The sequence below is a fragment of the Ascidiella aspersa genome, chromosome 5 (genome assembly GCF_963924565.1).
Source record: "Ascidiella aspersa chromosome 5, kaAscAspe10.2, whole genome shotgun sequence".
Lineage (NCBI taxonomy): Eukaryota > Metazoa > Chordata > Ascidiacea > Phlebobranchia > Ascidiidae > Ascidiella > Ascidiella aspersa.
In genome coordinates this window covers 18,281,129-18,343,510 of record NC_139451.1, presented here as the reverse complement: position 1 = coordinate 18,343,510, position 62,382 = coordinate 18,281,129, and the positions used below count along the sequence as shown (strand labels likewise).

The window sequence follows — 62,382 nt, the reverse complement described above, 5'->3', positions numbered from 1 at the left end:
ATTTAATGCATTACTGTTATAATCTGGGTTAAATAACTTGGTAAATACAAATAAAAAATAACAGTTTTAGAAACTAAAATAAAACAAACTAATAGCACACAACTCTAAAATAAGCACGTTTCTTAGAAATAAGCACATTTGCGTTTTCTAAGACACTGCGCCCCAAAATAAGCACAAATCTTAGAAATAAGCGCGGTATGGTAACCCTGCCTATAGACTTCAAAGAGTGATGTCCAGAATATAAGTAATATTCGTTGGAAGTTTAAAGAGTTAGCACGATTTATTTTTGTCTGGCTAAGCCGCTGCACGCCCCGCTTTATTAATAATGTAGAAATTGATTATTGTTAAAAAAGCGAATTCCTTTTGAACTTTTGTCGTTATAGATGGCGCTTATCGATTTTAGGTACAAATTTTCAATTCAAAGATTACATACAAGAATACCTGGTTCTTTGAATACTTCAACTCCTTTCAGAAACAATCCGTTCACTTTGAAGAAAATAGTCCCAAATGATGGCATAACTGCAATGCAAAGTCAGTACGGAAATTGTAAGTGATGTGCGGAAACAGATCTAATTACTCAATTTGTAGAGCACGCATGCCTGTTAATTAATTCGAAAAAAGCAGACAGCATGGTAACATCTGGAGAGAATGATTAAAGAATTAACTATAACACAAAAGTAGACTTAATTGGTAAATTTCCTAGCACATTGCGTTTTGATGTACATTAATAACCACGATTCCCTCTTTTTCAAGGTGTTAAGACCCTGGTAAATGCAAAGGGATTCAAAAAATGTAGTTTGTAATAGTATAGCAATAATTAAGCACTTTAATACAGGGAGTCGAACCGGAACCGAACCGGAACTTATGAACCGGTTTTAAGCCAATTTTTGTCGAACCGTAACCGAACCTGAACTGTTTTTTGTAAAATTTTAAGGAGCCGAACCGGAACTGAACCGAATACTTTGAAAGAACATGAACCTTAACCGAACCCGAACCTGTTAATAAAAGCGGTTCACTCCAGCATGACGTCACAACTTGTATTTTGTATAGAGTCAAGTTATACCATGGTCAAAATTTTAAGAAAAACATTTGATTATTGAATAAAAAAAGATTTTTGATTTTTTAGATATTTCAATAATAATCTGTTTATTTTTAACTCGTCACTTAACTTAGATCAAATGGCTTACAAAACTTATATTAAATGACTTATTCAAAGATTATTCTCTACATTTATTGAACCAAATTTTTAGATTTCACGTAACTATAATATTGTATCCAAACCGGAGCGTTATGAACCGGTTTTGAAATAACAATGGTTGAAACGGAACTTTTTAAATTGCTGCGAACCGAAACCGGAACTGAACCGGATTCCGAAAAAATCCTTGAACCCGAACCGAACCTGAACCGGAAAAGTCAAACGGTTCGACTCCCTGCTTCAATAGTGTTTTTTTTTAAATCAAAACCAAGACACTGTCAAGCAGTGGTTCTTAACCTTTTTTCTACCGAGCCCCCTTTGGTAGGCTATAGGTTGCCTAATGCCTATGCCTTAAAATCACTACAAAAAGTTATTATTGAAGCTCGCGACCCCCTAAAAATTGCTTAGCGCCACCTAGGTTTGTCTATAAAGAGATTTAAACTTGAAATCTCTTTGGTTTAGCAAAATTGTTTTATACCTAAGTAACAAACAAATATTAAAAATCAACTCTAAGTAGAAAATATAACAAATAAAATTATGACTCAAGATTTGCTTAAAGTGTGTGATCATTAATATATTCAGAAAACAATCTACTTTTAAAAGGCGTACTAATTTCGGTATGACTAAAAAGCCTAGTCCAGTGATTCTCAGCCGGTGGTCCGTGGATCCCTGGGGGTCCGCAAAGCATTTTCAGGGAGTCCGTAAATACTTCTAAATGTACCTTTATTAAATTAATTAGCGCTGGGAAACATGCATAATTACAATCTTGGTAAGTGATATAATTACATTGCAAAATGTTGTAAATCGCATTAAGTGTGACGTAATACTTTATTGCGATGTAACACAAATAGATTGTAAGACGGAGGGCAGCATTATTCACGTGTACTGGATTTTGGTTTATGTAATCGTTCGAAAAGATGACAAGCGTTAAGCATTATCGAAACCACAAACACGCATTTCCAGATTTGCTTCGTAGATACAGCAGAACAAATCACAGGGTTGGCCTTAAGCACTCGCCCGCTCGCCAATGCGAGTGCAAATCGCTCCGGGCGAGTGCCAATTGACACCCACTCGCCCGACTGGCGAGTGGCTTCTGCGATAAATTGAATTAGTTGGTGTAGGACAACTTGTGTTGAGCACCACTACTAAGCGAAATATTACTTAGCGCCAGTTATTTCCCTAAACACTAAGACGCAAATGCCTTCAACACTACACAAATAATGAGGTTAATCGAAGTCACGTTCGAAGCTCGTAAGAAAGACTCTTTGTCCCGTTTAAAAAAAAGCAGTGGCAAATAGTTATAAGGTGCCGCAGTGGCAAATAGTTATAAGGGTTTACGTTTAACTTGAACATTGTTAATTTTTAAATGTTTAACCCAGTCGTTGACGCCTTTGGAAAAGTTTATTGGACTTGCGATGTACCCAGGATAATAATTCTAGTTTTTTGTATTTATTTAATTGTTTGTATTACGAAATTAAGAGCAATTGCTACAGTTTTTGCTAACAATAAGTTTCAATGCAAATATCTTTTATTAATATTTGTAAGCAGTGTTTTTTATGTTTTGAGGGACTGAAACCTCCACTGAACACTACGATATTTGAAAATATCGCCTACTTGTGTAACTACAAACTATAGTGTTAGGCGAAATGTGGCGTTTTGTTTGTGGCGTGAAACAACCTGCGTTAAAACATCCTTCAAGCACAGAAAAAACAGAAATAAACAACCAGACTTTTATAAAGACTACTGTTTACGTAGAAAAACCACAAAACAGAATAACAATAACCTAAGAAATGACCGCGCTAGGACGAAAATTTGCAGACGGCATGCCAACAAATTTGGCGAGTGTTATTTCGTCCGGGCGAGTGCCGGTTGATTGCCGATCGCCCAGCTGGCGAGTGCAAATTTTTGCTTAGGAACAACCCTGAATCACATTAAAAACAACGCGTCATAAAGCAATTTGGTGTTGCCTGTTACTTTACTCAACATAAGATTAAATAGGCAGATATAATGAATTATTAAAAAGAACTAAACACGGACATTTTTTACACCAGAAAAATGAAGGGGGTCCGCGACTAGTTAAAAGCATCAAAAAGTGGCCACGGGTACAAAAAGGTTGAGAACCACTGGCCTAGTCTATACCGCTTAATCCAAATGCATATTCAAATAAGCTCCTTTCATTAGGATTATCAAGCTTTTTACTGGTAACAGAATGTGTAGTATTTTAATTAACGCATATATATTTGAAAAGAATGTGTCATTTAATAGTTAAGCATTCCGCTAAGCATCTTGGACCAAAACGAATGTAATTACTAATTCAGTAATGATGATGTCGCTTTCACTTTTTACATAGATGAGATATATCAAACAGTTTCGGTCATCAAACATCAGATAACGACAAAATTCATTACATAGGCTTTGTACAACAAAATAAATAGATCCTTTTTTGATTGGAGCACACCGTTATTTAAAACCTATTAGGCTTTAACAACAGATTGGAACAAGCGAACAGGCAAAAACACAAATAAATTTGAGAAGCATATGTACAAGTTGAACAACGTCAAAGAGTGATCATAGCACTGGGTGAATCTATGTACATTGATTACAAGGCAGAGCATAACAGGAAGACAAGAGATTATTGCACAATGTTCCCGACCTTTGGCGTGAAGGCGTTGCGTCCACATCACATATATACAAAACAACAAGCTAATGACTAGATGCCATATACATTAAATTTTAGCATTTGACTGGACAACAACCAAAGTAGAGTAAAAACTCGTTAATGAAAAACTTGCTAAAGTATTTATTTCTCTAACCTATTGGAGTTAATAATAAATGCTCATGTAAATAATAGACTTTTGTTTAAATCTTGCGTCAATATAAAAATAAATTAGGAAAAATATCCAAATAACCGCTTGATTCCGACCCTATAATAAAAACCTTACAGCAAAAAAAACCCAAATATTTGCATAATGTTTGGGTAAATAAAACAAACAAAAAGTGAAAGTTCTGAAAATTGATAATGAATTGTAAAAATACTATTTACAACAATGTAAAGTGATGCCTATATACATACACACATACGTACACAATATTGAATAATATATTATAAAATATTCAATATTCGTCTTGTTCTTCATCTGATGCAGGGAGGTCGGCTCCGACCTCCTCATAATCCTTTTCCAATGCAGCGAGATCCTCTCTTGCCTCCGAAAATTCGCCTTCTTCCATTCCTTCGCCAACGTACCTAATGGTAATCGTTATGTTAACTAAAGTACGATTTTTTTCCGACCATTTAAAAAGTTAACTTTAATTTACGTAATAAGAATATCAAAGCCCATACAGAAGTAGATATCATTTTGAACGTTTCGAATAAGTCTTTATTCATTTTCAACACTAACTCAATTTGTTTTGAGGTTAGATTCAACTTTTTACTGAAAACCAATCGTATAACTCCAATCAATTCATATTACTTGAAAAGACCAGATTTTTCTAAAACTTTTTATCCTTACCAATGCACGAAGGCTCGCTTGGCGTACATCAAGTCGAACTTGTGATTAAGTCTAGTCCAGGCTTCAGCGATGGCTGTAGTGTTGCTCAGCATGCAAAGGGCTCGATTTACTTTGGACATACCACTACCCGGTACCACAGATGGACGTTCTGAATTGATTCCGACCTTAAATCCAGTGGGCGACCAATCGACAAACTAAACAATGCGGTCGTTAGCAGACTAAATGCCATTAGCGATTGTTCGTTTGAAGAATTTTGCATTTAACGGAGCGTTGTAAAGCTCTAACCGCACTTTTCGAATCTTTGTCCAGAGTTATTTGCTGACTAGATTTAAATCATTTTAACAAATAGACCTTAGTTAATTTTATTGAATAACATTTGCAAAAGTGGCATATTTATCATAGGTTATTATACAATTAGGAAAACTTGCCTTTTATACGTTCTGCTTTGGCGGTAGAAACGCGAATTATTGCACGACATAAATACAACTCCTAGTACGGCAATTAAGATATTTTCCAAAAGCACAGTTTCAAAGTTATTGGTTATCCTTTAAAAAAAAACTTTGGTTTACTGGATCTACGTAAAGCTATAGTCACATTTTGGTGGTTATTATATCTGGTCTTAAATTTTTTGAACAAAACCGTGGAAATATGAATAGGCGAATATAGTCAAGAAGCATTTGGAATCATAAAAAATATCCTTTGGAAACAAGAATGTATATACCTAGCTATGACCTATACATTCTGCAGAAAACACATGATGCTTTTGTCATTTACGCTTAAAAAGGAGCACTGTACCCACCTGAATGGTTCTTTTATTCTTGATGTTCGCAATCGCCGCGTTCACTTCCTTGGGTACGACGTCACCTCTATAGAGCATACAGCAAGCCATGTACTTGCCATGGCGCGGGTCGCACTTCACCATGGTGCTGTTGGGCTCGAAGCAGGCAGTAGTAATTTCGTTCACCTCGAAGGTAGAGTGGAAGGCCTTCTCGGCAGAGACTATTGGCGCGTAAGTAGTGAGTGGGAAGTGGATGCGCGGGTATGGAACCAGGTTGGTCTGGAACTCGGTTAGGTCGACATTTAGTGATCCAGCGAAGCGCAGCGACGAAGTAACGGAGGATACAACCTGATGTAAAAGGCTGTAGTTAAAAAACTAAACGGGCTTATTTAGGTAAGACAGCTGTGCGTGTACAACCTCAATGGTCCTTAATGACAAGATACCAAAAAATGTTGTGCGAATTTACTTTTGTTTTCTTTCAATGCAATCCAGGTTTGTTGCATGTAAAACAGCCAGCTTTTTTGTGATTTTTTTATGTTCTTTTTAAAAACATTTCAATTTTTGTTGCATGTCAATATAATTTGAATATTTGCAAAATCTGGTTGACAATAAACAAAATAATGATTTAACCAATGCTTTTACCGCGTTACATCATCTCTATGGGACATCAAACGTTTTTATGAAGCGTTGGATATTCGTGAGGATTGGCGATCGCCGGCCGGATATAACTTTTTTTTCTAGCTTTAGCCTATTAACTTGATTATCGTTAAACTAAGGTAAATTAAATTATTGTGTAAAAAACTGTTTGTAATGAGTCCTAATAAATTGCCGTTGAGTTTTATAATTATTTCATAATAGTTTTAAATATCATCCGACAACATTCCAACTATGCTTCATCTTCATTGAGAAAATATGCAACGGGCTGGGAGTATTCATTCTGCGTGGCTGATCTGGCCTGAGGACCGTAATGGTTACTTGCGTTACGCTTACAAATTGTTTATATTTGAAGGGCAACGCTATTGCGACAAACGCTTAATTTGCGTTCTGAAAAATTCACTAAATCAATCTAGATTTGCATCAAATTGACCATATGACGACATTCCATTGCTTTTATTCTTAAAATTAAGGATATTACCTGCGCAATAAGGTGGTTCAGGTTAGAATAGTTTGGTCTTTCGACGCCAAGGTTTGTTTTGCAGATGTCATAAATAGCCTCGTTGTCAACCATGAACGCGCACTCGGTGTGCTCCAGGGTGGCGTGTGTGGTGAGCACAGAATTGTAAGGCTCGACAACAGCAGTGGATATCTGTGCAAGAAAAGCTGTTTAGGTCTAAACCACCGGTTTGGGCATAGGCCTACTTGTTTATTGCGACTGGAATATTATAAAATTAATGCCAAAGCCAAGTAGACCGAGTGACAAGATTTTAATACAGACGACGGCAGCACGACTTTTTTTAAGCCTTATAAGATATGCTATAAGCATTATAAAATAATCGTTTCCGTCCCACCTGTGGTGCTGGATAAACCGCAAACTCCAGCTTCGACTTCTTCCCGAAGTCCATCGACAGTCGCTCCAGGAGAAGAGATGTAAATCCGGATCCTGTGCCTCCACCGAACGAATGGAAGACCAAGAAGCCCTGAAGACTAGTGCACTGGTCCGCTAACTTACGAATCTTGTCAATCGCTTCGTCAATATGTTCTCGACCTAAGTAGTGACGTGTTCAACAGTACAGCAAACAACAAACGATAATGTAGAGTTAGGTTTAACTGACGAGTAATATTGTTAAATGCAAGGTTTCTGAAAATCTGAAATTCTTGCTATCCTATATATATTTTCAATAGTAACACTTGTACTCATTCCAACAGATCAATCAGGGAGAAACGTAAGCTACTATAGTTAGGATTGAAGAGTTTTCAAAATATAGTGAACGTTTATTAGTTTGTAAAAAAAATTGTGAACGTGGTGTAAAATATAGGGTTGCACACATTGGCTGTCACTACAATTTAATAGTTTTTTTAGATTTCAGTTATTTTACTTTGTTTTATTTAATTTTTAATGTTTCTGACTTATTCTTATACTGTTGCGTTTGTTTTTATTCAGATATACTGACGATGCTTTGATTGGCGAAATATATATATATATATATCTTTTAATATCTGTTTATTGTGTCTGACCTGGATTGCTAGCTTTGCTTGATTATTTTGCTGTTACTGATCAGGAATTAAGGTCGATATTTATGTTGCAAGGGTCAAGGTGATTTCTATTATTGACATGTTCAGTGCAACAGTGGTGTAAAATAGTACGTAAATGTTGACAATTTGCATGCCGTTGAGTTCAATCATAGGCTATTTAGGAATATGCTTTATAAGTAATTAAGCAAACTAAGTTTTCTGATTTTAGTTTTGTTAAAGAGAACAAACAGCAACAACTGCTTACCAGTTACTGCTGTCAGTCTAACCAGGCAGGCCTAATGCTGATGAAAATATTTTGGTCATGTTGTATTTTCAAACCATACTTACCACAAACTAACTTTTTGGCGATGGCCAAGCAATATGAAAGCGTTGGGGTTTTGAAACCCGCTGTCTACAGAGTTCTAATTTAAAAAGGGTTAAACTCACCGACTGTGTAATGTCCCCTCGCATAGTTGTTAGCCGCATCTTCCTTTCCTGTGATCATTTGCTCAGGGTGAAACAGTTTCCGATATTCGCCTGTACGCACCTGATCTAAGGAAACAAATATCAGCGTTTTTTAGAACATTTATCTCATTTTTTAGGTTAAGATTATAGGCCATACAATGTTGAAGTTAGCTGGGGGGGGACGCGTGGACATGTAATCATTTGAGTTTATTGTAAACAAAATATATCGAGACGAGGAACTTTTCAGAATGCTTCTCTGAACCTCTACATTGTTTAAGAAAGCTAGTGGAGGTGGACCGCAATGCTTAGTAGGCAAACGCATGCGTTAGAAGGGAAAAGATAAAAGCGATTATATATGACATTTTATAGCAAGTCAGTTTTATACGCCAGGATTGCGTAACCAATAAACCTTGGCGGTCAGATGACATAGGGTTAATTAGCAGCTCGAGTTATTAATTATACTCACAGGTTGCAATGTTCTGATGGCATATAAAAAGTAAATTAACGCACCAATGACGGTCGGCTCCAGGTCGACAAAGATGGCTCGAGGCACCAGTTTGCCGCTTCCGGTTGGATGGAAGAAAGTGCTGTAGGAGTCCCCAGCGTGATTTGCCTGCATGGGCTGCTGTTCGCTCGACATGGTGCCGTCTGGCTTGATGCCATGTTCGAGGCAATAGAGCTGCCAGCAGGCGCTGCCTATCTGGGTACCAGCTTGTCCAACGTGAATTGAGATGCATTCGCGCTAAAAAAAGAATAGTTAGATATTTATATTTACTTTGGTAAAAAACTGAAGTTAAATGGGCATATAAATCCAAAAAACGTCAGTCCTTTGCATACCCAAAGGTGCAAACGTTTTACAGATGGCTTTTTAGGCAGTCTAACGTTTGTGTCACTCGATTTTCAGATGATCTGTCTTGTAATTCACTGATCTAACGTTGCGGTTTTACAGTGCTTCCAGATATTTGAATCTACTCGTTAATTTATTTTTAATCACAAGCTACTGATTTGTCGTTTGTGTGTTTACTTTGCGTTTTGGAACAAACAACCCGACGTTTGGATTTAGATAAGAGTTTTTTGACCAAGTAACATTATCTATGTTTAACCCTGTTTGCGCAAAACTTTTAAAAAGCCCTACGCTTTATGTTTGGTAAAGGCTTCCTGGTGACCTAGGTCTTTCCCAAAATTCACGGTTCGCAATCTAAACCTTCATACGTATTTATGTACTCGCTTTGAGCATGCTTTAGGATTTCGATAAAAAACAACTGTCTTAACCAGGGTTGCCATCGACATGGACCCAAAAATAAGGACAACCGAAAAATTAGATTAGCTTTTGAAAAACGTTTTTGGACATATTTGCTTGCTAGAAACAATCTGCTCAACCAATTTATCAAGGTTTATGGTTTGTTTTTCGGTCTACTCCTGTTAATGTTGATTGAAGAACGCAATTTTAAAAATCGGACACATAACACGATCAACCAGGTGAAATGTGGCGATCAAACGGTTGATCGCGATTGAAGTGTTGGCCATTCCTGCTTATAGCTTTACTGATTTAATCGAAAAGTCGACTGCATTCCACCCATTTCCACAATACAAACCACTTCGCAAAAAATGTGGCCTTCGCCGCACCCTATTGTACTGTATCCTAACTCCTAAAATGTCGTCAGCTGCTGTATCCTGGTAGCCTACAGCAGCCAAAACTGCTGTACCACTTCCCTGCCTACCACACCACTTAGAAGTAAAATCCTGAGACTTGTACGCCACGGGAGTACCTTTTTATTTATAATGTCATAAAATCTCGGCGCAAAAGCATAATTTTAGAATAATATTCAAACCCGGCTCCAGAGGAAAACGATCGAAGTTCTGTAGTTGTTAAAATAATAGGGACGCAAGTCAAAAATAAGGACATTTCTTAGAAATAAGGACATTTAAGTTTTCTAAGACCAGGCCCTTCAAAATAAGGACAAATCTTAGAAATAAGGACGGTCTGGCAACCCGGCTTATAACGTTATGATGTAAATCTGTTATGGCCATATTAAACAGTTCCCTATGTCCTGCAGTAAAAATAAAGGTTGGGCTTAAGGAATCGCTGTTTCTTGACTTGCTTACATAGTGGAATACTCGCAGATCAGCGGCATACGGCATGAGGAAGTAGCTCATTAGTAAGCTTTTGCGTCCTTCGCTAGAGGGCTGGGTAACGTTTCCGCTTTGTGGTTGGGACATGCTTTCAGCAAAAAATATGGAACCATATTAACATCGGATTAGGAAGCCAAAGTTGGCCATACAACTCACAGAGAATGTACTTGTGCAATTCACGCCACCTTTAAACTCCCCGTTATTCGATCTGAGAAATGTCGGATCTCCTTTGTTATAGCTACATTGTAATCACGAAAGATAAAGTACAACGTTGTGCAACTGCGTATTTTAGAATAATATTTTAATTAGGTTTTGTTCTCTATATTAAATTTATCCACGTTGAAACTACGTTATAGATGTACTATAGGTCCTAACTAGGAGAACAATGTTTAAAGCATTTATCTATATACCACTGTCGTTCTTGATCTACATTAAAAACACTACAGTTCTGACGATTTGTAAACAGAGGTTCACTTCGAGCAGCTGCAAAAACAATAAGGGTGGGGATCTGATCCACCCAGCGTTAAATAAAGTATATATAGCATCAAATCAACTTACCATTGTTAAAAGTAGATGCAAGAGCTTGTACAAAATATATTTTGAACTTTAATGTTTAAAGCCTTGCAGCAAGTATACAGTTCTACGTTGTATCGAAGCAGGCTTAGAATAATGTCTGTGGGTCTATTGTCGGCACGATGGCAGCCGCTTAAGAGCATCACGGGATGCGCCGGAAATTGACGTCACTTCTGGCAGCGCAAACTGTTAGCTTTTCCTCGTAATCAACGACCGCGCGGCCCTATACTGTTGGTGCGCTAAATATATTAGGTTAATCCGATAGAAACACGTACGCTGACGGTACAAACAAGTTTTATAGCATCCCCGAAACTAGCTTTTATCCCTTTGCAAGAAGTTAGGTATCTATCTTTGGAATAAATTTGTTATATGGTATCTGTAAACACAATTTTGACAAGCACATCGTAAGTTTTCATAAAAATAATTTTTAAGTTGTCTAAATGTGTTTAGTACTAAGGCCGGCTATGCTTGTAAATTTCATGAATACAGTGTTAGCTTATTACCATTTAATTTTAGGATAACTAGCCAACACCTATTAATTACCATGCTAGGTTGACCAAGCTACAATCTTACAACAAAATATTTTTCTAATGTTTGTTGCGACATATAGGGTAGCCTACTAACCGACAGAGCAGTTTTGCCAATTGCAAACCTTGACCAAAGCCGAAAAAATGTTTTGTAGAAAAATGCAAACTTTTCGCTACAGACGATTAGAAATTGTAAGCCATATTAAGGTTATCGATCCAATTTAAATTCTTTAGGCAAAGACTTAAAGCAAATTCACAGCTCTTAGAATATAATAGAAAAACAGGCGCGTAATACAATTATATAAACATTTACCACTTACTTAACATAGATGTAGTACCACTTTTATGTTAAATAGATAAAAAGTTGGTACCGACAAATACAACTCGTTTGACGACCTTCGGTTTGGAAAGTTCAGGTCTAGTTTCATTCATGTCCCTGAGGATCATGAACATCGAGGACATAGCAAGGAGTTTTTGGGTAGCCGTGAAGTATAAAAAGATATATAAAAAGAAAAATACAGCAAAAAAAAGCAGCAGAAGAACACGCAAGTACAACAATTGTGTTTTAAACATTAGCTTTTCATGTACAGTGCTCCGCTGACGCGAGACGAGACCATACCACGTGTGCAGCGTACTTATCAAATACTTTTAGTTGCGTTTTTTTATTTCTTAACAAATGATCTTTAAGTGAATTCTGCTTCACAATGATAGGAAGAGCCGACATCGAAGGATCAAAAAGCAGCGTCGCTATGAACGCTTGGCTGTCTTTAAGTGTTTAGAAAAATCAAATAATGTATTGTACTTCGCATAAAGTTTTAAAATAAAATAAGGGCTAATCATTGTACAACGTTTCATTAACGAGCATCAAGTACGATATATGGGTTACATCATTTTCGCGCGATTGAAGCGCACATGATTTTTATCTATTCCAGGTGGTATTCGCTCTATTCCAGGTGGTAAAGCGATTATTTTTTGACTTATTTTGTCAAAATTTACAGGTTAGGTCAAAATTATTTAAAATAAAAATTTTACAAAATGCACAGACATACAAAATTACCAAAATCTGTTGTGAGCTATTTAAAATTGTCGTTTAGTTTGTTATTGTATATAGGTTTTGAATTACATCCAACAACATTTAACTGTATTATATCTTTATTAAGGGATTTTACGGTTTACGCAAGATAACAGAATTAATCTCGCAGACGAACCGGTTGTCAGTAAAACATCAAAAAGAAATGACTGAGGTCGCCGAAACACTAATGCACTACTTTTATACAACAAATCATTTGTTTTTTCTATCTGATAGCCTAACTTTTTTAGCAAGGTATGATAAGCATTTTTTATATTATATTCATAGTGATAAAAAATACGCTGACGAATAAAAGTTAATCTGTGCTTTATAAACAAATATTATTCGCTAAAAAAATATTCTTTTAATACTTTGCAAACAACAAATATTCGTCTGCAGCTTACCCTAATACAGTTCATAAGTATATATGTGAAATAACGAACAACTTCAACGGGATATAGTTGCTGATTTACATAATTACATCGCCAAACTGGTGTTTGACTGAAGTAAGTCACAGATATTAGGCGCCACATTTCGCTGAGAGAGGTAAAACACCACGTGTTTAATACAGATTATTCTACATTGAAAGTAAGAGTGTAAGCAGCACATGGACTTTGTGACTCCGTAACATAATATGCGGAAAGGGGAGCATAAGTTGCGCTAAATTGTATCAAAGAGGACGCGGCCTAAAACGTTTGACAACCCCTGTTTTATTGTTTAGTCCAAGATATTGTACGGTAAGGGTCTCCCGCAATGGTCACTAATAAACAAAGAGTACCAAGTGGTATCCTATTTACTTTAGCGTTGGAAACTTTTTAAATGAGAGAAGTTATTTTCAACAATGCCAAGCATTGTCCCATAGTCCAAGTCAAGTCATTAACATAAACAATAGTGCTTTAAATTTGAATCAGACAATCAAGGTGAAGTAATGGTGTCATCGGTCCGACCGGTTTGGCCAAGGACGTGGGTTTAAACCTCCCGGCACGCTAGTTATTTTTCTAGCCTGGCCTTGCTTGCATCATTGATAGACTTATTCGAAAAGTCTTTAAGGCTTCCGGTGAACTAGAATGAAGTGTGGTCACAGACGATTGTTTCTTTGGACCCTTCCGGGTAATTGACAACCTAAGAAAGGGGTCAATAGGACTTTCTTACAGTTGTTTTTTCGTTGTTGGGCAGCGATTGCGTTCATGGTGAATAAAGAGAACCCTAAAGCGACAATTTGTTGCTGGTCAATGCGACAAATAGCACTTGGCGACAGTTTTGCTTTTCGCATTTTGTTTTAGCTTTGACAAAATCCCTATATACACGCCAGTAGCAAAACTATTTTTCTGCTTCAGAATTCAGTAACAAGCTAACAACGCGAGGAAGACACAAGCAACAAGTTCCAAATTCAGCATTTATATTGGATTTGTGAAAAAACCTTACGGAAAAAAATGAACGCAACTGTTGAACTCTCGTTAAACGTTTGGTTGACTAACTTTGGCAACCTATTGTACGATGTCATTGAAAACAAACCCGAATACAATTTTTGTAGATTTTATTCGTAAAAATAGGGTCAATAAATATTTAAAGGTGGCGTTTAAAAGTAAATTGTGCTTTTCAATGTTGAAGCCAAACATTGGACGCTGAAAAATAGTACACCATTGAAGGATTTCGCGCTTAAGTGTCGCTATGTAATTTTTCTATTCAATTGCACTGGTCCAACGAAACAAGTAGTATTTTTTTCGCGCCAATCGACTGTGCAACTTAGTATTACGTTTTCAATTGCCCTTAAACAGGCAAACGCAATCGAGCAGATTGAACTTTTTTTAAACGTAATTGTCGCAAACAACAAAAACGGTATTACCTATACAGAATAATTGTTGCATATTCTCGTCATGCCAATAATTCAATAAAAAAGCTAAAGAAACGCCAGGAGGGGAGGGGGGAAGAGGGTCTTTTTTATTAGTAAATGCATAACCCGCAAGTAATCTAATATTGAACAGGAAGTTCTTGCAAAAAACGCTGGACAATGGTGTTTGGTAATGAAACTAAATCATCGGACTTAAGTGACGTTTTTGCTGCGGACATACCACATTACCACAGCGTTGCGGACGATGTTTAATCGGCATAACATGTGATTTCATAACACATACAAATCACGTATTGTCACAGTGGTTATACATTTTTAAGTCTGTGTGTCACAAAAGCGAATCGATTTACCACAGATCACAAGCGGGCTGGCAATAACTTCCGGGATTATTACGGAGGTAGATAAACACCAGGCTTCGTCAAAAAAATCCCAAGCACTCCCCCGTTCCCGATCATAAATAGCAAACATACTTCGCAACGAAAACCGAAATCAACAAATAAAAAACAAACAAAGAACGACTTAATTGCTTGATGTGCCTGTTATTAAACTCGGGTTTTTAATGAACTCCTGCAGTTCGTCGTGGAGATTCTCTTCCCACTTTTTCCCTAGGTCTCCGACGCCTTGTTGTACGCTGCTTAAGGTCGAGGCGGCCATGTTGTGCATTTCCTCGACCGCGCTCGACGAAGCAAGACGCTCGACCTCTTCGCGTACTTGACTTATTACGAACTCGACGCCTTGGCGACCCTGCGTTTGGAGCGAAAAACTTTGGCTTAGTTGTTGGAATCTATTACGGTAAAAAGTTCTTACATTTTTCTGGTGTAATATCTGCGTTTAGTTCTTTTTAATAATTCAGTATGTCTGCGTAGGGCACCGTATGTTGAGTAAAGTAACAGAAAACACCTATGACACGTTGTTTTTAATGTGATTTCTGCTGCTGTATCTCCGAAGCAAGTCTTAAAATGCGTGGTTGTGTTTTTGACAATGCTAGGCGTCATCTTGTAAACCAAAATCCAGTACAGCTGAACTGTTGTAATGCTGTTTTCCATTTTACAATCTATTTATGTTACATCACAATGTAACTGTTACGTCACACTCAATGCGTTTTACACCATGTTACAATGTGATTTTATCACTTACCACGATTGTGATTAAGCATGTTTTCCCAGCGTTATTAATTTAATCAAGGTATATTTAGAAGTTTTTGTGGATCCCCTGAAAACGTTTTGCGGACCCCCAGGGGTCCGTGCACCCCGGTTGAGAACCACTGTTCTATACTAAAAGACGCGTCTAGGGATAATCAAATTTAAATTGCCATTCTATCTACACCAGAGGCTTTCAACCTATGGGCTATAACGCTGTTTTCTGTGGGCCACAGAGCTTGGCATACAGCGATATCAGAAATCATGTCATTACAAACACATAAGAGTCTGACAGAGTACCAAACACCTCGACCTAATGTTATGTTTGTAACATCCCTTCTTTTTACAAAGCGTTAGATTTCTCGCCACCCAACGTGTGGTACGGATGCCGGAAAGGTTGTTCAAACGTAGCAATTACGCCTTGCTGACGTATTATTCTTTGTTACGTTTATTGTTTTGTTTGCGAGCAGGAATTTTGCCCTGTTTAGGACAGTGCTCCGCAACTGGGGTGCCGCAATGTTCCCGTAGGTGTGTTACTTGTGTTTCAGGGTACATTTAAATCAGTCGAATTAACGCGAATAGTGTACATCTCATCGAGGCAAATATTTTGACCTTATGCAATATTCCAGGTGTAAATTTATGAACTTCAATAATAATTAAAACTTTTTTAAAACCTATAGGTACCATATATGTTACCTTCTATCGTCATAAATCGAATACTGAATTAACCACCAGGAACTACCAGGAGTATAACAAATACAACAATTGTTTTTATATTTTACATTAACTATGCGCTGAAAACCCATAAAATATCATTGTAAATATATTATTGGCATTTTGTGATAGTAAATTACTAATTAGTCTTGAGAGTCGTTTCAAAAAATATCTGAAGCGACAAAATACAAAGCACCAATGCCGGTTTCATTTTCCAAATGCTATTAAAACCCGTTGCTTTCCGTCAGCTATTACAAGGGAGTACAATTTTTATGACTTTAACTGGCTTCAAAAATTTTCAGAAAATCAGTAAAACCGCAAAATCTGAAGATAAAGGAATGTAATTCGCAAATTTTTAGCGCCTTCGGCGCCTTTAATTATAAACTGCTCCTTTTTCTACTAGCTTCCCTTGATATTTGCTGCCCCAATTTATATATTGAGCTACTCGCCTGGGCGGCGGTCCCAAGCCGCGCCATTAAGTATCGGGCGACGTAACACATTTGAAATAATGTACAAGCTTTATTAATTTATTGCGTTGTTGAAACTTAAAGTTAATAATGGGCCAACGCCATTTTTTTTCCTAATTTTGCGGGCCATGAGCAAAAAAAGGTTGAAAACCCCTGATCTACACAAAAGACAAAGTAGATATTGAAGGAGAGGTTTAGATAGAAACCAACCAATTTTGTATAAAAAGTGGTTATTTGGTTTTGAAGTATAAAACCCTGTAAATTTTTATGTGGGTCAAAAAAAAGATTTAATACACATTTGAACACTTTGGAAAGAGAAAAACTTTAATGAAGATTCAGTGGAAACGTTCAAATTTAAACATATTTTGTATATTATTAAGGCAAATGTGTTGGGTAAAATTTTAAAACCACACTTAAACATGTCTCATTTATAGCGAACATACCTTTTGTGCTGTAGACACCATTGTGTTTCCCATTGTATTTTCCAAGAAACTTATAAATGACAGGTTCTTACAAGTAATCCGCCACTGTTGCCGTAACAGAGTCCTACATGGAAAACATTAGTCAAAAAATTGCTAATCATTATTTCAAGGCATTAATTTTCGCAATTATCTGGCAACTTACGAATTCGGATCTTTTTTGTCTGGAGTGTAGGTTAGTGTTTCATCTATTACAATGTAATCCAGGAAATTATACTGCAAAAATAGGAAAATTATATTTTGCAAACAAATTAACTATACACAAGAATCTGAATTTAAGAATCCTTGGGACGTTTTGTTGAATAAAAAAAATGCAGCCAATCAAAAGGTTGGCCGTCATAAATGTGATGATTACTGCTATAAATTAAAAGAAAAATATAGTTAGTTTAAATTAAAAAAACAATTGTGGTATATTGAAGAATAAAAAAAATCACATTTGGTGAAGTACCGCACAATATTTAAAAAAAAAAAAAAAAAATTGCTTGTCAAATGTAACTACAGTTCACAAATTTATAATAGCCTAAAAATATATATTTAAAAATTCCATTATTTTAACAGTCCACGTTATTATCTATTATTTTGTGTATATTAGGTTAACATACATTAAAAGAGAACTTACGTTTTTTGATGATAGCGTATAATATTTTTTGTCCGGATCCAATACGGAGCATTCAATCGCATTAACAGCTTTTGTAATGTCAAAACCAGTTAACTAAAAACAAAGTTTGTTACAAGATAATTTAAAGTAGAAGAATAAGGTGCAATGCAAAACTAAATAAACAAACTACAAATTTCTCTTGAACATTCTTGTTTTTTTAATAATATCATTATATCCTAAAATAATTATGTTGTACATAATAGGCATGTCCAATATGATCACTAGGGATAAGAAAACAGTAGAATACTAAAATAATTCTACACCATTAGGTTTTAAATTAAAAATATTAAATCACAGAATATTTGTTTTAATTCTAGATAATTACTTATTTATGTGTGGTACTCTGTGGGTTAAAAAATATATTAAAAATACTTGTAAAGAACACTAAAACTAAATATTTAAAGGTAATGATGTTTGTTTGAAGTTATGCCCACTATGCAGAATATGTAAAGCATAACTACATAAATACACAACATGACCATAGCCAAAAAAAGGTTTTGTTGCATATATAAATTCTATTCAATATTATAAACTCTTTACTTCTCATTGTTTTTCAAATGTCTCATAAAAGACTGCTGTGTTTTAGTTGTTAAGCAGTCAAAAAAATATGTCAGATCAAACTACAATATTATTGCCAGTCATAGGCGCCGAACGTGGGTGTGCAGAGCGTTTTTTGACGCCCTTGTTTTCTCGCAGGGCGTCAAAACGCCCTGGAATTTGCCCAAGTTTTGTGTGCAATTAGTGTGCAACTACATCTCTGTAAACACTATATTACAGCTAGCGCAATGTACATCGCAAGTAGCACAATCGTGGTTCACTAACAGTATGCTCGACTTTCCTGAATTACATGGGGAGAAGTACCTTCTGCAGAAGTGTTTGTTTCCACCTAATAATAAACCGAAGCCGCGCTGAAATATGAAATACCAGGTCGCGCTAACGTAGGTTAAGCTTAAGCTGACAAGAAATTTGTGTTCAGTGAAAAATTTTCTGTGATAAAAGATGCGTCAAGCCCAATACTGAGGCTGAAATAGACAAGTGTTAACCTAGTTACTAACTTTTAAATGTCGTATAGCACAGTGCTTCGTCTGGCGTCACAATTCATAATGTTAAATATGCTGAGACGTTTGGTCACTCAAATCGATAAATAAACATAATATTCCGAACATAAGCTTCTCGCCAAACATATATAAAAACCTTGTTCAATAACGAGGACTCCTCTTGCGAAAGTCTCTTTAATTTTTAATATTGTTATAGCGCAAAAAAATTTGCCCTCGCTTCGCTCGCTCCTTGTGCACGTGTCGTATATGCTATGGGGGATAATAAGTTACGAACACTGCTCAAAGTAGATTGGCACTAACCTTCGTCCTTCATCATTTTAATGCAGGACAAAGCATGCATTAGCTTAAGTACAATTAATTCAGACGAAATTACAGGAGACATAGCGGTTGTTTTAAACCTAGTATACGGAATCGCAAAAGCGGTTAGCGAGACCTGCTACATTGTTGGTAAGGAGCGGTGACGTATTAAGGGCCGTCTGGGGGTTCGGGGTGGCGAAAGACGTGCTTGTAATTTAGTGTGGTCCCATACATGAAACTGCGCTGCTGATAATCGAAACATGATTCTATCAAAATCAATCACACATATTCTCCGTCTTGGTTTAGTTTTTCGCCTGAAGTTAACGATTGCACACTAAGCTGTTTCAAAGCATGAGTTCGCTTTGCGTCTTAAAGGTTCGCTTTTGCTGGACGTTAATTTGATGTGTCTGGTTATATTTATGACGTCATTCCCGTCACTATTGTATGACGTTATTATTCATTAACGGAAAATAGGGGACTTCCCTAAGCCGAAATTTTGGGAATCCCATTTTTAAGGACTGGTTAAAAAAACGCCCTTGGATTTCGAAAGTTCAGGGCCTATGTTGCCAGTACAGCATTGCAATTATATAATAGTCATGCAATGAGTAACTATATTGGATATTGTCCTAAGGTTGACCTTGTTACACAATATAATTTTGTCGCCATATTACTATAAGAATATTGAACAAATGTTACATTCGCATTAAAGTTATGAGTAAATCTATGAACATAAATTACAAGTAGCAGCTCACCCAATGATATTTGATTGACACCGAGCAAAAACGAGTAAAAGGGTATTACGGGGTAAGCATTTTTGGTCTCAAAACTAGTGATATACCTACCAAAGAATGACAAATTTACAGCCACCCCTATAATTGTTTAACAGAGTGATATGTACTTTTTTATTTAACACTTGCGGATATACAAGATGAACATAACCAAAATATCCATTTCAAAAAAAATTTTAGCAGTGTCACTTTACTAAATAACAATGGCAGATTAGTACATTTGGAGTTAAAATTTAGATCAATAGAATACTAAAAAAGAACCAATGATTGGTGGGAACAACTTAAACTGGGAACAACTTTAAGTGGAACAAAGGCAGAAGTTTGTGTTATGCAGCAATGTACCTTTGCTATAAATTCTGTCACTGAATTTTTCCAAACAGAGGAGATGATTCTTTTTGAATGCAGGGTTCCATCTTCATGAATGCTCCTTTCATAAATGTCAGTCGCTAAAACATTTGGTGTTTCTGGGTTTGGATATTTTCGCAATGCAGCCTCCACCACCTTTTCCCACGGATGACTAAAATGTAAAGTTGCTTTTTAAGAAACAATAATGAGTCCAGACCCACGTCAAAATTTGATACACTGCCTTATTAATAATTTGCAACAAAGTACTATGATATTACATTTTTCCAGAAATGATAATTGTCCTTCTAAAAATGGCCGTTAAAGAATTGAAACTGGAGGTACCATTTGGTGTTGCCCAGATAATGTTATTTGTAAAATTTGGACGGCTGGAAATGAAGTATTATGCTGAAAACCATTAGCGCAACGAAAGTTTTGCGCGTTTCAGCGATTCTTCGTGGCTGACTAGATTTAATGTTGATTTTACATAAAATGCGCGACTGTGACCGCAGCTGAGCGGGAAATTGCGCAGGCCTTGCTTTCCAACCTGGGGTGTTGCTCACATTCAGCACCTACCTGGCCTAAACAACCTTTTACCTAACCCACAATCCCACCCCTAAGTACATCAATAACTACCCCAATAATTTCAACCCAAATCTAATTTCTAACCTTATTCATTGCCCCCCACCAACTTTGACAACTCCTTTCGTGACTGGTAAAACAAATGTGGTAGAATTCTATACCAGTGCCAGAAAATGAGACTCCCTCATAAAACCAGACTGAATTAAAACATAAATTGATAAAAGCCTCGATTTAAACTAGTACATTCCAGGTTGAACATATTTTAAGGTGCAAGATAAATAAATGAACATTCAATTTACTTACTTGAACAAGTATTCATCAAACGAAAAGAATACCATAATGAAAAATGATTTTTTTTTGGTTTTTAATTAATTAACCTAACCTAAAAAGCCACAATTTTGGCCTTAAGTGCACTACCAACTTCTGAGGAATCAAATTAAACAAATGTTGAAAAATATTTACTCTAACAACGCAAATTAAAGCTTATTTTGTTCCGTTGATGATTAAAAAGTTTGACGATGGCCTAGAATCCTACCACAATTTCGTCCGGGATTTGAATTGCTAACAATATTTGGGTTAGGCTGCAGGTTAGCGTATGGGTGTGGGCGGGTCAGGTATTATTATTTAATAATATTGCTTAACCCGTCCAAACCCAAACGCTAACCCGCACCCTAACCTAACTATTGTTCGTTGTGGTAGGATTCTAGACCAACGCCATTCAACAAATTCGCACTCGACACACGTAAAACATTAATCAGTAAATCAACATAAACAAAGTTACGAAAAGTATATATACTGCATTTAGTGTAACAAAGTCTCAAATAAGATACTGCCAGTAAACTTCACGTTCCTATTGTTCTCACACCATGCCGGCGTGGAGCACTACAGCTGAAGCCTTAACGTCTGAAGGTCGATTGCGCAATGGACGACATGACGCAACACTCGGCGTCGCGCCTACCGCATTAATGACGTCAATAGCAACGTAAAAAACTCATGACTATTCAATATTTATTCTTAAAAAGTAAATACAGAACTAGACTTTTGGCCGAACAACAATTTACCGATTTAACGAATTTGTTATTTTACAAAAGCTACGTTTTTTAATATTTCCTAAATTATTTTTTGCTAGCAGTAAATCTTCTGCCAGTGGCAGTCTGCCATGGCTCCGTCAGCCAGGTGGTTGCCAAAGCAAAATTGTTTTTAAAATTATTACTAACTAGACAAAATACTCGGCTTTGCCCATGTTAAATAGAATATAGGCTACCAGTTTTTTAATGTGGCAATTATTAGCCTACATGTCGGATAACGAAAAAGTGTTACGAATAGCGCGGGTTGAATAACTTGAAAGTATATTTTTAAAGGATGAACATTTAAAATTATACCTAAACGACGTAGCGCTGCATGCCGGTTAAAAATAATTTCATAACAAACAGTCTATAAAGTGTTTTTTTTCATTTCGCCGTCATCGGAGAATGTGAATGCAGGGATTCGAACCGGAAACGAACCGGAACTTTAAAAAAAATTTTCCCAAATTTTCCCGAACCGTAACCAAACCTGAAACGTTTTTTCAAAGAATTTAAGGAGCCGAACCACAACTGAACCGAATATTTTGAAAGAACCTGCACCTTAACCGAACCCGAACCTGTCATAAAAAGCGGTTCACTCCAGCATGATGCCACAACTCCTGTTGCACACAGCCAACTTATGCCATGTTAGAAATTTTATAACAAAAATGAGTACTGATTAAATAAAACGTTGCTTTTTATTTTTCAGATATTTCAATAATGAGCTGCTTTGTTTAGGTCACGTAACTCTACATTTATTGACACACATTTTCATTTCAAATTGCATCCGAAACGGAACTTTATAAACCGGTTTTAAAATAAATGTAGTCGAACCGGAGCTGAATCGGAACTTTTAAATTCCTGAACCGGAAAAGTCAAACGGTTCGACTCCCTGCTTGAATGTATCCTTCACGATTTTTCTTTAACCGGAGTATAGGCCTGCACGATGTGCCCCAGAAACCAGAGTGCACCAAAATATTTCTGGGTGAACCAATAAGAAAGAAAAATAAGGGACCAAGGGTAGGCTACATACCAAATTTGACAAACATAATATCCACTTTAAACAATTAATCCACAAACAAATTTTAGAATTTAACCTAGATTGATGTGCGTGTGGCCTTCAAGCAGCAGGCAATTAGTTTTAAATTAGCCTAAGTGCGTTGTGCGTAGCTTAAGGGTGTGCAACGTTTTAAAGCGACTTGCTTAATACGCGTGTCCGGAATATACCGCGAGTCAAACAATAACCTATAGCAGTTGTCCAAGATTACCAGCATCGCGGGTCACATACACCAGGCTATTTGTGCCAGGAGCGGATCAACGATTTTCGTTAGGTCTGGGTATGAAATGCTTGAAAATGGCGTCACATTCGTTGAAAAGGTACGTCGAAAGACACATAAGTAAGCTTCAGAAACCTACTGCTATCGTCTAGTTGTGCGCAAATGTGCGAATGAAATCAATTGTAAATGCGAACGAAAAAAAAACGTATTTAACAAATGTCGTTTGCAGATTGTCTTAAAAGGTTGTTTACTGTTACTGTACAAAGTCGCCTTGTTATGTAATAATTTTAATAGATAGTTACCGCAAAATGCAAGTGGCGAAAGGCGTGCTTTTATTTATCGTAGTCCACTACATGGAACTTAGAAACTGCGCTGCTTATAGTCTAAAATGGTCTATTAAAATCAGTCATTTACCGTCTTGGTTTATTTTTTCGCCTGAAGTTAACGATTGCATACTAATCGGTTTCGACGCACGTGTTCGCTAATTCGCTTGGCGTCTTAAAGGTTCGGTTTTACTGGACGTTAATTGGGTGTGTCTACTTATTTTTTGTGACGTCATTACAATCACTATGTTATGACGTCATACCCGTTACTATTTTATGACGTCATTATTTACTACCGTCTGACAAAAAATAGATGAATTCCCTAAGTTGACATTTCGGGGTTCTATCGCATATAGTTTGGTTTGATGCTAGTACCAATATATCCCTGATTGACAAACAGTTAATTGCTCCGATCATCACGTTATGACGCAATCTTTGGACGTAATGAGAATTTTTTATGGCCTTCTAGCCAAAAAGTCCTGGATCCGCCCTGGTACTATAGTAGAGAAAAATATACAAAAGCTCGTTATTCTCACGAGAGGTTTTAAGTTTGTTATGGACATCGACTATTTTATGAACATGTTTTATTGGTTTTAACCTTCGAAATTGTAAAGGATCTTTTTATTATAGTTTACGATGCTTGTTTTTAAAACGTCAAGAGTAGGCTACTTTGGCATTTAGAGTTGTTATCCTCTACATATAATACATGTCGTCGGAATAAGACCGAATTCTGTCAGAAGAATAACAAAACGCTGTGAACATCAACGGAAATTCCTCAGAATAAGACCTAAAGTTGTCTTATAAATTTATCAGAATAAGATCCAAACCGAAATGAATAAGGCATAAACAATAACTACAACTGTAGGGAGGGATAGGGTATTGGGCGACTGGCCGACTGGTGCCATCTGTCTGGCATCGGTCGTTTTGGTGTTGAGATTCGGGAGCCCAAGTTTGAAAGCTGTCGTTGGAGCGTCGATGTTTTGACACTGTACTGTTAGCACCGGTTTGGGGTTATGGGTTAGTTATTATGGTTATAGATTTTGGGTTAGTGTTAAAGTATTTAGGGGAGTTAGTGATGACTTTAGAGCAGGCTGAGGTCCATGGACCCCTTGGGGGTCCGTGAACTAGTTTTAGGGGGTCTATGAATGCCTAATTGAAATATTAGTGTATATTTTAAAAGTTACCATTTTCTCGAAGAAAACAGTTTAATTGATAATAACACGGTTTTGCACTGTATGTATTTAGATTCCATTTTACTTTCACATTTTTGGACCGAAATCAGCAGATTTATAAATTTTATTTGTATTGTGATTGGTGACGCCCATTTATGACATCATTTTTGAATTTTTTCCCCTACCGTGGTTAACACAAGGCCCCAAAAAAATTTTAGGGGTCCGCGGTAAAAAATGTTTAAGAACCCCTGCTTTAGAGGTTAGCTTTGTTTGGTTTATTCCATCACAGAAAGTAAGCAAGGGTATACCAAAGAAGGCTGTTCCGGCCTGGCCGAGGAACTATAGGCCTACGGCGGTCTCTCTCGATGACAGCAACAACAAAGTAGGCCTATACATCAGCAGGCACAGAAAGAAAGCGCACTTAATAGAATACACTTAAATATGGCTTGGCTGGTCTTGCTAATGTAATAGCCTATACATAGTTATGGAATCACTACAACTTATTGTTGATTTGGCATCGTTGGGCCTTATTTGGACAGTTTTAGGTACCGTATTAACTTATACTGACGGTTTATGACTTATTCCAAAAGCTGTATATCTTGTTGGAAAGGCTTTAGGACTTATTCCGATGGCTTTTGGTCTTATAGTCCGATAGCTTTATTTCAATTTAGAACTTGGTCCGGCCGGTTTTGATGTTATTCCGACGGCTTTGATTAAACCTTATTCCGAAGGCTTAAATTAGATCTCAATCCGACAGGATTAAAATTAATTCCGACTGTCTTGACTCTATATAGGAGGCTTCATTCTAACACAATTAGGTTATATTCCGACATATTTCAGGCTTATCCTAAGAGTTTCAGGTCGCATTCCGAGGGAAGTTGGCGTTATTCTGACAGTTTTGGGTGTTATTTGGACGAATTGTTGGTTTTAGTTCAACAGCTTTAGGCGTCTTTACCTTTTATGTCATTTCTTGTTTAAGTGGTATAATTGCAACGTTTGTGTAAATCCGTCGTTCATTTTATTCCAGCTTCGTTTTTTACATTGGTGTGTAATTGTATAGAGCATAGGCTATATTTAATCAGGGGAACAGTGACCACCGTACTATCTAACTCCACTAAATCGAAACTAAACAAACTGCCACTGTATTTCAAAGTGCATATTGTCAGGTCGCTCACAGATTTATTTTACATTCGAAATTTTCAGCAGAGCTCCGCTTTCAACAAAACAACTTACAGCGCAATAAAACACGTCTCGCAAGTAAGGCGTTCATATCGTTGTATATAGTTCCAATTTTTTTTGCCGGGTTAAACTTTATAGCACAAAAGCGACTGCGTTAAGAACTAGGTATAATCATGCACAAACAAACAGACAGACATACATAGCTGTTACAGGTGCAATTGCAACGTTGAAATTATTCAAGTTCAAGATAATCTGTTTTCGATCTTATTTTTAAATTAGTTTAATAAAGGCCAAATCCGATTTTAATGGCGGGGCAATATTTTCCTTTACCCTGTTTAAAATAAATGTGTAATATGATGTCACAACAATTCACTCATGTATGACGGACGTCAGTGCCACAAAATGTGATTTCTTGTCTTGACTTGACGCCATTTTTTCAAGTTGGTATTGGAAAGCCGTTTGAGTTTTAATGTGTTTATAATATTTAGTGGTTATCATCTTAATTGTTCGTATAAGTATTTTAATTTTATATAGGAAAAAATTGGAAACAAATTGTACTCAAAATTTTGGTAAACTTAGTAAAACCAAAACGTATTTTGAATAGCCACAATATTTTAACAAGGCTTTGTCCGACAGTGCAGTTCTGCTTCAGATGACCTCATGGGTCCGAGCTTATCGCATATTTTCGAGACGTCTATTTCTAGATGTATTTGTTTCAATCTATAGTTCTTTTGTTTTATACTTTCTTCCTATACAAGCTGTCTAACTCTATCTCGTTTCAATTTTTATTAACCCTGAAGCTTCGGTTAATATAATTATTTACCCCAGAAGAACAATTTCTATTTATTGATATGTTGCCTCATAGAGTTAATTCTATTTTTAAGGGTACACATTTGTTTTCATGTGGGATATTTACTAATGCTTAAATCTGTACAGATTAGTTAATACAGCACTATTTTGCCTATAGATACAAATCGACTTTGTTTAAGTCCTTTATATTGATTACCTATATATCTGTAAACTTTTAAAAAGTTTATTTAAACATTAACATGTTAAAACAAGATTTTCACGAACGTGATGACAATCGTTATGTCGTCCGACTTCGTGGCCTTCCTTGGTCTGCTACTGATGATGAAATAGTTGATTTTTTGGAAGCAAATGTTGTGGCCGGCGAAGAGAGTATAAGAAGGTTAGAACATTAAGTATTAGTTTGTTATGCCTATTTAATGCTTATTTTTTATATGTGGTAAAAAACTTTTTAAACTTTATTCTTATATTATCTAAACTTTTACTTTTTAAAATTAATGTTTCTTCTGTCATATGTGCAGGGTTGGTGTTTTACCCCCAATTGTTTTACTTTTTGTAAAGTAATTTCAATGGTCATATGATGTCCACTTGCTCTTGAAACTGCTGTTATGCTGACCTATGCTTTATCTTTTTTCTTCATTAAACATTGCTAGCCTTGCGCAAACTTTGTAATGCAATATGGCCGTTGTATTTTTAGCAACACAACGTTGTGCACTACACTATTTTCCTCTAAGGGCTTTTTTACGAAAGTGGACAGGCAAAAAAAATTAAAAACTTGTTGAAAAAAAGTTGTTTACTGAAATTCAAACTCCAGGCATCTCCTGAAGCCCACATTATTGCTATTTTGCAAGAATTATTAAATATAATACAGACCCTGTTTTATTTCACCATGTTTCAAAAAAGGGCCCAAATTAGATTTAGCTGAGCTATGTTCTAAATTATTAAACAAAATGTGTTATGGATTCATAAATTAGGACCTTTAGTAGGTCTAATACAACAACCAATTTTAGTTTAATGGCACTTGTCAGTCTGGAGAGTTAATCAGCACTTGCTCAAGAGCAAATTGCACTTGCATTGGTGAGCAGGCTTGAGTGAAATTCCAACCCTGTCTCACCCAATAATATATAAAGAAGATTTAAATTATCTCCAGAGGTGCTCAAGGAACAGGACAGTTACAAAAGGCGGCATAGAAATGATGTTAAGAACCACTTGTTTAAAATAATAATGCTGTCATTGTTATAAAAGTAAAATGTTCCATTTCAATGCTTTTCAAAACCCCACAGACATTTGTTTTACTTAGCTGGAATGCACCTTAATAATATTAGGCCAATTTTGTCTCCAAAACTATAAAAATGATTTATTGTGCACAGAACATTTATTAAAGAAGGTCGTCCCAGTGGTGAAGCCTATGTTGAAATGTTGACTAAAGAAGATATGAATATTGCACTCAAAAAAGATCGCGCCAACATGGGCAAAAGATACATTGAAGGTTTAACATAGAAGTGATTTATAAATATAACTCTGTAACTTCGACTTATCTAAGATATATAGAAATTATTGAGATTAGAAGTAGTTGTCATGTTTTTTTTAATGCCAATATTAGAACCCTGGGCAAGAAATATCCTTAAAAATAAACTTGTTTGTGAACTGCAAAAAGGTTTGTATGTTATAGGTTAAACTTTACTCTCTGGCGAGTCTATAAACAAAATATTTCTATGCTAGAATACATTCATGAGTCCAGGCAGTTAAATTATAGATTTCTATGACATTTCCTTTTTTGGAATGACTTACAAAACTTGCACTAAATAAGGCAAGTGCCCCAGGCACTTAAAACTATTACTGCTATGCATGTAAACTCACATTATTTTTCATCTCAATTTATCTATTTCTATTCTGGTTTTTAATTGTAAAACAAACCAGCGATTTAAAACTTTTTTCTTTTTTGCAGTTTTTGTTTCAAGTATCAAAGAAATGGAATATGTGCTGAACCGAAGTGGAGGAATGCAGTCTTCTGAATCAAGAAATGAGTGCATGGTTCGCTTACGAGGGCTGCCATATCAGTGTACCAAAGAAGAAATTTCACAGTTTTTTGCAGGTTATTTTTGATTTATTGCATTGTTTAGTTGTAGTGCTAAATATTTTTGTTAATGTAAGGAAGGTAATAAAATATATTTGCTTTTATTCCTTCAAATAAAGTATTAGAAACTCCAGTAAAAAAAAGTTCACAATTTTGAATTATAACACCTAAAAGGCCTATTCAAGTAACACCACACAGTAATGTGTTAGGTCCGAAAACGGTTTTCCTAATGTTAGATTTTATGGGTTGGTTTAGTTATGTGATAATCCACAACCTTTGCACCTTTTAATTGATCAATCTAAAGGGTTGGATATTGTACCTAATGGGATCAATTTGCCGATGGACTCCCAAGGGCGAAGTTCGGGGGAGGCATATGTTGAGTTTGCCACCCAAGATGGTGCAGAAAAGGCTCTTGAAAAGCACAAAGACAAGATTGGGCACAGGTTGGTGGGTGGTATGGGACCTTTCTGGGTTTCTGCGCTCCTTTCGGCTGACTACTACAGAGGGTGGTAGGATATTACATGTTTATTTTTATGGTTAATAAACTCTTGTTGTTGTGCTACCAGGAAAAGTTGTCTACAGAGAAATTTAACACATTATTAGGATACTGCCGACATGATTTGAAGAGTCCACTTTTATGATTTAAAAATGGTAAATTAATAAGCTGGTTCAAATTCTGTTTTCTTGCCATTTATAAACTTGTCAACTTTAAAGTTTGCAAACAGGATTAATTTCTTTGTCTTTTTAAAACTGATGTCTACATCTTTTCAAGTTAAGTTTTTCTTTTTTATGGAATTCCTCAAGTGTCTAACACTGGCATGAAAATATTCAGGCTCAATAAACAATCAACAAAATGGGGCAAGGATAACATGCGAGAGATTTACTCACTTCCAATAAGGAACACTTCTAAATCTTGAAAATAATATTTTTTAAGTACACAAAAAAACATGTCTGCCAAATTTTGTTTTTAAGTGCTGATCAGAAATCAACTCTTTATTGTCAACTATGGCCTTATTTTTATTTAAAAAGGTCTAGATTTGACATGCAGGCCGTAAATCTGTTTATGCTTTATCAGTATAACTGCGCAACAACCTTTAAACCTGCACCAGTAAAAAATAATGCCTGCACCAGTAGCAAACTTATTCACACTTTTTTGAAGTTTTAATATATTTTGGTAGACACATGTAATATGACAAAATGGTAATAAGGCATAAGTTCTTTTGAAATGGCTGAATACATATAGCTTATGTGCCATATTAGACCATCTGTTCATTGTGTAGACATAACATAGAATTTGGGAGTTTAGTTTACTGAAGATGTTTTTAGTACTACCAAACTTCTCATTTTGTAAGTTCCCGATGTGGGTTTGACAGAGGTTGACAGAGTTGGATCCCTATCCCTAAAAGATGGACCCAATACAACACAAGAGAATCCTAAGGAAATTTAAGAACAGATTTTTTAGAGCTTTGAAAGAATAAGAAGATTTAAACTTTTTAACTAGAATTTTTTGGTCTGGAACCTAAAAGTTGTTTGCATGAACAAAGAACATGGATTGTTTTACATGTCCCTGCTTAATTACGCATTTTTGTGCTTTTTCACAAATTCTACTTTTTTGGTACATTCTGGAATCTCGATCTGTTAACTGTTATTCAAAACTTCTTTGTTAACTAATTACCTTGTTCTGCGTTTTTTAGATATATAGAGATCTTTAAAAGCACCAAAAATGAAGCACATGACTATGGATACGGCAGTGGCTACGGCAATGCTGGTAATCGTAACTTTGGACGTGGAAACCGCCCTGGTCCATATGATCGACCAATGAGAGGAATTCGAATGAGAGGTTCTGGTGGACGTGGCCGTGGAGGTGGAAGAATGATGGGTGATAATTATGGTAAATAATATCATGCAAGTTCTTATATGTTTCTTTTTAATTTGAGACTTACACATCGTTAATTAGAAAAATAATTTATTTGTACCCTCTGAAATTTGCTAATTGGAAAAGATGCTGGGGTATTATGTTGAATGTTGTCTGAATAAGAATTTGTTTGTTACATATTTTATTTTTGCATCATCAATGAATATATTTCAATGTTTCTTTACCTGATATGTCTTGATGCCAAAGGCTTTTCAGCCCACAGCATCTCTGGTAGGAATTTGTATATAATTTTGTGTTGAGCCTATGCATAGTATTACTAGCAAAAAGTTTTAACCTATCCTAAATCTTTCTGTAAGATACTGTATTATTCTCTTTATTTATACAACTTGGGAGCCCATTTCAGCATAAACTACACCAACTTGTTTTGATAGGAGGCCTTCCTGTTTGTTTAATTGTTAGTGTTTGGCAAATTATTTTTAATTTACACTCATGTTGTTTCTGTATTAATATCCTTGTTTTTGTTTCGAATTAAGATATCCATCCACCTGTATTAGCTGGATAATTTTTGTATTATTAATACATTTCTGCACACTGATAAAGCCTTCTGAAGCAGCTTGGATCCACTAGTTCTCAAAAATGATATCATGTCTTTGCTGTGTGGCACTCTATTGTGAATGGCGATTGATTTTTTAGATTGGGTCATTTGACATAAATAAGTAGAACAGGTTTAATCAAAAGTTAATTTTAAATTGCTTTAAAATCTTTTAATAGGTCAAAGTTATGGTGGGGAGGAGGAAGAGTATTGGGAAGATAATGAGGATGAAAGTTATGGATGGGGAGGAAATGAAAGCTATGGAAACAAAGAAAGATATGGTGGTGGCCGTGGAAACATGAGAGTAAGTGTAATATTCATATTCATGCTACCACTAGACTACCTTATCTATTGCCATTGCCTGAATACAGACATTTGCCCTTGTTTCTGTGACTTTACCTTTGCTTGGTGGATATATATCTTTGCTGTTGTTCTGAATGACCATAAGCATAAAGTTGTATAAGCCATTTCATTAGAAGTGCCAACATAAGATTTACCACTACAAATGCCTGGACTATTAGCTACAACTTTTAAGGCTGGTTGTAAAACCGCAAAATTGTGAGAAGGATATTCAAAACGTTTTATTTTTTCAACAATAACTCTTTTGAGTTACCTATGTGCCTATTGAAGATTTGGGGATTTTTTTGCAAGTGTTTGGTGGTGTTCTAACCTATTTCGAGTGTGCATGTAATAGGGTTGCAGTATTTAGTAGTGCGGATATGCTTTGTTGTATTGTCACCGTTGTTGAAAATCTGACAAAAAAGTACCTTTATCAACTTTTGTCACATATTTTTGCCAAGTTGATTAAGGAACATGACCACACTGGTTAAGTTTGTGATCACACTTGTTCAGTCTTGATGACTTCTATTAGGAAGTTATGTTAAATCAGATTGCAATCAATACTGGATACCAGGCAATAAATTTTGTTTGGATATCCATTTAGGCAACTGGTTTTAGCTGTAAAAAGTGACCAACACCTAGGTTGGCATCCTACACTTCACAAAGATCACAGCCTGCATGCCACATCATTTTAAGTGACCTGTAACAATGATGACCTAACTTTACTATTTGCACCCTATTAGGTGGATAAAAAATGCTAAAAATGATAGGGTTACAGTTATAGCTATAAAACTAGAATAACACCAAATAAATAATAAACAAAACAAATAAACAAAAATATTAGCGCTGGAGTTCTCGCCTGAAAGTGTGTCACCTAGGTAAATCTGCAAAAAATTTCGGTCATTTATGCTTGAAATTGTGGACCGCTATGCCCTAAAAAGAGATAGGCTAGTCAGAAAACAGACCAGTTGATTTAAATATTTAAGCATATGTTGGCCTAACTCTTGGATAAGATAATAGAAATATTTTTGTTGCACTTTGTTGTTTTAGGGCGTGAATTATTTTGTGGCAAAGGCTTTAAAAATATTAAAAAAAATTATTTTTCATACTTTTCTTCTAGGTAACATATTTTGCAGGCAGCATTACTAAAACTAACCAATTTGGTGGAACAGGTGTTATGTTTTTTCTCAATCTTTTGCCAAATTTGGTTTATTGATTTTGAATAATTTTTGCACTATTGATTTTGAATAATTTTTGCAGTAATCTAAACATTAATAATGAATTTTCAATTAGGTGATTTAAAAGAAAATATGATTTTTTTGTTTTTCTTTGTTGGTTTTGTGTAGCCCATTATAAAACTAAACCATTGGTATAACTTAGCTTATTTTTTAAACATATTTTTACTTGAAAAAATGAAATTAGTCATAAAAGAATTATAATGGATTAGACAGGCATACTTTACCCAAAACTATTATTAGATTAAACTATAAAGTAGGACCTATATCTTAACATAATACACACTGTACAACATATATACACATATTTTCCAGTCGCAAGGATATGGCAGAGGAGGACGAAGCAACGATAATAATTGGTATGGCAACCGTAACTATGCCAACGATGACTATGAGGAAGATTATTATGAAGAAGACAGCGGAATGGGTTCGGATTATGTTGTTCATATGAGGGGTTTGCCATTTAAAGCCACCGATGATGACATTTCTGCTGTGAGTTACATGCAAGATATTTTAAAGAAGTCATTGCGGTTTTCATTTATAAAATAAAATGAAATTATGTTTTTTAGTTTTTCTCACCCATTGTACCTGTGCGAATACACATAGAGTATGGTAGAGATGGGAGAGTAAGCGGAGAAGCAAATGTTGAGTTTGCCTCATACCAAGATGCTCAAGCAGCCATGCAAAAGAACAAGGAGTCAATGCGTAAGGCCAAGTCTCAAGCTATATATTATAGTGATACATAAACCACAATTCCAACCAAGTTAATTATAATATAATTACAAACTATATCGATAATAGTTCGTTAAATTATGGTAGTTATTTACTCGTTTTTAGTCTTCTTAACCAGGACGTCTTTGTATTCTCTCAGAGCATCGCTACATAGAGTTGTTCTATCGTGGTGGTCACAAATCGGGTAGAGGTGGAATGAGGGGCGGCAGGGGACACATAAGAGGAAGAGGCATGATGCAACAACGAGGTGGCAGAGATAAACGTGGGTATAAGTCCGAATATTTTGTTGACAAGGTTATTTTTTAAATATTTAAAAGGTTTTCCATCTTCTTGTTTCGGTTACAGTCGTGCAAAACGATTTTTTTAGGTTTCAACCGTGCAATTTTTTCTTCAACTAAAACAAGTTAAAGACCCACAAATAAATGTCAACAATACGCCTCTATAATTTTTTATTCTTTCCAACCTTTTTAACGTTTTTAACGTCAAATTTTACCGAATTAAACTTACAATTCATGAACACGAGGAAACTTCCTAATCTTTTAACTTTGTTTAATTGATCCTAAAGATTTTAGGAACGTGCTAGATTTGTATTTAAATGTTGATACAGTTTTTTTTAAATGTGTCTTCGTTTTGAAAAGTTGCTTACCGTTATTAGGACGTTTGCAAAATGCATTTACATTTCATTTGATGTGCTATAATAGGTAGCATATAAGTTGCATTTTATAGTTATAAAGAAATGTTTTATTTATTTGTGTGTTGATTTATTTTCAGGTGGCGGTGGTGGATATCGTTTTTAAAAGTTTCGTGTTTGATTTCGCATTTACACTTGTCTGATTGTATAATGTATATGCTCGCAAGCCTGCAGCCGAGTCTGAAGCTGGGAAGTCAAATATGGCACGTTATTCTCACGCTAGTTTTGCTTTATTTTTTACAAACGTCGACATGTACCCAAATAAAACTCGTCAGCTCGAAACTTTCTGTGTTTATTTAGCAACCTATTTTTTGTAGTCCCGTGTTGTTCAATTCCCCGTAGTCTGCATAACATTTATAGGCATACACAGAAGTAAGTTTATTGCAATGCGCTCTTGTCAAGGATGTAAAATGTAGCAAGCTTAAATAGTAAAAATTGGTATTGTGCATTTTTCTTACGCGTCTGGAATTTGAAAAAACAATAATCACATACTTGTCTTTGCAATAACATTAAAAAATGGTGTACGAGTGACTATAGGGGTAAACTTAGGACTGAATTATCGAACAAATAGTGCTAGACTTGGCAACTTCGCCATTGTAAACATTTGCGACTTCACCGGAGTCCGTCCATGTGTCCCCTAGTGACAGAAACCATTCCATTTGTTCAGAAGAGTAAGCTATATTTAGCATAAAATATACTTTTCGTGTTGTTAGTTTCACAGTACTCAGACATAATAAAATGTTAACAGGGGTGCCCGCAGAAAATAGTGACAGTATGACGTCACAGAATGGTGATTGCAAGATGTGAGAAAAAACTAATCAGAAACAGCCAAATACGTCCAGCAAAAGCGACCACGTGCGTCGTCGACAATCCTGTCAGGCGCCAGCTGCAAAATCACGGTGTACAATCGTTAACTTCAGGCAAAAAAATCAAACCAAGACCGTGAAATATATGTGATTAATTGTGGTAAAATCACACGTAATTCGACTATCAGCAGCACAGTTTTCAAGTGCCATGAACGGAACGAGCGCTAAATTACAAGCACGTCTTTCGCCATCTGCAATACTAAACAAAGAATGTTTTTCCCGGGTGTTATTAGATTAGCGCAACATCTGCGCCGAGCTGTGTGCCAAGTCAGCTAAATTACAAGCTGCGGTTGAGGGGAAATAAGTTGTGTCCATTGCACACTTAGCACGTGGTCTTAGACTCTTAGAGTATGCTTAAAGAGCATAATTTTGCGTTAACCATCATTACTTAAAAATGGAGGCTTTGAAATGCGCACGACAGTCACCATTATACCGCCATTTAAGAATCTGCTTCAGTTAAACAAATGTCGATGTTACACCAACAACGGATATTAGCGCTGAGACCGAAGAGCGAAGAACAACCTGCGTATAACTCGACGTTTTTCTGCGAGAAAAAAAGACAGAAGGTTTGACTTAACGTTGTCAATTGCACACTTGCTAATCAGTCAACTTAAACAAACAACGAAAGAGAAAAACTTCCAGCGTTTACGGTCGACCAAACAAAAGACGAAAAACGGCGTTTTGCGCTCGATTTTGGTTTCGCATTTGATTAAGACGCGTGACCCAATTACTTAAAAAGCACGCCGCTTCGAACAGTTTGTTAAGCCATGACTAAAACGATAATATCACTTACAAAAAGGGGGTAAGAACCCCCGCCCCCCTGGATACGCCACTGGGGGCAATGGATAATGTATAATATGTTTAACCTTTATAAGTAATACATATTACACTTATAAATAATACTAATATTTTATTTTTTATTTTTTTTATTAATAAAATAGATAGCGAAAAAAACGAACAAGAAAAACAAATCAAACTAGACAGGGTGTGCGGTTTTTGTATATTTTTCCAGGGGGTATAGCGCGGTTCTACTATATTATATCAGGGGGTATGGTGCGGTTCTACTATATTATACCAGGGGGGTACAGCGCAGTTCTACTATACTTTACCAGGGTGTCATTCCTTAGTTATTCTATATTCTTTCAACGGGTCTTATTTGTCAGTGTCCATATACTCCCAATGTTGTGCTTCCAGTTTCGGTGCTTTAGCAGGCAAAAGCGGATGTGGCCCGAAGTTGCGTGGTATAGGTTGGACATGGTGCACTTTTACAAGAATGATTGTCAGTGGTCTTAATATAAATTTGGCTGCGAAGCAAACCTATAACTTGTCTTTATAATTAAAAAATATTTGACAATTTTTTCTTGCACCCCTGTACGCCTCTCATTGGGGACAAAAGTCAATAGTGTGACGTAATCGATTTAGTTCTTTACAGCTATATACTCTAACCTAGCGGCAGAAAACCTTTAATGCTGAATTTGTTCATATCGCTTGCTTTATTCTGGCCGCGAAGCGTCTGGCTGCCTACTGTGCTTTTTTTGTCCAGCGCGTGCAACATTCATTGTGCGAAGTGGCTTGTCTCAGGGAAACTAAGCGCGTGCGACTTGCCTTTTAAAAAGAGGCTTCTCTTAGTAAATTAACTTATTGCTTTTACAAAACAACATATTTTACCGCCGCAGATTGAAATGAAAAATTGTGGAGGCAGTGTACACCACTCTGTTTCCAGTTTTTATTCTATGAATGAAATCACTTTAATTTCTATATTTTTGTTTAGTTGTTTTCCCCCATAGGTTAATTATTTTAAATTGAAGTTCAAAATTGGCCTGAGGAGCAATCTATAATTTGTCTTTATAATTGAAAACTATTTAACAATGTTTTCTTTAGTTTTTTAGACACCTCTAAACACAAAAACGGCCGAATTTTAATTTTACCCCCCTAAATTACTCCCCTTTTTTTTAAGAGGTAAAATGTTTATTTTAACATCAGCTTTAAATAGTTCTCTAACATTTGTGAAATTTTCAGATGTTTATGTCATTTCCTTCTAGTGTAAATATATCATTAAAATTTCCTAAAGTGTTGTGCATTTTGACCGCCCGGATGAAAAGTTCAGGGGTAAGGTTTAAAATTTTGTTACTTAGCATTGTATATGTCATGTAACCATCATCCATAAATATATCAGATTTTTTTTACATTTTTTTATCTCTGAAAAGTGCTTAAAACCAAAATTAACAAAAAATGACAGTTTTGCCCCCCTAAAACCACCCCTTAGAACCTAGGCAATTTTTTTTTAAATTAGAAACAACTTTGTGAGGGTATTTAACAGTTGTGAAAATTTCATGTTCCAACTATGTTTTTTTCCTTGCCATAAAAAATTGACTGAAAAAAAAAAAAAAAAAAAAAAAAAAAAAATAATTCGGACAAAAACAACATGTGTCCAAAAAAAAATTTTTTTTTTCGGGCCACATTTTTTTTTACATTTTTTTATCTCTGAAAAGTGCTTAAAACCAAAATTAACAAAAAATGACAGTTTTGCCCCCCTAAAAACCACCCCTTAGAACCTAGGCAATTTTTTTTTATATTAGAAACAACTTTGTGAGGGTATTTAACAGTTGTGAAAATTTCATGTTCCAACTATGTTTTTTTCCTTGTCAAAAGTGAGCCATAAAAAATTGACTGAAAAAAAAAAAAAAAAAAAAAAAAAAAAAAAAATAATTCGGACAAAAACAACATGTGTCCAAAAAAAAATTTTTTTTTTCGGGCCACATAAATAGTGAAGCTCTCAAGCAGCTAACGACCATTTACTTTTGTGTTTTGTCATACTTCCTCTTTTTAAAGCCGAATATCGCTCGGAAGTTTTCACAGAAGATAGCAACAGTAAAAAGCGTAACATAGTCTAGACAGTGTCGGCATATTTACATTGATAAATAACATATCGCGCGCATAAAAGGACACAATTCACAAATGTTTTGCACGGTTCGTTTTTGTGCACTCCAAAGAGTAATTGCTCGCGGGAAAAAACACACGATATTCGTAGTTTAGTACTTAACCACGCACTCACGTTTTCCCAGTATAGACACGTAACAGGACACTTGCAAAAAGTACATTGGTTAGATTCGGTTTTACCAAACGAAGCGAGATAATGTCGTTTAGTAACCCTCGGATCCTGGTGTTAACTACTTTTGAAGCAATTTTGTAGTCTACATTCAAAAGCGTTATCGGTCTAAAATTTTCTGGTTGAAGATGATCTTTATAAGCTTTTGGAAGTAGAGTTACCACTGCTTCTGACTGAGAAGCTGATAGCCTACCTGTATTTACTGTATGTCGCCAAGCTGCAATATAGACGCATTTGATATTGTCCCAAAAAGTGATATAAAACTCTGCTGGAAAACCGTCTAGCCCAGGGGATTTATTTTTACCCATGCTGCAGAGAGCAGTGAAGAATTCCGCTTCTAATAAATAATACTAATAATCGCATTTTGAAATTCCTGGGGGGCAAGTGCCCCCCCGTGCGGGCGCCCATGAATGTGAATTTTAAAATGTTGGTAGGCTATAGCAAAACTGCAGTGTTGTACGTTCCCAATGTTTGCGCCGAAGAGTTGTTTTTCTAAGCGACTTAATTGGTTCTGCCAGGCGCCCCTCGAAAGCGTTTAATTGGCAAAAGTCGTAACCAAAGGAATAAAAGAAAGCAAAAACTGCTAATAATATATACGCTTTGGTTAACACGAGAAAAGGTTTTTTTAAAGTATGGCCGTAGGCTAAGTCTAAAATAAGGGGGTGGTAACCTGCAAAAGTTTGTACTGCGGACCTCATAAATTGCACTACATTTCGAGTAGGCAAAAACAAAGAAAATGTTGGTTTTAAAGTTCCATATAGAATATTTCCAATAGTTCTGGCCACAATTTACACATTTTTGGTGTTTTTGATTTTTGTAATAAAAAATGTTAACGAGTCCTACCGGGCGGATCTGCAGGGCTAAACAGGATTTTCATTTAACGGCGTGTATGAACTTTGTGCACCGTACTGTGCTGTTGTCCTTATGCTAGAACTCTAAGTGTTGAAACACATATCTTCAACTCTTATATATGTTTTGTATTGGTAATTGAAAGCTCAAGCATAATTTTTTTATTTGAATATAAAAACGCCGTTAGTTCAGTATCACTGAAAAACAGAAAAAAACTTAATGCCACACACATGATTAAATCCATAAAAACAGCAGTAAAATATTCAATTGCAACAAAAGTACATCTAAAAGTATAATCACCAAATATGACCGCAATGTAAGGTAAATGATAAAAAGTAATATTGGTAGGGTAAAATATAAAGCAAAAAGTAAAAATTAGGAAAAAACAGGTCTTCGTTTAGTCTTCCGTAGAACATGATTCCGATTGTTGCTAACCCTCCAAAGACAAAAAACCTATTTAATGGTGACTGTGTCATGCGACAGTTTTCCTAACGAGAAATCCTTCTTCAAGGTCATTCGTTTAAGATAATTGAAGTCTTCTTTAGTCAACTTGCTTGAACATAGGGGATACAAGGTCAACACTACAAAAATAATTTGTGTTTCACCAAATATGACAATTTTTGGGTACACTATGCACGGATCTGTAATGTAGCTTAATAATAAATTTCAAAGCCAAAAAGGTCGAGTAGATCGACAGCATCTTGATTAAGAAACGTCTTAATCAAGATGCTGTCGATCTACTCGACCTTTTGGCTATGACAATTTTTATTATTCAAAAAGAATGCACAGAATTAGTGTCAAAATCTACAAACAATGGTAGCACGATAATAAGTGAACGGAACAATATAAACTGTAATAAAATGCATCAGAAACACAAAAATTGAGTGACAATACTTTTGTGCGTATGAAGTGTGCCTACGTTTGTTGTTTTATTCTGCCATAATTAAAAATATATATTAACAAATTGATTGTTACTGTTCCTCATCACGCCGCGCCAGGATACAATAATTACTTGTCATATCCCGTTTCGTTAGCACCTTTAACTACGGCTTTTATAGCGGGTAGGCTAGTCATCATTCTAAGCGGAAAACTTACCTGAGGCAAGTAAAAATCTATCGATTGTCATGCAAGGAACAAGCCACAAAACTAGAAAAAACCCTGACAACATTGGATGTCGCAAGTGTGAAAGAAAAACATTTGCTGCATGAGATTTAGTTATGCAATTGGTCGGGTTGCAGTTCATCAACCACACCTAAAATACAACCCCAAATTAGGGTGCAAAGATGTAAGTGAATAAAACATTGCAATACGCTCAAACAAAACATTTAAAACAATAAAGAAGTTATAAATGTAATTTGTAATGAATGTCAAGCTTTAAAATTTTTCTGTGAAGTTAATGCGATGTGTATAAAAGTGTTATTGTCAATTCTCACTTGTTTACAGCCAATAAACTCTGAATAGTCCAACACAAATATTCCTCCCATTGTTATCAGCCAACCAGCAATATGAACATATTGGCAGACATTCACAAATGTATCACTGCTTCCTTTATTCCAGACCAATGGCAAATCTTCTGGAAAGATAACTTTCCATTTTTCCATAACCATCTATGCAAAATAAATTCTACATGTTACAAAGGTAAAATGTTGCATAGAAATTATTAAGAATACGTCTATGAAACTTTTGCATATCCATGCATTTAGTAACCAGTCAAACATAAATTTAACACACTTTGTAATTCTAATAGATAAGATTTTATTTAGACATTTCAATTGTGTATCAGAAAATGTGGCATACATTCTAACTAGTGATGTCCGACAATATTGCACAAGAGTCAATTGATGATGCCAGGTGGTAGTATCAGTTCTAGTCCAATAAGCGGTATCTGTTGCGACCCGATAGCAAATAAATATAGGAATTTTAGCCATGATGTTTCTATTCCACACAGAGTTTTTATTGTCAAAAGTAAATTTATTGAAAAATAGTACCTTAAAAACTGGAAGTAACTCAACTTCTTATCCCTTAAGCAATTTTGGGGCTAACAAACTGAAAAAAATGTTATTTTAATTTCATCTATTTTTATTGTTTAAGCATAGTAATAATGTCATGTGGTATCGGATCACAATACATTTTGTTTGAAGTAGCGTGTATGGGTATCGCAATAAAAATGTGTATTGGAAATTCCGAGTCAGATTTAAAAGAATAAGCATTTTACCTGAAGTGTGTAACTTGTAACAGTTATGTAGAATGTTCTGTACAAATTCCCTATATTGAAAATTGTTTTGACTTGATGACTTGCCAATATTGAATGACTAGCTATGAACAACATAAGGTACAATCCATCAGACATCAAGGCATTGTATACAGAGAAATCTACAAATACATAAATAAAAATACTAATGAGGGCACATAAACTGTATTTGGTAGTAACAATTGAATAAACAAAAAAAAAAACAGTTTAATATATATTTTCCCCAAGAAACTTCAATGCATGAATAATACATATAAATATAATGAAAGGGAACTATGAATTGAATATATAAATTCAAACTTAATAAAGCTCCTGAATTTTACAAAGTTAAAACTGAAGCAATTATTAAAGTCAAAATTTATACACTAAGCCAAAATTTGTCAAAATTGTTTACAAAATGCACAAAAACTGTAATGAGGTTTTGTAGATGGTCGTTGATTTAAAATTTTATCAAAATTTTGCTTTGAATGAAAGCTAACAACAACTAAATTCAATCTTTATTAGAGCAATATGCTATATACGTAAGCAGACAGATTTGACCATGCAGCCCGGTTAAGAGCCTTAGGCTAAAACTTATTTAAAACTTATTTTTTTGTTTTTGCTTTAGAGAATTGTGTATCTTTGATTTGGCTTGAACTATCAAACAGTATTTGCTTTGTTTATTCAGGGGTACGTTGCAATTATCCCATTATTTTGATAATATGCAAGATCTTGCTAATTTCTCACAACTCTTTTTGCATTGTATTTTAATATGGTGGCTATTGAGTACATACCGTTTAGTCAAAAATTTTCTCAAACAACCAGCGACTTTGTTATTCTCTATAATTTTTAAGTTATTTGTTGCTTTGATATGCTAAAAGTATCAAATTAGTATTTTCAAAAGTTTTGCATAAATATGAAAAATAACTGAATATTGTTCCATTAAAAACAAGTGAATGGCGATAAGACACTGATGTGATACTTTACACAACATCATGGTAATAAACATCCCCAGCTGTCATTATCTATCTAGGGAATATGACAACATACACTGTACCTTCAACATGATATGAAATTTTTGACTTTGAATGTTTATGGAGAAGCCCACTTCGGTTTCCAGAGAGAAATGTTATCAGACAAAATGATGAGTAAAATACATAAAGCACCGCACATAAGTTACATATGCAACACACAATAAATTTTAACATGACAGTGGATGAGTATTACTTTATCAACATGTAACCATGCTTTCCACCTGCAATATAAAACAAACACTTTGCAATTAGTACTTTTTAAGGGGCCTTTAGTATGTTACATCAGCAAGAAGAAAATCCAGGTCTTTTGCCAACAACATTGCATTTATTGCTGTGGCATATGGGTACAATGCAAGTGCCTTGTGGAGGTGGAATCATTGGTGAAGCTAGATCTAATCCCAATTTACATTTTAAATATATATCTTTTTTACTCCCGGGATACAACTTGTTGAACTTTCAAGCCGCGTGCTTTCCTTTGGTAGCATAAAACACTTATGGTGTGCAGAGCCAGAAAATCCTAAATGTACACCTGGAAAATTTGCTATGCAACGCTGCGCACTCAAAATATCACCAAAAAAGTAAATAATCTGAACTGTGAGTGGTAAACAATAACAAAGGGGTTTGAGTGTCACAATCTGCAACAAGAAATTAAATATATTTAGCCAGCAAAATAATACTGTTTTCATCAAACTTTAGTTTGTCAAGGGAAAAAATAAAGTGTTAAATTATTTTTTGAGGCAGAGTAACTAAAGCAATATAAATTAGAAAGCTTTAAGTGGTCCTGTACACCCAGTCTGCATTTCATTACCAAAGGGAAGAAAGCAGCTTGAAATTCTTTGCGTAATATCTCCGGAAGTAAACAAGATATCGATCAGAAATTTTTACACATTACTCAAAGCAACCTAAGTTAGCCAGTAATCAGACATTTTTTTTAAAAACATTAAAATATTAATATTCATATTTATGAATATTAATATTCAGTCATATTCAGCCTTAAAATTAAAATATGCCCTAAGTGACTTAAATAGGGTGATAGCTACGAGGCCACTCTTCAAAATGAGATATGACTCGACCGCCAATTCTTATTAATATTCCCTCACAAATCCCTTTGGTCATTTCATTGCTGTTAACGCACCTGCTATAGAATGCAGACAGACTGCATGTAGTTTACTATCACCTGTCTTGTCTGCATTCTATAATTTGCCGCTGGCTAACATTTAAGCAAACAAAGTATTGTCCTATAATCTGCATTCTGTGGCAGATGTACACTAGAGATTTCTTCAAACTAATTAGAATCCTACCACTTTTTGTTTGTTAAGGCATTGGTCTCCAACCTTTTTGATAAACGACCCTAATTTTAATAAAATAAAATTTATATTGCCACCCAATCGTGTTTTCAGGTATAAATAAAAATACGCAAATAATACTGGAACAAAGTAACACGAGCGACTATGAGTAGGCTAAATTATGCATAATTTCAGAGAGCAGTGGCTACGCATGGCCACCAAAATGATTGCCTTTATGAAGTTTTAGTTAACATATGAATTTGAATCTAACACACGAGCAAACACAAAAATTTCAATTTGTTTCAACAATAAATTACATTTAGTATGATGGCAGCATAGCATAACGGCATAACCGCATGTAATGCTGTACTTCCAAGCGAGTACGATGTTTCGTTTTTAATATTATGCTCATTGCGCTGAATACCGCTTCACAAATCAATGTGGTTGAATACGGAATGAGCAGGCTTAATTTAAAATCAGGGCGTATCCAGAAAATCAAAAAACGGGGTCCTGAATTTTCAACTTAGGGAATTCCCCTATCTTCCGTCTGACGTTATTGAATAATGACGTCATAAATTAGTGACTGTATGACGTCATATAATAGCAAGGAACATTAACTGCGACTAACTCGACGTTTTTTAGCGAGAAAAGAAGAAAGAAGGTTTGACTTAGCGTTGTCAATTGTCGAATATACACTTGCTAATCAGTCAACCAGGGACGTGCAGTCAGGGGAGGCAGTGCCAAATTTATAAATTTTGTACTCTTAATAATAGTTTGTTTTGTAGCTTTTATGAGCAACAGTCGATCACAGGCATGCAACACCTTCAATTGTCATACACTGTTACGTCATAGACGATGTAGTCATTATTACGTTAACCATATTAATGTAGTTTTACTACTTTTAGTCATTTTGTTTTTGCTCTTTGAATGGTTTTTGAGTTTTTTTTATTTTTATTAATACGATACCGTTTTTGTGGTTGTTAAAAAAACGTGACTCGAAAAAAATTGTGCCTCACCATCTAGGAACCTCACCGCAAGTCACTGAAGTCAACCTAAACAAATAAGAATTAACGAAAGATAAAAACTATCCGGCGTTTACGGTCGACCAAACAAAAGACGAAAACGGCGTTTTGCGCTTGATTTTGGTTCCGCATTAGCTTAAGGCGCGTAACCCAATTACTTAAACAGCACGCCGCTTCGAACAGTTACAAAAACGATAATATCACTTACAAAAAGGGGGGTAAGAACCCCCCCCCTGGCTACGCCACTGGGCGCAATGGATATTGTATGATATTTTTAATCTTTAAAAGTAATACACATTATAAACAACAGAATTAAAGCCAATATCGAGTTCCTAATCAGTCGAGACCAAAATGGCTTTATGAAGGTCAGATATAGGGATAATCTCCGCCTGCTCTTCGATATTATCGATTCCTCCGATTTTTGTAAAATTCCGGGTTCCCTACTTTCTTTGGACATTTACAAAGCATTTGACACAGTTGGTTGGGATTTTATTTACGCAGCATCAGGACATTTTTGCTTTGGAAAGAACCTAATAAACTGGATACAATGTTCGTATGCGGAATATACCTGTAAAATAACCAACAACAACTTTTTGTCGCGCGAGTTTAAAATTAAGAGGTGTCCAGCAAGGCGACTCATTACCTTCGACGCTTTTTTTTGCTGTTTGAATATCTAGAAACGGCATTGCGAATTTGTAGGGCTACAACTGAATGACAAATAATTTAAAGTATCTCTACTCGCTAATGATACGTTAGTCCAGGGGCGTGCAACCTTTCATACTGCCGGGCCAAATATGTGTATTCGGATTAGACCACGGGCCACTTGCATATCTCGTCGTCTACCTGTTAGTGCAGTGGTCGGCAAATTTTTTGTTGTGGCCCAAATTAGTTTTTTCAGAGCTGCTTGAAGGCCCACTACGTAAAACCACTACGAAAACAGTGGCGGATTTAGGGGGTTATTTGGTTTTAAGGTGAAAATTCTACGGCGCTTAATTAATGGGCAAAAAACTGCCAGGCTATAATATGAAACATTATATAAAAAAAGAATATACACGCGAAGCGCGAAAAATTTGCGTTTACATAGAGTTAAAGTTGGCATAAAATATGAAAAAGTTTTACAGGCTCACAATACCACATTTGGCACGTGGGTCTTTCCAAGCTGAGCCAATTTAAAACATCATATACAACACTAATTGTTAAAATAAAGTGCAATGAATGTACGGCTATCATGCGGCCAACAACTACGGTACATGATAACACCAAGCTATTCAAAAATAACTTCGCGGTCAACAGTTGGCCACCACTGTGTTAGTGACTACCACACAAAAAATTGCTCACACACGTACGTTCAACCGAACAATGCCACCTTAAACGCGATAAATTTTCTCAGCTGTATTTAGATCGAGATGTTCGCGGTAAAAAACTATTTTTTAGCTGCGCAGAGAGAAATTTGTTTATTTTTTAACAACTCACATGAACATTGAAATTGAATATAAAACAATTACATTTCAAATGAGCCGAAAAAATCAAACGGACATTTTTAATATGTTTTCTTTACATGGCCGTAAGTAGCTATTCATTTCAAGATCAAACAAAGTGCAGCGCAATTAGCATTATAAGAACAAAAAAATTGCAGCGCAATTTCACTTTCACACAAAAGTTTACTTTCCGCAACAGCATCCAAAACACATTTTGTAGTTTTATTTGTTAGCAGGTCACATTCTATTCTAATTCTAGTAAACTAAAAATTTACATGCTATATTAGGCGACCTAGACTAAGGAACAGAAGTTTCAATATTTTAACAGTTACCTGAATGTTTAGTGGTGCGGGCCCAAAACCAAACTACACCGCGGGCCACATATTTTGGTTCCGCGGGCCGCAGGTCGCACGCCCCTGCGTTAGTCTTTTTAAAAGGCGAAACAAACTGATTTCCATCGAATATTTATTGTACTAGATAAATTTGAAAGCATTTCCGGATGTAAATTTAATATGCAAAAACCGCTTGCATTCCATGAAGGATCCAATCGTTCTTCGACAGAAAAAACCTTACGCGAACAAAGGCCTCGAGTGGCCAGAACACCCATGCAAGTACTTAGGTATAAAAATTCCACTCAAACCCAAAGCATCTGTTTACGCTTAACTTTGGTGAAGTTATAAATAAAATTAGTGCAGTTTTAAATATTTGGTCATCTCGGGGGCTAACTCTTCTGGGACGAATTTGTATCCTAAAAAGCTTAGTGAATCCCACACTTATTTACAAAATTAGTGTTCTTACGGTCAACTTACCCGCTCATGGTGGCGTGAACTTAAAACGAAATTATTTCAGTTTATATGGGGATCTAGATTGGAGAGAGTTAAGCGAAGTGAAAATAAGCGCAACTAGACGGGGGTGCGGTTGTTGTATATTTTGTCAGGTGATATATTTTCAGGGCTTAGTGTTTATTTTCAATTTTTACTTTATTTTTAATTTTTTTTTTTTTTAATTTTTTTTTAATATTTTGTATTGTGTACTTTATATTATATATTTTGTTTTTCATTTTCCTTAACTTGTTTCTGCAAGCAAAAACAGATATGGGCCGAAAACTCTCCCACTTAAAATATGCCTTTGATGCGAAAGGGGTTCAAATATGGCGTAGAATTTGGGGAATGATCGAAACATATATTTGATAAATAGAATTTACCTAGATAATGCATATGGCTATTTTATTCAATTTTGACCAGCTTACGTGTTTGAAAATCAAATATTATCATTCTCTTAAAGACTAAAAATGGTTTAACGCCTATGGTTTGCTATACTTTTGCAAACTTTCACTAGGTAATTTTTTACCATAGCTTGGTCCAAGCAATCACTGTTAAAACAGGCTTTAAATCTGTCGTTTCAAACAATATGAAAAACACTATTACGTGCCTAATACGCAAACTATTAAATCGAAAGTTTTGCTAGATAAGTTTAGGCCTGATGTTGGTATGCTGGTTGGAGCAAGATGCACAACAGGTGCTAACAGAGAGGCGTAGACTGCCTTAAGATTTCGCATTTAAACTTGCGGCGGTAAATACACCCTATTGACACTTAATTATTAGGCGAAGCTTATCGCGAAGTAATTGGTCGCCCCAAAAAATGCTGACGCCGCATTTAAAGCAAGCATTATAAATGTGTCGCCGATATTCTGCCTTGAACATCCCTACTCGAAATGCTTCCCTCCGTTAATTGTACGGTGGGTGAAACTTTATTCACGGCCTTACCTCTTTGTGTATTACCGCGACAATACGATGAAATACGATTTGGAGAATATTGGAAACATCGTATTTGGAGAATATTTGCTATTTGCACCTGTTCTGTATGTTACTCCAATCCAACATATCTACACACAATTATAAGTTGTGTATAATAATATAATAACTTATGGCTTTGAAGCGAAGGGGGTTCAAATATGGCGTAGATTTTGGCAAATGATCGAAACATACATTTGATCAATAAAAATTTACGTAGATAATGCTTACGGCCATGTTATCACATTTTGGTCAGCTAGCATGTTTAAAAAGTCAATATTTTCATTCTCTCTAAATGATTTAACGTCTATGGTTTGCTATACTTTTTCCAACTTTTACTGTGTAAATTTTTACCATGCCTTGGTCTGAGCAATCACTGTTGAAACAGAGTTTAAATCTGTAGTTTTGAGCAATATGCAAACACGTTTATGTGCCTAATAAGCCACGTTTTATATTGAAAGTTTTGCCAATTTAAATCCAATAAACGCAAGATTTATTTATTTATGACGCCATGTTATGACGTAGCTTTGTAACGTCGTCGTTAAGAATGCGTTAAACTTAAGCTTTTTGTTGTTGCGGCCCTTGTATAATTATATTTGCTTAGACCTGGTGTTGATATGTTTGAATGGTGCAACAATTACAACATGTGCTAACAGAGATGTGTACACTGCCTGTAGGATTCGCATTTAAATTTGCGGTGGTAAAATATTTTGTGTTGTAAGAGCAATAGGTTTTTTTACTTAGAGAGGCCTCTTTATGAAAGGCAAGTCGCATGTGCATAGTTTTACTAGGCAAGCCACTTCCAACACAAATGTTGCACGCGCGGGACAATAGGGCGCAGCAGGGATGCCAGCAGCCGCCTCGTCGCGACGCGAGCTGGACAAAGCAAGCGAATATGAACGAATTCTGTATGAAAGTTTTTCTGCTGCTAGATGGCTGTCGTTAGCTGCAAAGTGCTAAAACGCAATATTTCAGGTTTTTACCCCCCAAGCAAAGGCCCCTGGGAGTGCAGCCTCATAAACTTTTACAAAGCACCTACATACCACTCTACGCCATGTCTGAAAATTTGAAGGTTCTACGATGTCTACTTTTTCTATAAAGCTTCGGACAAAAGTCGGTCTGAAACAAACCATAGGAAACCATAGGAAACCAAAAAAGAACTAGACGGGGGTGCGGTTGTTGTATATTTTGTCAGGGGGTATATTGTCAGGGCTTAGTGTTTATTTTTATTTAGTTTTAATTTTTTTTTGAAATTGATTTTATTTATTTATTTTTTTTTTTCTATTTTTTTTTTCATATTCATTTTTTAATTTTTATTTTTTATTTTTTTTGTGTGTTTTTTATTTTTATTTTTTTATTTTTTTTTTTATTTAATATTTTTTTTATTTTACACTTTTTATTTTTTAATATTTTGTATTTTGTATTGTGTATTTTATATTATATATTTCATATTTTGTTTTTCATTTTCCTTAACTTGTTTCTGCAAGCAAAAACAGATATGGGCCGAAAACTTCCCCACTTTGATGCGAAAGGGGTTCAAATATGGCGTAGTATTTGGGGAATGATCGAAACATATATTTGATAAATAGAATTTGCGTAGATAATGTACATGGCCATTTTATTACATTTTGGCCAGAGCTTACGTGTTTGAAAACCAAATATTATCATTCTCCTCAAGACTTAAAATGGTTTAACGCCTATGGTTTGCAATACTTTTGCAAACTTTTACTCGGTAAATTTTTACCATGGCTTGGTCCGAGCAATCACTGTTAAAACAGACTTTAAATCTGTAGTTTTAAACAATATGAAACACACTATTATGTGCCTAATACGCAAACTATTAAATCGAAAGTTTTGCTAGTTGTTTAGGCCTGATATTGGTATGTTGGTTGGAGCAACATGCACAACAGGTGCTAACAGAGAGGCGTACACTGCCTTAAGATTTCGCATTTAAATTTGCGGCGGTAAATACACCCTATTGACACTTGATTATTAGGCGAAGCTTATCGCAAAGTAATTGGTCGCCCCAAAAAATGCTGACGCCGCATTTAAAGCAAGCATTATAAATGAGTCGCCGATATTCTGCTTTGAACATCTCTACTCGCAATGCTTCCCTCCGTTAATTGTACGGTGGGTGAAACTTTATTCACGGCCTTACCTCTTTGTGTATTACCGCAACAATACGATGAAATACGATTTGGAGAATATTGGAAAAATCGTATTTGGAGAATATTTGCTATTTGCACCTGTATAGTATGTTACTCCAATCCAACATATCAACACACAATTTTAAGTTGTGTAGGCCTGGTGTTGATATGTTGGATTAGAGTTGCCACCAGATTTCGCATTTAAATTTGCGGCGCCTTTGATGCGAAAGGGGTTCAAATATGGCGTAGAATTTGGGGAATGATCGAAACATATATTTGATAAATAGAATTTACTTAGATAATGCATATGGCTATTTTATTAAATTTTGACCAGCTTACGTGTTTGAAAATCAAATATTATCATTCTCTTAAAGACTAAAAATGGTTTAACGCCTATGGTTTGCTATACTTTTGCAAACTTTCACTAGGTAATTTTTTACCATAGCTTGGTCCGAGCAATCACTGTTAAAACAGGCTTTAAATCTGTCGTTTCAAACAATATGAAAAACACTATTACGTGCCTAATACGCAAACTATTAAATCGAAAGTTTTGCTAGATAAGTTTAGGCCTGATGTTGGTATGCTGGTTGGAGCAAGATGCACAACAGGTGCTAACAGAGAGGCGTAGACTGCCTTAAGATTTCGCATTTAAACTTGCGGCGGTAAATACACCCTATTGACACTTAATTATTAGGCGAAGCTTATCGCGAAGTAATTGGTCGCCCCAAAAAATGCTGACGCCGCATTTAAAGCAAGCATTATAAATGTGTCGCCGATATTCTGCCTTGAACATCCCTACTCGAAATGCTTCCCTCCGTTAATTGTACGGTGGGTGAAACTTTATTCACGGCCTTACCTCTTTGTGTATTACCGCGACAATACGATGAAATACGATTTGGAGAATATTGGAAACATCGTATTTGGAGAATATTTGCTATTTGCACCTGTTCTGTATGTTACTCCAATCCAACATATCTACACACAATTATAAGTTGTGTATAATAATATAATAACTTATGGCTTTGAAGCGAAGGGGGTTCAAATATGGCGTAGATTTTGGCAAATGATCGAAACATACATTTGATCAATAAAAATTTACGTAGATAATGCTTACGGCCATGTTATCACATTTTGGTCAGCTAGCATGTTTAAAAAGTCAATATTTTCATTCTCTCTAAATGATTTAACGTCTATGGTTTGCTATACTTTTTCCAACTTTTGCTGTGTAAATTTTTACCATGCCTTGGTCTGAGCAATCACTGTTGAAACAGAGTTTAAATCTGTAGTTTTGAGCAATATGCAAACACGTTTATGTGCCTAATAAGCCACGTTTTATATTGAAAGTTTTGTTAATTTAAATCCAATAAACGCAAGATTTATTTATTTATGACGCCATGTTATGACGTAGCTTTGTAACGTCGTCGTTAAGAATGCGTTAAACTTAAGCTTTTTGTTGTTGCGGCCCTTGTATAATTATATTTGCTTAGACCTGGTGTTGATATGTTTGAATGGTGCAACAATTACAACATGTGCTAACAGAGATGTGTACACTGCCTGTAGGATTCGCATTTAAATTTGCGGTGGTAAAATATTTTGTGTTGTAAGAGCAATAGTTTTTTTTACTTAGAGAGGCCTCTTTATGAAAGGCAAGTCGCATGTGCATAGTTTTACTAGGCAAGCCACTTCCAACACAAATGTTGCACGCGCGGGACAATAGGGCGCAGCAGGGATGCCAGTAGCCGCCTCGTCGCGACGCGAGCTGGACAAAGCAAGCGAATATGAACGAATTCTGTATGAAAGTTTTTCTGCTGCTAGATGGCTGTCGTTAGCTACAAAGTGCTAAAACGCAATATTTCAGGTTTTTACCCCCCAAGCAAAGGCCCCTGGGAGTGCAGCCTCATAAACTTTTACAAAGCACCTTCATACCACTCTACGCCATGTCTGAAAATTTGAAGGTTCTACGATGTCTACTTTTTCTATAAAGCTTCGGACAAAACTCGGTCTGAAACAAACCATAGGAAACCAAAAAAGACTAGACGGGGGTGCGGTTGTTGTATATTTTGTCAGGGGATATATTTTCAGGGCTTGGTGTTTATTTTCAATTTTTACTTTATTTTAATTTTTTTTTTTTTAATTTTTTTTTTAATATTTTGTATTGTGTACTTTATATTATATATTTTGTTTTTCATTTTCCTTAACTTGTTTCTGCAAGCAAAAACAGATATGGGCCGAAAACTTCCCCACTTAAAATATGCCTTTGATGCGAAAGTGGTTCTAATATGGCGTAGAATTTGGGGAATGATCGAAACATATATTTGATAAATAGAATTTACTTAGATAATGCATATGGCTATTTTATTAAATTTTGACCAGCTTACGTGTTTGAAAATCAAATATTATCATTCTCCTAAAGACTAAAAATGGTAACGCCTATGGTTTGCTATACTTTTGCAAACTTTCACTAGGTAATTTTTTACCATAGCTTGGTCCGAGCAATCACTGTTAAAACAGGCTTTAAATCTGTCGTTTCAAACAATATGAAAAACACTATTACGTGCCTAATACGCAAACTATTAAATCGAAAGTTTTGCTAGATAAGTTTAGGCCTGATGTTGGTATGCTGGTTGGAGCAAGATGCACAACAGGTGCTAACAGAGAGGCGCAGACTGCCTTAAGATTTCGCATTTAAACTTGCGGCGGTAAATACACCCTATTGACACTTAATTATTAGGCGAAGCTTATCGCGAAGTAATTGGTCGCCCCAAAAAATGCTGACGCCGCATTTAAAGCAAGCATTATAAATGTGTCGCCGATATTCTGCCTTGAACATCCTTACTCGAAATGCTTCCCTCCGTTAATTGTACGGTGGGTGAAACTTTATTCACGGCCTTACCTCTTTGTGTATTACCGCGACAATACGATGAAATACGATTTGGAGAATATTGGAAACATCGTATTTGGAGAATATTTGCTATTTGCACCTGTTCTGTATGTTACTCCAATCCAACATATCTACACACAATTATAAGTTGTGTATAATAATATAATAACTTATGGCTTTGAAGCGAAGGGGGTTCAAATATGGCGAAGATTTTGGCAAATGATCGAAACATACATTTGATCAATAAAAATTTACGTAGATAATGCTTACGGCCATGTTATTACATTTTGGTCAGCTAGCATGTTTAAAAAGTCAATATTTTCATTCTCTCTAAATGATTTAACGTCTATGGTTTGCTATACTTTTTCCATCTTTTACTGTGTAAATTTTTACCATGCCTTGGTCTGAGCAATCACTGTTGAAACAGAGTTTAAATCTGTAGTTTTGAGCAATATGCAAACACGTTTATGTGCCTAATAAGCCACGTTTTATATTGAAAGTTTTGCCAATTTAAATCCAATAAACGCAAGATTTATTTATTTATGACGCCATGTTATGTCGTAGCTTTGTAACGTCGTCGTTAAGAATGCGTTAAACTTAAGCTTTTTGTTGTTGCGGCCCTTGTATAATTATATTTGCTTAGACCTGGTGTTGATATGTTTGAATGGTGCAACAATTACAACATGTGCTAACAGAGATGTGTACACTGCCTGTAGGATTCGCATTTAAATTTGCGGTGGTAAAATATTTTGTGTTGTAAGAGCAATAGGTTTTTTTTACTTAGAGAGGCCTCTTTATGAAAGGCAAGTCGCATGTGCATAGTTTTACTAGGCAAGCCATTTCCAACACAAATGTTGCACGCGCGGGACAATAGGGCGCAGCAGGGATGCCAGCAGCCGCCTCGTCGCGACGCGAGCTGGACAAAGCAAGCGAATATGAACGAATTCTGTATGAAAGTTTTTCTGCTGCTAGATGGCTGTCGTTAGCTACAAAGTGCTAAAACGCAATATTACAGGTTTTTACCCCCCAAGCAAAGGCCCCTGGGAGTGCAGCCTCATAAACTTTTACAAAGCACCTACATACCACTCTACGCCATGTCTGAAAATTTGAAGGTTCTACGATGTCTACTTTTTCTATAAAGCTTCGGACAAAACTCGGTCTGAAACATACCATAGGAAACCAAAAAAGACTAGACGGGGGTGCGGTTGTTGTATATTTTGTCAGGGGATATATTTTCAGGGCTTAATGTTTATTTTCAATTTTTACTTTATTTTAATTTTTTTTTTTTTTAATTTTTTTTTTAATATTTTGTATTGTGTACTTTATATTATATATTTTGTTTTTCATTTTCCTTAACTTGTTTTTGCAAGCAAAAACAGATATGGGCCGAAAACTTCCCCACTTAAAATATGCCTTTGATGCGAAAGTGGTTCAAATATGGCGTAGAATTTGGGGAATGGTCGAAACATATATTTGATAAATAGAATTTACTTAGATAATGCATATGGCTATTTTATTAAATTTTGACCAGCTTACGTGTTTGAAAATCAAATATTATCATTCTCTTAAAGACTAAAAATGGTTTAACGCCTATGGTTTGCTATACTTTTGCAAACTTTCACTAGGTAATTTTTTACCATAGCTTGGTCCGAGCAATCACTGTTAAAACAGGCTTTAAATCTGTCGTTTCAAACAATATGAAAAACACTATTACGTGCCTAATACGCAAACTATTAAATCGAAAGTTTTGCTAGATAAGTTTAGGCCTGATGTTGGTATGCTGGTTGGAGCAAGAAGCACAACAGGTGCTAACAGAGAGGCGTAGACTGCCTTAAGATTTCGCATTTAAACTTGCGGCGGTAAATACACCCTATTGACACTTAATTATTAGGCGAAGCTTATCGCGAAGTAATTGGTCGCCCCAAAAAATGCTGACGCCGCATTTAAAGCAAGCATTATAAATGTGTCGCCGATATTCTGCCTTGAACATCCCTACTCGAAATGCTTCCCTCCGTTAATTGTACGGTGGGTGAAACTTTATTCACGGCCTTACCTCTTTGTGTATTACCATTTGCTATTTGCACCTGTTCTGTATGTTACTCCAATCCAACATATCTACACACAATTATAAGTTGTGTATAATAATATAATAACTTATGGCTTTGAAGCGAAGGGGGTTCAAATATGGCGTAGATTTTGGCAAATGATCGAAACATACATTTGATCAATAAAAATTTACGTAGATAATGCTTACGGCCATGTTATTACATTTTGGTCAGCTAGCATGTTTAAAAAGTCAATATTTTCATTCTCTCTAAATGATTTAACGTCTATGGTTTGCTATACTTTTTCCAACTTTTACTGTGTAAATTTTTACCATGCCTTGGTCTGAGCAATCACTGTTGAAACAGAGTTTAAATCTGTAGTTTTGAGCAATATGCAAACACGTTTATGTGCCTAATAAGCCACTTTTTATATTGAAAGTTTTGCCAATTTAAATCCAATAAACGCAAGATTTATTTATTTATGACGCCATGTTATGACGTAGCTTTGTAACGTCGTCGTTAAGAATGCGTTAAACTTAAGCTTTTTGTTGTTGCGGCCCTTGTATAGTTATATTTGTTTAGGCCTGGTGTTGATATGTTTGAATGGTGCAACAATTACAACATGTGCTAACAGAGATGTGTACACTGCCTGTAGGATTCGCATTTAAATTTGCGGTGGTAAAATATTTTGTGTTGTAAGAGCAATAGGTTTTTTACTTAGAGAGGCCTCTTTATGAAAGGCAAGTCGCATGTGCATAGTTTTACTATGCAAGCCACTTCCAACACAAATGTTGCACGCGCGGGACAATAGGGCGCAGCAGGGATGCCAGCAGCCGCCTCGTCGCGACGCGAGCTGGACAAAGCAAGCGAATATGAACGAATTCTGTATGAAAGTTTTTCTGCTGCTAGATGGCTGTCGTTAGCTACAAAGTGCTAAAACGCAATATTTCAGGTTTTTACCCCCCAAGCAAAGGCCCCTGGGAGTGCAGCCTCATAAACTTTTACAAAGCACCTACATACCACTCTACGCCATGTCTGAAAATTTGAAGGTTCTACGATGTCTACTTTTTCTATAAAGCTTCGGACAAAACTCGGTCTGAAACAAACCATAGGAAACCATAGGAAACCATAGGAAACCATAGGAAACCATAGGAAACCAAAAAAGAATAACGGCAAAAACAAGATATGTCCCGAAAATAAATTTTCGGCCCATATAACTAGACGGGGGTGCGGTTGTTGTATATTTTGTCAGGGGGTATATTGTCAGGGCTTAGTGTTTATTTTTATTTTGTTTTAATTTTTTTTTGAAATTGATTTTATTTATTTATTTATTTATTTTCAATTTTATTTTTCATATTCATTTTTTAATTTTTATTTTTTATTTTTTTTGTGTTTTTTATTTTTTTATTTTTTTTTTTATTTAATATTTTTTTTATTTTACACTTTTTATTTTTTAATATTTTGTATTTTGTATTGTGTATTTTATATTATATATTTCATATTTTGTTTTTCATTTTCCTTAACTTGTTTCTGCAAGCAAAAACAGATATGGGCCGAAAACTTCCCCACTTTGATGCGAAAGGGGTTCAAATATGGCGTAGTATTTGGGGAAATGATCGAAACATATATTTGATAAATAGAATTTGCGTAGATAATGTACATGGCCATTTTATTACATTTTGGCCAGAGCTTACGTGTTTGAAAACCAAATATTATCATTCTCCTCAAGACTTAAAATGGTTTAACGCCTATGGTTTGCAATACTTTTGCAAACTTTTACTCGGTAAATTTTTACCATGGCTTGGTCCGAGCAATCACTGTTAAAACAGACTTTAAATCTGTAGTTTTAAACAATATGAAACACACTATTATGTGCCTAATACGCAAACTATTAAATCGAAAGTTTTGCTAGTTGTTTAGGCCTGATATTGGTATGTTGGTTGGAGCAACATGCACAACAGGTGCTAACAGAGAGGCGTACACTGCCTTAAGATTTCGCATTTAAATTTGCGGCGGTAAATACACCCTATTGACACTTGATTATTAGGCGAAGCTTATCGCAAAGTAATTGGTCGCCCCAAAAAATGCTGACGCCGCATTTAAAGCAAGCATTATAAATGAGTCGCCGATATTCTGCTTTGAACATCTCTACTCGCAATGCTTCCCTCCGTTAATTGTACGGTGGGTGAAACTTTATTCACGGCCTTACCTCTTTGTGTATTACCGCACCAATACGATGAAATACGATTTGGAGAATATTGGAAAAATCGTATTTGGAGAATATTTGCTATTTGCACCTGTATAGTATGTTACTCCAATCCAACATATCAACACACAATTTTAAGTTGTGTAGGCCTGGTGTTGATATGTTGGATTAGAGTTGCCACCAGATTTCGCATTTAAATTAAGGGGTTCAAATATGGCGTAGAATTTGGGGAATGATCGAAACATATATTTGATAAATAGAATTTACTTAGATAATGCATATGGCTATTTTATTAAATTTTGACCAGCTTACGTGTTTGAAAATCAAATATTATCATTCTCTTAAAGACTAAAAATGGTTTAACGCCTATGGTTTGCTATACTTTTGCAAACTTTCACTAGGTAATTTTTTACCATAGCTTGGTCCGAGCAATCACTGTTAAAACAGGCTTTAAATCTGTCGTTTCAAACAATATGAAAAACACTATTACGTGCCTAATACGCAAACTATTAAATCGAAAGTTTTGCTAGATAAGTTTAGGCCTGATGTTGGTATGCTGGTTGGAGCAAGATGCACAACAGGTGCTAACAGAGAGGCGTAGACTGCCTTAAGATTTCGCATTTAAACTTGCGGCGGTAAATACACCCTATTGACACTTAATTATTAGGCGAAGCTTATCGCGAAGTAATTGGTCGCCCCAAAAAATGCTGACGCCGCATTTAAAGCAAGCATTATAAATGTGTCGCCGATATTCTGCCTTGAACATCCCTGCTCGAAATGCTTCCCTCCGTTAATTGTACGGTGGGTGAAACTTTATTCACGGCCTTACCTCTTTGTGTATTACCGCGACAATACGATGAAATACGATTTGGAGAATATTGGAAACATCGTATTTGGAGAATATTTGCTATTTGCACCTGTTCTGTATGTTACTCCAATCCAACATATCTACACACAATTATAAGTTGAGTATAATAATATAATAACTTATGGCTTTGAAGCGAAGGGGGTTCAAATATGGCGTAGATTTTGGCAAATGATCGAAACATACATTTGATCAATAAAAATTTACGTAGATAATGCTTACGGCCATGTTATCACATTTTGGTCAGCTAGCATGTTTAAAAAGTCAATATTTTCATTCTCTCTAAATGATTTAACGTCTATGGTTTGCTATACTTTTTCCAACTTTTACTGTGTAAATTTTTACCATGCCTTGGTCTGAGCAATCACTGTTGAAACAGAGTTTAAATCTGTAGTTTTGAGCAATATGCAAACACGTTTATGTGCCTAATAAGCCACGTTTTATATTGAAAGTTTTGCCAATTTAAATCCAATAAACGCAAGATTTATTTATTTATGACGCCATGTTATGACGTAGCTTTGTAACGTCGTCGTTAAGAATGCGTTAAACTTAAGCTTTTTGTTGTTGCGGCCCTTGTATAATTATATTTGCTTAGACCTGGTGTTGATATGTTTGAATGGTGCAACAATTACAACATGTGCTAACAGAGATGTGTACACTGCCTGTAGGATTCGCATTTAAATTTGCGGTGGTAAAATATTTTGTGTTGTAAGAGCAATAGGTTTTTTTACTTAGAGAGGCCTCTTTATGAAAGGCAAGTCGCATGTGCATAGTTTTACTAGGCAAGCCACTTCCAACACAAATGTTGCACGCGCGGGACAATAGGGCGCAGCAGGGATGCCAGCAGCCGCCTCGTCGCGACGCGAGCTGGACAAAGCAAGCGAATATGAACGAATTCTGTATGAAAGTTTTTCTGCTGCTAGATGGCTGTCGTTAGCTACAAAGTGCTAAAACGCAATATTTCAGGTTTTTACCCCCCAAGCAAAGGCCCCCTGGAGTGCAGCCTCATAAACTTTTACAAAGCACCTACATACCACTCTACGCCATGTCTGAAAATTTGAAGGTTCTACGATGTCTACTTTTTCTATAAAGCTTCGGACAAAAGTCGGTCTGAAACAAACCATAGGAAACCATAGGAAACCATAGGAAACCATAGGAAACCAAAAAAGAACTAGACGGGGGTGCGGTTGTTGTATATTTTGTCAGGGGGTATATTTTCAGGGCTTAGTGTTTATTTTAAATTTTTATTTTTATTTTTTTCAATTTTTTTTTTTCATATTCATTTTTAAATTTTTATTTTATACTTTTTATTTTTTAATATTTTGTATTGTGTATTTTATATTATATATTTCATATTTTGTTTTTCATTTTCCTTAACTTGTTTCTGCAAGCAAAAACAGATATGGGCCGAAAACTTCCCCACTTTGATGCGAAAGGGGTTCAAATATGGCGTAGTACTTGGGGAATGATCGAAACATATATTTGATAAATAGAATTTACGTAGATAATGTGTATGGCCATTTTATTACATTTTGGCCAGCTTACGTGTTTGAAAAGCAAATGTTATCATTCTCCTAAAGACTTAAAATGGTTTAACGCCTATGGTTTGCAATACTTTTGCAAACTTTTACTCGGTAAATTTTTACCATGGCTTGGTCCGAGCAATCACTGTTAAAACAGACTTTAAATCTGTAGTTTCAAACAATATGAAACACACTATTATGTGCCTAATACGCAAACTATTAAATCGAAAGTTTTGCTAGTTGTTTAGGCCTGATATTGGTATGTTGGTTGGAGCAACATGCACAACAGGTGCTAACAGAGAGGCGTACACTGCCTTAAGATTTCGCATTTAAATTTGCGGCGGTAAATACACCCTATTGACACTTCATTATTAGGCGAAGCTCATCGCAAAGTAATTGGTCGCCCCAAAAAATGCTGACGCCGCATTTAAAGCAAGCATTATAAATGTGTTGCCGATATTCTGCCTTGAACATCCCTGCTCGAAATGCTTCCCTGCTTTAATTGTACGGTGGGTGAAACTTTATTCACGGCCTTACCTCTTTTTGTATTACCGCGACAATACGATGAAATACAATTTGAAGAATATTTGAAAAAATCGTATTTGGAGAATATTTGCTATTTGCACCTGTATAGTATGTTACTCCAATCCAACATATCTATACACAATTATAAGTTGTGTATAATAATATAATAACTTATGGCTTTGAAGCGAAGGGGGTTCAAATATGGCGTAGATTTTGGCAAATGATCGAAACATACATTTGATCAATAAAAATTTACGTAGATAATGCTTACGGCCATGTTATCACATTTTGGTCAGCTAGCATGTTTAAAAAGTCAATATTTTCATTCTCTCTAAATGATTTAACGTCTATGGTTTGCTATACTTTTTCCAACTTTTACTGTGTAAATTTTTACCATGCCTTGGTCTGAGCAATCACTGTTGAAACAGAGTTTAAATCTGTAGTTTTGAGCAATATGCAAACACGTTTATGTGCCTAATAAGCCACGTTTTATATTGAAAGTTTTGCCAATTTAAATCCAATAAACGCAAGATTTATTTATTTATGACGCCATGTTATGACGTAGCTTTGTAACGTCGTCGTTAAGAATGCGTTAAACTTAAGCTTTTTGTTGTTGCGGCCCTTGTATAATTATATTTGCTTAGACCTGGTGTTGATATGTTTGAATGGTGCAACAATTACAACATGTGCTAACAGAGATGTGTACACTGCCTGTAGGATTCGCATTTAAATTTGCGGTGGTAAAATATTTTGTGTTTTAAGAGCAATAGGTTTTTTTACTTAGAGAGGCCTCTTTATGAAAGGCAAGTCGCATGTGCATAGTTTTACTAGGCAAGCCACTTCCAACACAAATGTTGCACGCGCGGGACAATAGGGAGCAGCAGGGATGCCAGCAGCCGCCTCGTCGCGACGCGAGCTGGACAAAGCAAGCGAATATGAACGAATTCTGTATGAAAGTTTTTCTGCTGCTAGATGGCTGTCGTTAGCTACAAAGTGCTAAAACGCAATATTTCAGGTTTTTACCCCCCAAGCAAAGGCCCCTGGGAGTGCAGCCTCATAAACTTTTACAAAGCACCTACATACCACTCTACGCCATGTCTGAAAATTTGAAGGTTCTACGATGTCTACTTTTTCTATAAAGCTTCGGACAAAAGTCGGTCTGAAACAAACCATAGGAAACCATAGGAAACCATAGGAAACCATAGGAAACCAAAAAAGAATAACGGCAAAAACAAGATATGTCCCGAAAATAAATTTTCGGCCCATATAATAACGGCAAAAACAAGATATGTCCCGAAAATAAATTTTCGGCCCATATAATAACGGCAAAAACAAGATATGTCCCGAAAATAAATTTTCGGCCCATATAAATACTGAACACGGGGGAGCAAATATGTTGGACGTTGACGCATATATTATGTCGCTAAATATTAAATGGGTGTCAAAACTTTTTGACGACAAGTATAATGCACCGTTAGGCTTGAAAAAGACGTTCTAACAGACAGAGAATTCGAATGCTGGCTGCGAGAAGACTTACCTGCCTGCATCGACCGCTCTTGCCCCCCGTTGGACGAGCATGTATACAGGCCTATACGTTACAACCAATCACGTAGAAAGTTGCCCTGGTTTGTATTTTCAGAAAAATGAATCGTGGCCTGTATTTTTTCCAGGTCTGCCTTAAGGGGAACGTTTTGTGCCGTCTTTACCTACACATATATTAACCTAAATATTACACTTATAAAAAAATAAAAATAATCGCATTTTCCAAGGGGGGGGGGGGGCAATTAAGTTGGTGAAAATACACCTACATTTTGCAAGTGATATAATATAAAAACAAACGAAATAACAACCATTAGTTATGGCTTTAATGCAATTTTTTGTGGAACGATTTCCAACTCCTGGTAGTCTGTAAGCCTGGTAACATCACGATCCTGAAAAACAACAAGGTAATCAAAAATATATATCGTAGATATACTAGTGTTACACCAGTCTTCATTTTAATAAATAAACGAATGCCAAGATAAAAATTGTTACATTTTTAAAGTAAAAGACAAGATAAAATTGTTACATTTTTAAAGTAAAATATATGATCTAAAAACAACCAACGTTGAATTAAAACTAGCATATGAGTTTATTAATGGAATTTGTTGGTAACCAAATATCGTGAAAATAAAGCGTACTAGTTGTTAAAAGCATGGCAGAGGATTTTGAGAACAACCCAGGTGTCAGTTTATTTGGCTGGAATAAGAATGGCAATAAAGAACTAATCTTCCAAATATAGGTTACAAAACAAAACAGTCGGCTGTTAAAATTTGTAATCACCAGATTAGTGCTATGTCGCCTTATACACTTTAGGCATCAT

General features: G+C 35.7%; 5 protein-coding genes across 5 annotated transcripts in view; 1 reads left to right on the top strand and 4 right to left on the bottom strand.

Annotated features, from left to right (window-relative positions):
* Positions 1-2,227: 2,227 nt before the first annotated feature.
* LOC146145181 (tubulin alpha-1C chain-like) lies at positions 2,228-10,930 on the bottom strand. Its single transcript, XM_083389423.1, has 8 exons — positions 10,811-10,930; positions 8,630-8,861; positions 8,102-8,206; positions 6,991-7,187; positions 6,618-6,788; positions 5,504-5,830; positions 4,705-4,898; positions 2,228-4,439 (listed from the first exon to the last, which is right to left on the bottom strand). The coding sequence occupies exons 1-8, from the start codon at positions 10,811-10,813 to the stop codon at positions 4,310-4,312; spliced, it is 1,359 nt and encodes a 452-aa protein (XP_083245549.1). The 5' UTR covers positions 10,814-10,930; the 3' UTR covers positions 2,228-4,309.
* A 2,961-nt stretch (positions 10,931-13,891) lies between these two features.
* On the bottom strand, positions 13,892-21,222 carry LOC146145180 (PRELI domain containing protein 3B-like). Its single transcript, XM_083389641.1, has 6 exons — positions 21,101-21,222; positions 20,216-20,390; positions 17,692-17,784; positions 17,218-17,288; positions 17,037-17,139; positions 13,892-15,017 (listed from the first exon to the last, which is right to left on the bottom strand). Exons 1-6 carry the CDS (start codon positions 21,133-21,135, stop codon positions 14,793-14,795), a joined length of 702 nt encoding a protein of 233 aa, XP_083245767.1. The 5' UTR covers positions 21,136-21,222; the 3' UTR covers positions 13,892-14,792.
* Positions 21,223-26,784: 5,562 nt separating this feature from the next.
* On the top strand, positions 26,785-34,437 carry LOC146145179 (heterogeneous nuclear ribonucleoprotein F-like). Its single transcript, XM_083390379.1, has 10 exons — positions 26,785-27,001; positions 27,990-28,108; positions 28,568-28,714; positions 29,001-29,139; positions 30,391-30,587; positions 31,344-31,468; positions 33,054-33,230; positions 33,308-33,443; positions 33,610-33,732; positions 34,242-34,437. Exons 1-10 carry the CDS (start codon positions 26,862-26,864, stop codon positions 34,265-34,267), a joined length of 1,329 nt encoding a protein of 442 aa, XP_083246505.1. The 5' UTR covers positions 26,785-26,861; the 3' UTR covers positions 34,268-34,437.
* Positions 34,438-39,123: 4,686 nt separating this feature from the next.
* LOC146145178 (nurim-like) lies at positions 39,124-42,465 on the bottom strand. The gene is made up of 5 exons (XM_083390031.1): positions 42,273-42,465; positions 41,201-41,358; positions 40,419-40,592; positions 40,081-40,237; positions 39,124-39,566 (listed from the first exon to the last, which is right to left on the bottom strand). Exons 1-5 carry the CDS (start codon positions 42,421-42,423, stop codon positions 39,439-39,441), a joined length of 768 nt encoding a protein of 255 aa, XP_083246157.1. The 5' UTR covers positions 42,424-42,465; the 3' UTR covers positions 39,124-39,438.
* An 18,905-nt stretch (positions 42,466-61,370) lies between these two features.
* The window catches only part of LOC146145177 (ankyrin repeat domain-containing protein 40-like), a 3,412-nt gene continuing 2,400 nt past the window's right edge, over positions 61,371-62,382 (bottom strand). The window contains exon 7 of the mRNA XM_083390267.1: positions 61,371-61,951. Within this exon, the coding sequence (XP_083246393.1) occupies positions 61,877-61,951 (75 nt within the window). The 3' untranslated portion in view covers positions 61,371-61,876. The remainder of the gene's footprint in view (positions 61,952-62,382) is intronic.

What these genes read in the sequence shown, in the direction of transcription:
- LOC146145181 (XM_083389423.1), bottom strand. An exon ending in TGAACCACCTTATTGCGCAG is followed by an intron (nt 5,831 to 6,617) that starts GTAATATCCTTA and finishes CTTTTACATCAG; the next exon opens with GTTGTATCCTCCGTTACTTC. An exon ending in AGAATAAAAGAACCATTCAG is followed by an intron (nt 4,899 to 5,503) that starts GTGGGTACAGTG and finishes CGCATTGTTTAG; the next exon opens with TTTGTCGATTGGTCGCCCAC.
- LOC146145180 (XM_083389641.1), bottom strand. Translation starts at nt 21,135, where the DNA reads ATGGTATTCTTTTCGTTTGATGAATACTTGTTCAA. An exon ending in TGACAGAATTTATAGCAAAG is followed by an intron (nt 17,785 to 20,215) that starts GTACATTGCTGC and finishes CTTTGTTTTTAG; the next exon opens with TTAACTGGTTTTGACATTAC. An exon ending in GACAAAAAAGATCCGAATTC is followed by an intron (nt 17,140 to 17,217) that starts GTAAGTTGCCAG and finishes TTTTCCATGTAG; the next exon opens with GACTCTGTTACGGCAACAGT.
- LOC146145179 (XM_083390379.1), top strand. Translation starts at nt 26,862, where the DNA reads ATGTTAAAACAAGATTTTCACGAACGTGATGACAATCGTTATGTCGTC. An exon ending in CCGATGATGACATTTCTGCT is followed by an intron (nt 33,231 to 33,307) that starts GTGAGTTACATG and finishes TATGTTTTTTAG; the next exon opens with TTTTTCTCACCCATTGTACC. An exon ending in AAAGAACAAGGAGTCAATGC is followed by an intron (nt 33,444 to 33,609) that starts GTAAGGCCAAGT and finishes GTATTCTCTCAG; the next exon opens with AGCATCGCTACATAGAGTTG.
- LOC146145178 (XM_083390031.1), bottom strand. Translation starts at nt 42,423, where the DNA reads ATGTTAAAATTTATTGTGTGTTGCATATGTAACTTATGTGCGGTGCTT. An exon ending in AATTTCATATCATGTTGAAG is followed by an intron (nt 41,359 to 42,272) that starts GTACAGTGTATG and finishes ATGTATTTGTAG; the next exon opens with ATTTCTCTGTATACAATGCC. An exon ending in TTACAAGTTACACACTTCAG is followed by an intron (nt 40,593 to 41,200) that starts GTAAAATGCTTA and finishes TATTTTGCATAG; the next exon opens with ATGGTTATGGAAAAATGGAA.